The 60,948-nt window shown below is 43.1% G+C and overlaps 5 protein-coding genes across 6 annotated transcripts; 4 read left to right on the top strand and 1 right to left on the bottom strand.

Moving 5' to 3' along the window:
- Positions 1–1,530: 1,530 nt before the first annotated feature.
- On the top strand, positions 1,531–10,474 carry LOC135554429 (coronin-1A-like). The gene is made up of 11 exons (XM_064986741.1): positions 1,531–1,640; positions 3,800–4,003; positions 7,657–7,779; positions 7,964–8,093; positions 8,217–8,398; positions 8,636–8,755; positions 8,843–8,947; positions 9,257–9,402; positions 9,507–9,564; positions 9,647–9,862; positions 10,089–10,474. The coding sequence occupies exons 2-11, from the start codon at positions 3,806–3,808 to the stop codon at positions 10,179–10,181; spliced, it is 1,371 nt and encodes a 456-aa protein (XP_064842813.1). The 5' UTR covers positions 1,531–1,640; positions 3,800–3,805; the 3' UTR covers positions 10,182–10,474.
- A 66-nt stretch (positions 10,475–10,540) lies between these two features.
- Positions 10,541–14,299, bottom strand: LOC135554430 (claudin-4-like). The gene is made up of 3 exons (XM_064986742.1): positions 14,134–14,299; positions 12,347–12,479; positions 10,541–12,150 (listed from the first exon to the last, which is right to left on the bottom strand). Exons 2-3 carry the CDS (start codon positions 12,476–12,478, stop codon positions 11,647–11,649), a joined length of 636 nt encoding a protein of 211 aa, XP_064842814.1. The 5' UTR covers position 12,479; positions 14,134–14,299; the 3' UTR covers positions 10,541–11,646.
- Positions 14,300–24,520: 10,221 nt separating this feature from the next.
- Positions 24,521–34,465, top strand: LOC135554428 (serine/threonine-protein phosphatase alpha-2 isoform-like). Of its 2 annotated transcripts, none has more exons than XM_064986739.1 (8): positions 24,521–24,654; positions 24,925–25,031; positions 32,075–32,206; positions 32,471–32,701; positions 32,803–32,907; positions 33,182–33,405; positions 33,997–34,131; positions 34,318–34,465. In XM_064986739.1, the coding sequence occupies exons 2-8, from the start codon at positions 24,977–24,979 to the stop codon at positions 34,432–34,434; spliced, it is 999 nt and encodes a 332-aa protein (XP_064842811.1). In that variant the 5' UTR covers positions 24,521–24,654; positions 24,925–24,976; the 3' UTR covers positions 34,435–34,465. The 2 variants fall into 2 exon arrangements, with proteins under 2 accessions (XP_064842811.1, XP_064842810.1); XM_064986738.1 differs by having other exon boundaries at positions 24,525–24,654; positions 24,922–25,031.
- Positions 34,466–40,438: 5,973 nt separating this feature from the next.
- On the top strand, positions 40,439–49,052 carry LOC135554427 (histone-lysine N-methyltransferase KMT5C-like). Its single transcript, XM_064986737.1, has 9 exons — positions 40,439–40,763; positions 41,123–41,255; positions 41,501–41,666; positions 41,921–42,030; positions 42,141–42,304; positions 42,658–42,677; positions 42,919–43,055; positions 47,576–47,742; positions 48,006–49,052. Exons 2-9 carry the CDS (start codon positions 41,143–41,145, stop codon positions 49,040–49,042), a joined length of 1,914 nt encoding a protein of 637 aa, XP_064842809.1. The 5' UTR covers positions 40,439–40,763; positions 41,123–41,142; the 3' UTR covers positions 49,043–49,052.
- Positions 49,052–55,910, top strand: LOC135554426 (uncharacterized). Its single transcript, XM_064986736.1, has one exon. The coding sequence runs from the start codon at positions 49,144–49,146 to the stop codon at positions 53,851–53,853; it is 4,710 nt and encodes a 1,569-aa protein (XP_064842808.1). The 5' UTR covers positions 49,052–49,143; the 3' UTR covers positions 53,854–55,910.
- The last annotated feature ends 5,038 nt before the right edge of the window (positions 55,911–60,948 follow it).

Raw genomic sequence — 60,948 nt, 5'->3', positions numbered from 1 at the left:
GTCTATTGCAGGCATCATATTGTATCGTATAAAGGCTCACTGCCAACCGTTCTGTGTCTGGCAGAGGAAGCCCAGTTCTGATATTTTCACTAATTGATCTTTTGACCAATCAACTCTGAAAAAGACCTGATGTGAAAAGACCTGATGTGATTAGTCAAAGGACCATTGGTGGAAAACAAATACCAGAGTTAGACAGGTTGCTTTTACACAGGCAATGTGACTGACTGACATACTTACTACTCAACAGTGTTAACATGCTATGAGTGACCAAATCCTGCATGTTCAGGGTTGCTCAAACCAGTTATGAATGTATATTATGGACCCTGTATGTTTGAATATATGAGCTGTTTTAAGATCTCATACTTCATGTGTAAAATCTGTGTTTTAATGTGTTTTGTCTGTCCTGCTCCATGTCTGGGTGCAAGTTGCATCCTACTGTGCCTCATTGACCCGCCTGTGTTCTCACCAACTCTTCTGTTAATTTATGGCCATCTTGTATCTCCCTGTGTCTAGTTTCTCTACGTGTCCATCTGTAGTGTCATGCATTATACAGGCAGGCCCTCCCACTCCTCAGTCTCCAGCAACGATTGTGCAATAAACTGAAGTCTATATTTTTAAACCTGTCTCTGGCCTTCCATTCTGTCTTTTTGGTCTCTCCTGTTCTGTTCTCTTGCTTGTTTTAATGGAGATGTTTTCAGGGGGGTTGAGGGAGCAGGGTCTGGTTAAAGGATGCATACATGTGTCTTTAAACAGAGCCTAGCTGTGCCATGGCATTCTCTGTTTGACTTCATCTTGTTATCCATACATTGTGCAAAGGGGTTAAATTGTGATTTTTGTAGGCGGTTGTCCTGTACACAGCAGCACCCTCTTTGTGCATATTTATATCCCACAGTCAACAGTCCCCACTGCAAGTAGGCAACTACAGTAGGGTAGATGCTAAGTGGGATCCTTGGGATGACCTAACCCTAGAATGAATTGTTCTTTATTTATCTAACTAGACAAGTCAGTTCGGAACAAATTCTTATTTACAATGACAGCCTACTCGTGAAGCTCCCCCGGCCAAACCCTCCTCTAACCCAGACGACAAATGTGCGCTGCCCTATGGGCCTCCCAATCACAGCCTGTTGTGATACAGCCCAGGATCAAACCTGGTCTGTAGTGACGCCTCTAGCACTGCGACGCAGTGCCTTAAACCGCTGCGCCACTCGGGAGGCCCAAAGCTTTAGAGCACTCTGGAGACTCTGTTACAGTGACATTACAATGTTTATCTTCATATATATATATATATATATATATATATATATATCTTAAATTAAATGTAAACAAATCAAAGTAAAACAGACTTAGAAAGTATTGCACACACGCTTTGATGATTTGATTAGTCTAATTAATTAGACTTTGGTCTGCATATCAACAACTTCATCTAATCTCTTCTTGAGATCTGTCATTTAAATCTTACAACCCCAGCAAGTAAGAAGACAGAACGTGACACCTCCCATTTCCACCTTCATCTAAAACTCACTTCCTCCATCACATAAAGAGATCTACCCTAGACTACCGGCTCCTACTCCTCTCTGGCGACACAGCAGAACCAAGCAGGGAGCCTGACTGAGCAGAACATTTCCCCATCACTAAAACAGGTAGGCCTGCTTTCAGCATCCTTCTCCTAGTAATCACAAACCATGTGACTGATAGTCCATAATTGCTGTCACTTTATATGATCATGCTGTAGGCCTACACACACACACACACACACCATTATTGACATGTACTCCGGTCCTGGTCCTTTATAACATTAAGGCACACTCTGCAAAGGATTATTGCATTAGATGAAAGTCTACCAAAGAGGTCTTGTGATGCACAAATGCTACAAGAACAGTGAGGCCTAAGTCTTTAGCCAAGGGATTCAGTCATCGCAGCTTCAGATTTGAGGAAGTAAGGTCTGCAAATGGAGGTAAATTCTTTGCTCACTCTTTTAGAGTTGTCGTTTTACAGCATAAATGTATGGGCTGTAGGTCGGGACTGAGTCATTGTGTGCACTAATATTCTTATTGATAAATCTGAAACTTGTGAAATGTAGCCTATGCATTGAACATCTACTGACAGTAATGCATTACAAACCCGACAAACCCTAAATTGGACGACAATGTTTCAACTAGTTGCATTCTCTTTGGTTATAGCTCGCAAAAAGATAATATCATTTACATATCTGCCAGCTGTTTAATGTGTGAAAAAGGAGCATTAGAGAGGGACAAGAGAGCATGTGTGTGAATGAAATGGAAAGAAGGATAGTTTTGTGGTTCTGTTGTTTGTTCTGTAGGATGTGGTCTAACTGTTGCTGTAGGTTCCTGGGTCACATGATTTCCAAACAGCAGTGGACTATGCCTTTCAGTTTGCCTCTGTTGTCCCATATGCTCATTTTTCCTTCAATTCTCCATGTTTTCTCTCTCTGTGCGGGTTCATCCCTATGACTAGATGTGAGTTAAAGCATTGCACAGAGCCACAAGTGCACCTCGGATAATAAAGACAAAAAGAAACAGTTGCAGACTGGAGGAAGTAGTTGTGCAAGTTCTTTCTTCCCCTTTATTCTGCTTTTCCTGTATTGTCCTTCCTTCCTGTAGCTTTGTGTCTGTATGTTTGTCTCCTCACTAAGTGTTTGTCTTGTGGTCTAGGGAGTTGGTCAGTGATGCTCATGCTCTTAAGACATTCTGTGGCATCTAAGGTCACAGTATTCAAATCCCTACATTGCTCTTAATTTCCTGTAAAATGTTTATACTTGCATCTGTGTATTATTTATGCAAATTATGAACAGTTGCATTTATTTCACATATTACTGGTTTTCTTCTATACATCTCTCTCTCTCTCTCTCTCTCTCTCTCTCTCTCTCTCTCTCTCTCTCTCTCTCTCTCTCTGTCTCTCTCTCTCTCTCTCTCTCTCTCTCTCTCTCTCTCTCTCTCTCTGTCTCTCTCTCTCTCTCTCTCTCTCTCTCTCTCTCTCTCTCTCTCTCTCTCTCTCTCTCTCTCTCTCTCTCTCTCTCTCTCTCTCTCTCTCTCTCTCTCTCTCTCTTGCTGTCTATGTAAATGTTGTAGGGGTGCCGGGTGAGAGTTCACTGGCTCCAGTAGCAGTCTGCATATTCTTAAATACAATAAGCACTTGATTAGTCTACCACTGTGCATTAAAAACTCTGCCCCTTTTTCTTCCTATATCTCCTCTTAATTCTCTCACACTAACCCCCTCTCCTCTCCTTGTCCTCATCTCTCCTACTACCGCCCCCCCCCATCCCCCTCCCCATCCTCATCTCCTCTCCTCTCCCCATCCTCATCTCTCCTCCTACTACCGCCCCCCCCCCCACTCTCTCCTCTCCCCATCCTCATCTCTCCTACTACCGCCCCATCCCCCCACTCTCTCCTCTCCCCATCCTCATCTCTCCTACTACCGCCCCCCCCACTCTCTCCTCTCCCCATCCTCATCTCTCCTACTACCGCCCCATCCCCCCACTCTCTCCTCTCCCCATCCTCATCTCTCCTACTACCGCCCCATCCCCATCCCCCCACTCTCTCCTCTCCCCATCCTCATCTCTCCTACTACCGCCCCATCCCCCCACTCTTTCCTCTCCCCATACTCATCTCTCTTACTACCGCTCCACCCACCCACCCCCCCTCTCCTCTCCCCGTCCTCATCTCTCCTACTTCCGCTCCACCTACCCACCCCCCCTCTCCTCTCCCCGTCCTCATCTCTCCTCCTACCGCTCCACCCATCCCCCTCTCCTCTCCCCATCCTCATCTCTCTCCGCTATAAGGTCACCATGTCCAGGAAGGTAGTCAGGGCCAGTAAGTTCCGTCATGTCTTCGGCCAGGGGGTGAAGGCTGACCAGTGCTATGATGACATCCGCATCTCCCAGATGACCTGGGACAGCAACTTCTGCTCTGTCAACCCCAAGTTCGTGGCCATGATTGTGGATGCCAGCGGAGGAGGGGCCTTCCTAGTGCTGCCTCTGAACAAGGTGGGCCTGAGCAGAGAGACAGAGGTCAAAGTGAATGCCTTAAGTGAAGTTAGAGGTTTTCATTTCTCAGAAGTGGTCTAATGTCCATTTCCCTCTCCATCTGTTGTGTAGATCTATGCATATGCCTCAGTCTCAAATCTTGAAGTTTCAAAATGTCACTTTCATTCATGCCCAGATTTTCCCAACTACGCTACAATTTTGATGAAAATGCTCATTGGCGTGTCGTTTGTACGTTTGTTCTAAGAACAATGTTTTTTCAACATTTGAATTTTGAATTTTGCAAGGCGGCATCACACATTGTGCTGAATAAGGAAGTTTGGGGCAGTGTTTCGGTTCTACACGTCACTGGCTCTCTCTGTGTTGTTGCTAGTTTTTCACCATATTTGGAGCGGTTCAGTGCAACACAGTCTTGACAGGATGTGGCGAGGGCGCAGTATAGTGCAGCTGCATATACAGTCAGGTCCAAAACCATTAGCACACTTGATAAAGATGAGACAAAAAGACTGTATAAAATATATATACTGAGCTATTTACTGAGCTAGAGTTATATTTTCATGCGAGTTTGATCAACGGCATTGGGACATGGATTGGAACCGGTGCTATGGTCAGATAACATGAAAATATAGTTCTTTGGTCATGCATACCAGTGGTGGGTTTGACATTGAAAAACAGAAGCATATGTAGGATGCAGGTACAGTATCAGAATGGGACGAATGTGCTGCAGTATCAGCAACAAACACATACTCTACATGACCAAAAGTATGTTGACACCTGTTTGTCGAATATTTCATTCCAATATCATGGGCATTAGTAGGAAGTTGGTCCCCCATTTGGTGCTATAACAGCCTCCACTCTTCTGGGATAGCTTTCCACTAGATGTTGGAACATTGCTGCAGGGACTTGCTTCCATTCAGCCACAAGAGCATTAGTGAGTTTGGGCACTGATGTTGGATGATTAGGCCTGGCTCGCAGTCGGCATTCCAATTTATCCCAAAGGTGTTCAATGGGGTTGAGGTCAGGGCTCTGTGCAGGCCAGTTAAATTCTTCCACACCGATCTTGACAAACCATTTCTGTATGGACATCGCTTTGTGCACGGGGACATTGTCGTGCTGAAACGGGAAAGGGCCTTCCCCAAACTGTTGCCACAAAGTTGGAAGCACAGAATCATCTAGAATGTCATTGTATGCTGTAGCATTAATATTTCCCTTCACTGGGCCTAGCACAAATCATGAAACACAGCCCCAGACCATTACTTATCCTCCACCAAACTTTACAGTTGACAGTATGCATTGGGGCGGGTAGCGTTCTCCTGGCATCCACCAAACCCAGATTTGTCCATCGGACTGCCAGATGGTGAAGTGTGATTAATCACTCCAGAGAACAGTTTTCCACTGCTCTGGAGTCCAATTGCAGCGAGCTTTACACCACTCCAGGAGATGCTTGGCATTGTGCATGGTGATGAGCAGCTGCTCGGCCATGGAGACCCATTTCATGAAGCTCCCGACAAACAGTTCTTGTGTTGACGTTGTTTCCAGTGGCAGTTTGGAACTCGGTAGTGAGTGTTGCAACCGAGGACAGACGATATTTACACGCAACGTGCTTCAGCACTCGGCAGTCCCGTTCTGTGAGCTTGTGTGGCCTACCACTTTGCGGCTGAGCCATTGTTGCTCCTAGACGTTTCCACTTCACAATAACAGCACTTACAGTAGACCGGGGCAGCTCAAGCAGGACAGAAATTTGACAAACTGACTTGTTGGAAAGGTGGCATCCTATGACCGTGCCACATTGAAAGTCACTGAGCTCTTCAGTAAAGCCATTCTATTGCCAATGTTTGTTTATGGAGTTTGCATGGCTGTGTGCTTGATTTTATACACCTGTAAGCAATGGGTGGGGCTGAAATAGCCAAATGCATTAATTTGAAGGGGTGTCCACATACTTTTGTATATATAGTGTATGTACTGGTCTTATAGTAGTCAACATCTAGATTGATTTTGAATGCGTTATGTGATATTGAAGCATAAAGGTGTAATTGAAAGACTTTGACATTAACTGTATGCATTTTCATATATAGAACAGATACGTTGATATAACAGATGTATTTTTTACCCAAAGATATAGACTGTCTCAACATCATGGGTAGACGCCATTGCATCACTGTTTGGACTTGCCTGTAACAGAGACGAATAGTAGTCCTCTAAACCATAATTCACAGTGCATTTAAGGCCTAATGATTTGGTCAAAGGAAGCCATTGTTCCCCAATGAACGATAATTTGATTTAAAGGTAGACAGCGAAATGACTGCAGATATTGAGATGAGCGAGATGCACGACTTCACACAGTCACACAAAGTATCTGCTCATGTGCACCGGTTCGCTTCACGCTCTTACAGTGTGGGAGCCACAGGACCAAAACAGCTGAGAAGTTGAGCCTTGCACTTCAACGCTCTTAGTTGTTGTGGAAATTGACCCACTATGCTGTTGACTTTCTGCATCTACGTCATATCGCTGAGTCTACCTTGATTTATATGTTGGCGAAGTACATTTTTCTGTCACTTAACTACTCTGTAGTTATTACTACAGAAATATAACCAGCATGCGAACACTATTACTGAGACAGTGACTAAGAGGTTTTCGGATGGAAGCTGATTGTTCATCTACAATGAAGGCAGGAACATTAGGAGAAACATTTGAATAAAGTTTTGAAAAGAAACATTATGCCACTTCACATTCAAAATAAGGCATGTACTGTACATCCTTAGTACATTACTGAATGTAGATGGTTTTGTTTTGGTACTGTGAATGATGGGCGAGGGTCAACGTGACAGAGAGGACCAACAGTCCAGATCCTGTGTGTGTTCCACCAGGGCCAACAGTCCAGATCCTGTTTGTGTTCCACCAGGGCCAACAGTCCAGATCCTGTTTGTGTTCCACCAGGGCCAACAGTCCAGATCCTGTGTGTGTTCCACCAGGGCCAACAGTCCAGATCCTGTGTGTGTTCCACCAGGGCCAACAGTCCAGATCCTGTGTGTGTTCCACCAGGGCCAACAGTCCAGATCCTGTGTGTGTTCCACCAGGGCCAACAGTCCAGATCCTGTGTGTGTTCCACCAGGGCCAACAGTCCAGATCCTGTGTGTGTTCCACCAGGGCCAACAGTCCAGATCCTGTTTGTGTTCCACCAGGGCCAACAGTCCAGTTCCTGTTTGTGTTCCACCAGGGCCAACAGTCCAGTTCCTGTTTGAATTCCACCAGGGCCAACAGTCCAGATCCTGTTTGTGTTTAACCAGGGCCAACAGTCCAGTTCCTGTTTGTGTTCCACCAGGGCCAACAGTCCAGATCCTGTTTGTGTTCCACCAGGGCCAACAGTCCAGATCCTGTGTGCTCCACCAGGGCCATGGAAACCCAGTAGAGTTCTCTGCTCTCTAAGGCTGATTTCAGGCACAGCTATACAAATGTCATCAGCTGACTGAGTTTTTCTCCTCTGAACCCTCTCTAGGTCTCTCTGTTGCCAAGACCACAGTGGTAGCAACACTCTACATCTCCATGTGTTCTTACTGCATACTGTAGTATTCATCTCCTGTTTGAGCCATCAGCTTGTGTGTGTGTGTTTATTTGTGTCATAGTAACCCATCTTTTTCCTTTGTGTCTCCCTGCAGACGGGTCGTATTGACATGTCCCAGCCCACAGTCTGTGGACATACGGGCCCAGTGCTGGATATTGAGTTCTGTCCCCACAACGACAACATCATTGCCAGTGGTTCAGAGGACTGCAGTGTCATGGTTAGTAGAGGTCACAACTTTTCACTGGCCATAATGTTGAGCTTGTTAAGTAGAATTATATTATGGACGCACTTTAGGACATATGTCCCTGTGTGATCCAGTTGATCAGTGTTCTGTATCTATGTACTGTGTTAACTCAGTGTAATGACATACCCTCCTCTTCCTCTACCTCTCCATCGTTCAGATTTGGGAGATCCCGGAGGGTGGCCTGGTCACGCCCTTGAACGACCCCGTGGTGAAGCTGGAGGGGCACTCCAAACGCGTGGGCATCCTCAGTTGGCACCCCACTGCCCACAATGTGCTCATGAGCGCAGGTATAGCACTGCTATGATGCATCGCCTCAGAATACAAGTGCCTCTTCAACTGTTAACATAAGTGGAGTAGCACTGCATGGCCTAAATGCCTGTTCCTCCGTCTCTCTCTTCCCTGGCTTCCAGGCTGTGACAACGTGGTGATCCTGTGGAACGTGGCGTGTGGAGAGGCCATGGTGAGGATCGACTCGGTCCACCCTGACCTCATCTACAGTGCCTGCTGGAACAGGGACGGCTCCCAGATCCTCACCTCCTGTAAGGACAAGACCATACGTGTGCTGGACCCCCGCAAGGGCACAGTCATCGCCGTGAGTGCCCCCTCCCTGCCCCCATCAATACCACAGGAGAACCAGCCACTCTAACCCTGGACAGTCAGATGCACCTAGCTACCAGGTTTAATGTCATAGATCTCAATAGAATCACAGTCAGGGATTAGTTCATATAGTTCCCTTCACGTGTCTTTGATAGATGAAACTCCTTTGTTGAGTGTCTGTCTTTCCCTGAGTCTGCATCTCTCTCTCTCTCTGCCTCTCTGTCTCTCTCAGGAGAAGGAGAAGACACACGAAGGCTCCAGGCCTGTCAAGGCTGTGTTTGTGTCCGATGGGAAGATCCTGAGCACCGGCTTCAGTCGCATGAGTGAGAGACAGGTGGCACTTTGGGACCCGGTGAGTTTTATGAGACAATTATGAACTTCTTATAAAGCCTTATAAATAGTGTCGTAAGACCTGACATGACCTGTATGTGTTTGACAGAAGAGCTTTGGGGAGCCACTCACCCTGCAGGAGTTGGACACCAGCAGTGGTGTCCTATTGCCCTTCTTTGACCCTGACACTGGCGTCGTCTACCTCTGTGGCAAGGTTAGAGTTAAAAACACGCACGCACACACACACACACACACACACACACACACACACACACACACACACACACACACACACACAGGAGGCTGAAATGTTTTTTGAGAACAGCTCATAATAATGGCCAGAACGAAGCAAATGGAATGGCATCAAACACATGGAAACCTTGCGTTTTATATATTCGATACCATTCCACTTATTCCGCTCCAGCCATTACCATGAGCCCTTTCTCCCCAAATAAGATGCCACCATCCTCCTTTGACACGCACACACACTATGGTTTACTAACCATTCATTTTCGTGCCTCAGGGTGACAGCAGTATCCGGTACTTTGAGGTGACGGATGAGGCTCCCTATGTTCACTACCTGTCCATGTACAGCAGTAAGGAGAGTCAGAAGGGCATGGGCTACATGCCCAAGAGGGGCCTGGAGGTCAACAAGTGTGAAATTGCCAGGTAGCCACACAGAGTCATGGACATTTTCACTCGCCAGTATACACACACATACACACAAGCGCTGTTTGTAAAAGGGGAATGTATATTGTTATATTCTCCACCAGGTTTTACAAGCTCCATGAGAGGAAGTGTGAGCCCATTGTCATGACGGTGCCCCGCAAGGTAAATACACTTGTAAAAAATGACTATAACTCAAAGCATGTGATTCTTAAATATCTCACTTTCTCTCTCTCTCTCTCTTCAGTCTGACCTGTTTCAGGAGGATTTGTACCCAGACACCATGGGTCCAGAGCCGTCTGTGGAGGCCAATGAGTGGTTTGAAGGCAAAGAGGGCCAACCTATCCTGATCTCCTTGAAGGACGGTTTTGCGACAACCACCAAATCCAAAGAGTTCAAAGTTCACAAAAGTCTTCTGAAGACCACATCAGCAGCCATGGGGCATCAGCACGGTAACACTGGGGTAAGGATATGGCTGCATCTACCTACATGCTCTGATATATCTGTGAATAGATACTGTATTTTAGATAGGGCTTCCTCTTTTGCACAACTCACAAAGGAATCTCCCCTCTCCTTCTCTCTCTCTCTCTCTCTTTTTTTGTCTCTAACTTTCTCTCTCTCTCTCTCTCTCTCTCTCTCTTTCTCTCTCTCTCTCTCTCTCTCTCTCTCTCTCTTTCTCTCTCTCTCAGGAGGTACATGCCTTGCAGAAGGAGGTGAAGACTCTGAAGGAAACAATAGAGGAGCTGACCAAGCGTGTGAGCGAACTGGAGAGCAAGAATTGAAACAGAGCCCTTGGGTTCGAGATGGAGCTGATGGAGAGAGAGACGGAGGTGTAAAGAGGAGAAGATAAAGAGGAGATGAAAGTCAAATAGTTATAAATAGTTGGGGAAGTTTGAAGGAAAGATGTTTAAAGGGAGAGTTGGAGACAGGATCCATCAATATTAGCAGCCAAATATTTTCGGGTCTGGAAGCTTGAATTCGTTTTTTGGTGTCAGTTGTCACATTCATAGAGACTTGTTTTTAATATATGCTCATACATAGTTGGAAATAAAAGTCCTTAATATTTTCCAAAATATTTAAACTCGTTTTGCTTTTGTTAACATTTCCAAAGGAGATGACAATCATTTGTATTGCAACAGAATAAAAGAAAAACACGTATTTATTATTTGATATACAAAAGTAAATGACAAGCTGATTTACATAAGTAAAACAAAGTTGTGATCTCATGGATGTAAATTATATATACAGTCATTTAACTATACCTGTATTTGGAGATGCATGACCACTGAGTCCCTCACCTTGCTCTCTGTTGTTCATTCATGGCATTATAGAAGCATGTCACCCATTATTAAAAACCTCAACGAGATAACACATTACAACAAGGGTGTCAAACTCCTTCTGCCCCGGGGGCTGCATTTGGTCTTCAACGAGGTCCGGAGATCCACACTGAAAATTGGTTATATTTCCTCGCCGTCACAATTTGTAAAATAATTTCCTCTATCCATCGTTTTTGGAATTTCCGGTGCTCCTTGACTGTCTAGCCTTCATGTAGGTGATTATTAGCGAGCTGGACACAGTTAAGAAACTGTATGAATGTAGGTACATCATCATCTCTACACAGTTTCGATTTGTAGTAAATTATAGTATATTGAGTTAGTCCCCCCCCAAAACAAATAAAAATATATGTGTATTTTAAATTGAACCACCATATTGGACCCTTGGATTAACTACAACTAAACCAGTCTTGCTATTTTGAAATATTCAATATTTACAACCATTATTTCCACTAATAATGTTCCTTCTTTATCCTCAAGGTTAAACCCCTCCCCTTTCTTGTTTTCATTCTGTCTGACCCATTTCCTTTCCATCAAACTATCTCTCTACACACATAGAAACATACAGAGGTGTAGTACATCAAACTATCTCTCTACATACATAGAAACATACAGAGGTGTAATACATCAAACTATTTCTCTACACACATACAAACATACCGAGGTGTAGTACATCAAACTATCTCTCTACACACATACAAACATACAGAGGTGTAGTACATCAAACTATCTCTCTACACACATAGAAACATACAGAGGTGTAGTACATCAAACTATCTCTCTACACACATACAAACATACAGAGGTGTAGTACATCAAACTATCTCTCTACACACATACAAACATACAGAGGTGTAGTACATCAAACTTTCTCTCTACACACATACAAACATACAGAGGTGTAATACATGTACTAGACGTAGTTCTTGTTGGCGGCGGGGGCTGAAGCGCTGTTGCCGTAGTACTTGGCGGTTCCTCCCGAGCTGCCAGATTTTGCTCTGCTGAAGCACATGAGCAGGCCTCCGGCCAGAATCAGAAGCACCCCAGCAGCCCAGCCAATAAAGATACAGGTTCCCAGCTCCATCTTCTGGGCCACAAGGGGGTTGTAGAAGTTGCTGATGACGTTGTGGGCAGACCAGCTGACAGGAATGATGAGGAGGAGGCCAGACACCAACAGAGCGATCCCAGCCACAAGGCTGATCTTGGGCTTGATGTCCTCATTCTCCACGCAGGTGGTGAATTCGGCGCCGGCAAACAAGATGAGGATGGCCAGGGAGGTGACCATGCAGCTGATGATGGTCATGGCGCGGGCCGCCTGCAGGTCAGATGGCAGGACCAGCAGGGACTCATAGCTCTTACACTGCTGCTGGCCAGTACTCTGCACCACACAGGTCATCCACAGGCCCTCTTCAGTTTCCTACACACAGAGACAAATAGTTACAGTAATACACACGCCATTCATTCATTACAGATTATTTGAATTCAGCACATTGCATTCATACTACGTTTTCCGAGTTATTAGAGTCATTTGAGTCAATATAATGTTAGAAAGTATTTAGAGGTTTCAAATGTAAACCACATAGGGCTAATAAAACACTTGATCTGCTCAGTACCTGTGCCGTTACGATGTTCTGTCCTGTAAATGATGACACTTTCCACCTAGGGATGGCACAGCACACAATGGCCCCGATCAGGCCCAGGATCCCAAGGGCCACACATACAATCTGTACCCCAGCAGATCCCATCCTGGAAGAGAGAGGGAGAGAGGGGGGGATACAAAACAGTTCACATTCTGGTATTAAAGGAAGTGTAGTTGCTTTAAACGTAGATATAGAATTACATGGTCATTTCTGTGATCATCACACAGCAGAGTACCCCACAGACACCTACACACACATACTTACACACACAGACTCATTCCATATGACAGGCCTGTACAAGTCAGGATTCTGTAGCTCAGAGGTGCATTTAAAAACAAAGTCTCAGAAAGCACAGCCCTGGGACTAAGTCGTGTTGTGACAGGCCCGGTCTACCTCAGCCTGCTGCTGTAGCTCAGAGGCATGCAGCCACTCCTAGTCTCACTGAGACTCCAACATCTCTTCACCTGGATCCACTCAAGCTCACCGTAATCCTTTTAGCTGAGTACAACTTTACTAAATCAAGCCAAAAGAGCTTTTCCTCCACCCCAACAGTCAGTAGCCTTGCAAAATGTCATCCCTTTAGCTGAGTACAACTTTACTAAATCAAGCCAAAAGAGCTTTTCTTCCACCCCAACAGTCGGTAGCCTTGCAAAATGTCATCCCTTTAGCTGAGTACAACTTTACTAAATCAAGCCAAAAGAGCTTTTCTTCCACCCCAACAGTCTTCCACCCCAACAGTCGGTAGCCTTGCAAAATGTCATCCCTTTAGCTGAGTACAACTTTACTAAATCAAGCCAAAAGAGCTTTTCCTTCACCCCAACAGTCGGTAGCCTTGCAAAATGTCATCCCTTTAGCTGAGTACAACTTTACTAAATCAAGCCAAAAGAGCTTTTCCTTCACCCCAACAGTCGGTAGCCTTGCAAAATGTCATCCCTTTAGCTGAGTACAACTTTACTAAATCAAGCCAAAAGAGCTTTTCCTTCCACCCCAACAGTCGGTAGCCTTGCAAAATGTCATCCCTTTAGCTGAATAGTTTTATTTATTTAACTAGGCATGTCAGTTTAGAGCAAATGCTTTTGTCACATTGACGGCCTTGGAACAACTGCCTTGTTCAGGGACAAAATTACAGATATTTACCTTGTCAGCTCGGCGGTTCGATCAAGAAACCTTTCGGTGACTGGCCCAACACTCTAACCACTAGGTTACCTGCCGCCTCTTGATGGTATGCTACTCTCATTGAATTAAGAAAACATGCAATAGTGCTTTACTTGGACCCTTCTCCTTATATTCAACTGGACAAGACCAGGCAGACTAGTAAAACAAAGACATGCATGTGTCTTCTCTTCTCACAAGGACCCATAGAGGTGAGGGTGAGAGGAAGAGGAGGAGGTCGAGAGGATGGGGGTGAGTGGTAAGAACAAAATGACTAATAGTAATTGTTGCTACTTATAGATCCTGGTGAATCACTGAATCCTGAGCATAACTTGAAGGCGTTATGTTTGGTTCGTCAATGGAATAGAGTATGAATACATTTCTTATACCATATTGAAAAAGTAGCGTATTTTGGATTAACCATGGAGTGTTTCACAATAGATTCATGTCAAAAGTAAAAGTTTGAGTGGAAATGTTCCTCAGAACTTATTATCTTTTAATCGATAGAGAGCAAAAAAAAGTGTATTTGTTTGTACTTTGCATATGGCCTATTTCATATTTGAAATAGCACAAAATCAGAGTTACAAGTTGAAAAGTTTAACTAATACCTTATGATGTGTCCTCTTGTCTTGATTGGAAATTTGAAAAGTAAAGTTCTTTGTCAAGGGTTTTCCTTCTCTTTAAAAAAATGAAATTCTACTCTCTGAATTCAGGTGTTGATCTGTGTAAAGCGGTGGTCTGTTATGTAGCTGGTGTGATGTAAAGGCTTTTGTAGTGGACTGTGAGGTGTAGGGTGGGGCTGGGAAGAACAGGAGAGAGAGGGATGTACCTCACAGCCAGACTGGACTTGTCTCATGCCTCTCTTTCCCACTCTTATTCCAGCTTTCATTTGTTTCCAGTGTTGACATTCCAGGTTTAGTCACAACTTTTTAGCAGTGTTGGGGAAGCTACTCTGAAAATAGTTTACCAACCTACCAATTACTTCACACTGGAAGAAGTTAAGCTACATTAAAGCTCCCCTTAAGACAAATATAGTTTACTGAACTAAACTTACTTTGAAAAACAAGTTCACTACATCCAAAATACTTTGTGAAAAATTATCATATGTAAATCTGAAATGTCATAGACTATAAAATTGCAACAGACAGAACACTTTATGTTACCAGAATGTGTAACGCTACCATCATGCTGCTAAAGAAGGTGGGAGTAATGGAGAGGACAGTGTTTTGCTATCGCAAGTGCATGATCTTTTAAATCAACAAAAATATGTCTACAAGCAATTGTTACAGCAACAGGAAAATAGCTTCAAGAGCTTTGTCCAAATATTGGTAGTCTCAGCTAACAAAAGAATGGACGATCAGACCAGAGAGGTCCAAGACCTTAAGAACATCTTGCAGTTCTCCCAGGGAGAGGTTGATGCCCTGAAAGAGACTTGCAGGAGGGGGGCAACAAACTCTAAGTCTATGTCGCGGAATCGTTATTACAAATGACTGGGAAAACAGACTACAAGGACAATCCAGGAGGAATAACATTGTTGTAGATGGCATACCAGAGTCTCCACATCTGACCTGGATATAGTCTGAGGAGAAAGTGAGCATTTTTTTTACTGAAAAGCTGCAGATGGATCATAGGGGACTTCTCTGAACCTGTGTGCCAGAGGTGGAAAGAACTTATCCCAGCTATGAAAGCTGCCAGAGAGCATGGGTGTAATGCATCTGTGTGAAGCTGGTGAGATGAGTCAGGCGCAGGACAGCAGATATGAGTAATGAAAGCAATTTTACTCAAATAATACAACAATACACGTCGTATAAATACAAGGCCACATATACGGGCCGCGGTACAATAAACAATTATTCACAAACAAACGTGGGGGAACAGAGGGTTAAATAATGAACAAGTAATTGGGTAATTGAAACCAGGTGTGTAAGACAAAGACAAAACAAATGGTTAATCAAAAGTGGATCGGCGATGGCTAGAAGGCCGGTGACGTCGACCGCCGAAAGCCGCCCGAACAAGGAGAGGGACCGACTTCGGAGGAAGTCGTGACAATGGGAACATTGCTTATTTTGCCTACTACAAGCTCATTGTCCACCTTCCCTCCCGAAATCCTGGGAGGAGTGAGAGAGCCAAGCTTCTGGGTCAGTAGCTTCGGCCCAACATCACACACACAACAACTGACACAAGTGCCTGATTGACGGACTCTATTAGCTAAACAATGTTTTTATTGAATTTTTTATTCTCCACATATCTATCTCCGATAAGCAACAAAGGAAAAGGCTAAGAACAGCCTATATTAATATACAGGGCCTTCAGAAAGTATTCACACCCCTGGACTTTTTCCACATTTTGTTGTGTTACAGCCTGAACCCCATAATGTGAAATTATGTTTTTCTATTATGTTTTTTTTTACAAATTAATTAAAAATTAAAATCTGAAATGTCTTGAGTCAATAAATATTCAGCCCCTATATTATGGCAACCCTAAATAAGTTCAGGAGTCAACATTTGCTTAGGAAGTCGCGTAATAAGTTGTATGGACTCACTCTGTGTGCAATAATAGTGTTTAACATGATTTTTGGATGACTACCTCATCTCTGTACCCCACACATGCAATTGTCTGTAACGTCCCTCAGTCTAGCGGTGAATTTCAAACACAGATTCAACCACAAAGACCAGGGAGGCTTTCCAATGCTTTGCAAAGAGGGGCACCTATTGGTATATGAGTAAAAAATATATATAAACAGACATTGAATATCCTTTTTAGCATGGTGAAGTTATTAATTAGACTTTGGATAGATTATCAATACACCGTCACTGCAAAAATACAGGCGTCCTAACTCAGTAGCCGGAGAGGAAGGAAACCGCTCAGGGATTTCACCATGAGGCCAATGGTGACTTTAAAACAGTTACAGAGGTTAATGGCAGTGATAAGAGAAAATTGAGGATGTATTAACCACATTGTAGTTACTCCAAAATACTAACCTAACTGACGGAGTGAAAAGAAGGAAGCCTGTACCCAATAAAAAATATTCCTAAACATGCATCATGTTTGCAACAAGGCACTAAAGTAATAATGCGAAGAAATTGGCAAAGCAATTAACTACATTTTATAAAAACATGTTTTCACTTTGTCATTATGGAGTATTGTGTGTAAAAAATATATATCTTGAATCCATTTTAAATTCAGGCTCGAACACAGCCAAATGTGGAATAAGTCAAGGGATATGAATACTTTCTGAAGGCACTGTATGTAGCCTTAGAAATAAGGTTAATGAAATCAATAACTTGCTAACATTGGATAACATTCATATACTGGCCATCTCTGAAACTCACTTACAGTACATTATTTATTTTTATGAAACAGCAGTAGCAATACAAGGATGTAAGATCTACAGAAAAGACAGAAATGCCTATAGGGGAGGTGTTGCTGGATATTTTCAGACCCATATTCCTGTCAAACTTAGAGAGCTTTGTCAAAGTGTTGTGGTTGCAAGTTCCCCTACATCATTTAAACACTTTTCTTGTGGGGTGCTACTTTTCGCCAACAAATGCTACTTTTCGCCACTCAGTATTTGGATCATATGTGTGCAATGCTCAATATTGTGTGTGATATTAACAGAGAGGTCTATTTTCTCTCAAAATGAAGCTTCCAACTGTGACTAATGGCTGTAATACGACCCAGGTTATCACTCAACCAACTACAGTGCATACAGATAGTGTTGGATCTGTTACATTGACTTGTATTGGTCATCTCTTCACTAATACTGCAGAGCTTTGCTCCAGAGCAATATCAGTTCCCATTGGCTGTAGTGACCATAACATTGACCACATTAATATGAGCACTTTATAGGTATAAGCCATTTACATGCACCTCTGATATTCCTCTAATGAGTATCCCTGTATCCATGAATAAAAATAATATTCCTCATCTAAGTTCATATGGGTTAAATGGAATTGTGACTGAAATATGGAAACTGACTGTAGGCCTACAACCTCTCACGTGTAGCATAATATAATATGAACTCCTGCAGAATTATGCATTTCTTGCAGTGAAATTATACAACAATTTTTCATTTTGTCTTGGGAACAGGAGTGGAGAAATATGATTTCTTTCTTTCAGGATCTCTTGAGAAAATGCAAATGCCCATGTAATGTGTTATCTTTCACACTGTTATGCAAGCACACAGTATTTCAACCACATAAAATATGCACCCAAGACAAACTGAAATCTTATTAGGAACATGTTTTGTCGTTTTCTCAGCTTTTCATTTCCTTAAAACTGGTCAAACATTTTGCACAGGACCAATCTTTCTATTGTTTTGGAGTTATTGCATTTTGTCCCTGGTCCCTAAACAAAACAGACAACTTTACTGGTATTAAGTACATTACTAATGCATTCATTCTATCGATGTAAGACATTATTCTGGTAAGCACTACTTTATAGAATTTTCTGGGTCAGCAAGTTATGACAGAAGAGAAGTTGCATGTATCAAACTATAGTTGATAAACAAATGACCTACCAAATGTCAGAAATTATAATATGGCCAGTGGCAATTTTAGCATGTACATCTTGGTGTGGCAAAACCCCAAAAAAGTGGTATGTATGCCAGCAAAGCCACAACACTAAACAATACATGAATTGCACTATACGACTGCTACACCTGGCTATCAGCGGAGCCTTGTCTGGCAGTGAAACAGTTCATTCAGCCTCATTTACTGCCTTTAAAAAAACATAGCTGATATGGCTTTTATCTATAATTTGTCTTCATTATTTATCTTCATATGACAAGGATTAAAAAGGATTTGCCAGTAGATTGATGACTTGATTCATGATGATGACTGCTATATAAGATTTTGAATGTATGATGTTGACATGATCAGTCCAATTAAAGCTCATGTAGATATAACATGATTTGATGTAATTTTATCTGTGGCCAATGACCTTGAGCCTTCTTGGATGGACACTTCTAATGTACTGTAACTCTATGGCAGCACTCAAGGAGCTAGAATTCTAGAGCTCTGCCCTTAGCCTTGGCAGTGACGTCACGTCCCCATGACTGACAGAACACTGCGCCAAATCACGGCGCAACACTCCGTATTTTCTGCTGGCTTGCCCCACCACAACAGAAAGCACTGAGCTAGGCTGAAACACCTGCATTTTGGAGCTTCCTTATAAAAAAAGAGAGACCTTGTTTGTACGCGGCTTTATTAACTCAATGATATATATATTTTTTTTTATTGTTTGCAAACTGACATGTATTAATGCCAAAATAACATACAAAACAGGCAAGCCTTTTATTTACTTATATTTTGCAACAAATGTGGGGCTTTAAACTGCCTTGAATGACAGGTCGCCACTGAATATGGCCTACCAAATGTCGGAAATTATAAGCAGAAATTTACAGTAACTTAATTATAGTAGGCTAAATTATTAGGGTGGGTCAAATTGCACAAGTAGCCTACTTTTTGAAGTGATTTGTTTAACAATCAGATGAAAACATAATGCATCACACACCCATGATATGCAAACCTGAACCTGCCCAAACCGCAAAAACAACAATAAATGGGATAATATGTTAACATGCCACAGTATCCAGTTTTAGATCAGCATATCCCAGGTATCTAGCCCGGGTTTCTTATAACCGGGAAACAAGCTTTTTCAGGTTATTGTTAACGGTATATGATGTTTAAAAACAAAATACTTGAGTATCCCGAATAATAATGGGATATTGGTGTGAATGTAAACGTGGTCCCTGTGACAATAATAAGGAAAGCCAAAGTACCAAAGATTGGGCCCAAAGTAATTTATATGAGATCATACAAAAAAAATTATCAGCAATCTTTCGTTGAAATACGTATGTTGGTCTGATGTGTATGAGGAAGTGAATCCAAATGCAGTATTTGTAAAGTTATTAATGTATGCCAATTGTTGACAAGCATGCACCTGTTATGAAACTAACTGTGAGAACTGTTATAGCCCCCTGGGTTGATGATTCATTGAAAAATTATATGGTTAAAAGAAATTGTGCAAAAGAGGTGGCAAACAAATCAGGCTGCTCAACTGATTGGTTGACACTGTAAATTGAAAAAGTTTGTGACTAAACTTAACAAAAAGAAGAAGAAATTATAATACCTAACCTAGATAAATGACATAAAACACAATGGAAAAAGACCTTGGAGTACCTTAAATGATATCATGGGCAGAAAACCCCATTCATCTCCATCGTTCATTGAAGTTGATAGTTAATTTATAACAAAACCTTTCGATATTGCCAATCATTTCAATGACTACTTCATTCGTAAAATGGTCAAACCTAGAAGTGAAATGACAACACTGAACAGTGAACCAATCATATTTATGTATAAAAGATCTAATAATAAAAGAGAAAGATTGCTGTTTTGAATTTGGTCGTTAGTGTGGGAGAGGTGGACAAATGGTTGTTTTCCATCAATAATGGTCAGCCACCAGGTACAGACAACCTTGATGGGAAAATATTGAAAACGGTAGTAGACTGTATTGCCACGCCTATTTGCTATGTATTTAACCAAAGCCTAAAGGACTGTGTGTGTCCACAGGTGTGGAAGGAAGCTAAAGTAATTTCACTGACTACAAATAGTAAAGCACCCTTTGCTGGCTCTAACAGCTGCCCAATCAGTTTGCTGCCTGTCCTTAATAGCCTGGAGAGAAATGTATTTGACCAAATACAATGCTATTCTTCAGAGAACAAATTAACTACTGACATTTAGCATGCATATAGAGAAGACACTCAACTTGCACTGACTCAGATGACTGATGATTGGTTAAAAGAAATGGAAAATAAGATGATAGCTGGAGCAGTATTGTTAGATTTCAGTGCAGCCTTTGATGTTATTGATCATAAATTGTTATTGAAAAAAACTCTTGCTATGGCTTTACATCACCTGCCATCACATGGTTGGAGAGTTATTTATCCAATAGAACCCAGAGAATGGAAGCTTCTCTAACATCAGATGTGTACAGTGCCGTGTCCCTCAGGGAAGTTGCCTTGGGCCGTTACTATTATCTGTTTTTACAAATGATTTGCCACTGGTCTTACACAAAGCTAGAATGACTATGTATGCGGATGATTCCACATTACATGTCAGCACCCAAAGCCAATAAGCTCACTGAAATTCTAAATAAGGAGTTACAGTCAGTATCAGAATGGGTGATTAATAATAAACTGGTCTTAAAAACATCTAAAACTAAAAGCATTGTATTTGGTTTAAAACATTCTGTAAGACATTAACCTCAACTGGAGTTGTGCATAAAGGGTGTGACCGTTGAGGAAGTTGAGGAAGCTAGATCCTAGTTATAACATTGGATGGTCAATAACCATGGTCAAGTCAAATTGACAAAGTTGTTGTGAAGGTGGGGATGGGCATATCTGTTATAAAAAGATGTTCTATGTTTTTGACACAAAGATCAACTGCACTAGTTGTTCAGGCTCTGGTCTTGACCCATCTTGATTACTGTCTGGTAAAATGCAACAAAGAAAGACCTAGCAAAGCTGCAGCTGGGTCAAAACAGAGCAGCACGCCTTGGCCTAAACGACACATACAGAACTAACATCAACAACATGCATGCCAGTCTTCCCTGGTTGAAGGCTGATGATAGTTTAACTGCTTCTCTTCTAGTTTTTATGAAAAATATTACTGTGATAAAAATTCCTGATTGTCTGTATAATCAAATTACATACAGCTCAGACACCTACACATACCCCACAAGACATTCCACCAGGGGTCTCTTCTCAGTCCCAAGTCCAAAACAAATTAACGGCAACACACAGTATTATACAGAGCCGTGATCGCATTGAACTCCCTTCCATCTCTTATTACTAAAGTAAAAAGCTAAACTGTAAAACAACATCTAATGGCACGATAGGGACTGTGAAATGACACTCACACCAAACACATGCACACATAAACACAATCTAACACACACACAATCTACACACACATTATTTTTTAATTGTATTGTTTGTATTTCATTGTATTTTAAATGTGTGTGACTGTTCTTGTCTATCAGTTTATCAGTGTTTTGTTACTTATCGTGTTTTATGTTTTTGTGTGGACCCAAGGAAGAATAGCTGCTGCTTCTGCAAGAGCAAATGGGATCCAAATAAATGAATAAAAACAAACTGTTTCAAGTGAGAATTATGAAGGTCTGATGCTGAAAAAGAAAGGAAATGATTGCCCACTTCACCCATATTATATTTTTGTAAAAAAGTAGTGTGTACTTCCAGTAGTTAGCTACACCGCTACATCTCAAAAAAGTAATTCAATACTGAAAACACTACCGAGAATCAAATTGAGTTCAACTACCTACAAGCTACTGCAAAATTAGGTTCACTACCCTGTCATACTTTATTTGGATAGTCTGGATTGTCATACTGACAACAAACTGTTGATAAGAAACTGCTTGCTAAGGTTACGATTAGGGTTAGGTTTAGAATAAGAGTTAGGGTAAGGGTTATGGCTTGGGCTAGGGTTATTAAGTTTAGGGTTTGGATAAGGATTCAGTTTGGGGTTAGGGCTAGGCTTAGTAGATAGTTAAAATGTTATGGATAGTCTGAAGAACATTTGCAGATGGACTATAGTGTTACCCACTACCCACTACATTAAAAAATGAAAACAAAGGATGTGAGTGAAAGATAAATTGTTTATTTTTGGTTGTATAGATTGAAGACATAAACAACAATAACAGCAGAGGTCTCTCAATACCATCATGAAACCATGAATCATTTGGAGTTCACACATTTAGGCTCTGATTCAGGCAGGGTAGCCTAGTGGTTAGAGCATTGGACGAGTAACTGAAAGGTTGCAAGTTCAAATCCCCGAGCTGACAAGGTACAAAATCTGTCGTTCTGCTCCTGAACAGGCAGTTAACCCACTGTTCCTAGGCTGTCATTGAAAATAAGAATTTGTTCTTAACTGACTTGCCTAGTAAAGGTAAAAATAAAATAAAAATAGTAAACATGTAACATATGATTCACTGTGAATTCAGTCGAAGTTACCCCCTACCTGTATCATAAGGCACAGAACTCACAAGGTCCCACCCCATACCTCTGTTGAAACTGTCTGACAAATGGAAACAGAGGTGAGGGATGGATTTGGAAACCCGGTAAAGAACGAGTAGGGAGGAGGATTGTGTAATAGTGACCTGTAATGGAGGAACGTGAATTTGTGGAGATTATTTTGAGGAATGTTGGGAAAGAGATTAATTAGAGTTGCACAACATCCACATATTACCTTCCCACAAAGTTATTATTTTTTTTTTTTTTTTATTTCACCTTTATTTAACCAGGTAGGCAAGTTGAGAACAAGTTCTCATTTACAATAGCGACCTGGCCAGGATAAAGCAAAGCAGTTCGACACATACGACGACACAGAGTTACACATGGAGTAAAACAAACATACAGTCAATAATACAGTATAAACAAGTCTATATACGATGTGAGCAAATGAGGTGAGATAAGGGAGGTAAAGGCAAAAAAAGGCCATGGTGGCAAAGTAAATACAATATAGCAAGTAAAACACTGGAATGGTAGATTTGCAATGGAAGAATGTGCAAAGTAGAAATAAAAATAATGGGGTGCAAAGGAGCAAAATAAATAAATTAATTAAATACAGTAGGGGAAGAGGTAGTTGTTTGGGCTAAAATATAGGTGGGCTATGTACAGGTGCAGTAATCTGTGAGCTGCTCTGACAGTTGGTGCTTAAAGCTAGTGAGGGAGATAAGTGTTTCCAGTTTCAGTGCTTTTTGTAGTTCGTTCCAGTCATTGGCAGCAGAGAACTGGAAGGAGAGGTGGCCAAAGAAAGAATTGGTTTTGGGGGTGACTAGAGAGATATACCTGCTGGAGCGTGTGCTACAGGTGGGAGATGCTATGGTGACCAGCGAGCTGAGATAAGGGGGGACTTTACCTAGCAGGGTCTTGTAGATGACATGGAGCCAGTGGGTTTGGCGACGAGTATGAAGCGAGGGCCAGCCAACGAGAGCATACAGGTCGCAATGGTGGGTAGTATATGGGGCTTTGGTGACAAAACGGTTTGCACTGTGATAGACTGCATCCAATTTGTTGAGTAGGGTATTGGAGACTATTTTGTAAATGACATCGCCAAAGTCGAGGATTGGTAGGATGGTCAGTTTTACAAGGGTATGTTTGGCAGCATGAGTGAAGGATGCTTTGTTGCGAAATAGGAAGCCAATTCTAGATTTAACTTTGGATTGGAGATATTTGATATGGGTCTGGAAGGAGAGTTTACAGTCTAACCAGACACCTAAGTATTTGTAGTTGTCCACGTATTCTAAGTCAGAGCCGTCCAGAGTAGTGATGTTGGACAGGCGGGCAGGTGCGGGTAGCGATCATGCATTTAAGAGCAATTGGAGGCCAATACACTACACACAACACACTAAACTACTACATTATTTGAATAATCTGTGTAGTAATAGGGGAAAAAACAGGACCGAGTTTGGGAAACCCTGGACTCTACCCTAATCAAAACATGCCTTACACTTTTAACTTTTAACACACGGTGGCAGTCCTTGCCGGTACCAACCCCGTTGGCGTCGGTTTCCACAAGATAGCACAGTCACAAAGTCAAAATTGGCTATATCGTAAAAATAATTGAAAACATGCTTTTTGATCTTAATTTGAGGTTAGGTTTGGGTATACGGTTAGCAGTATGGTTATGGTAAAGGCTAGGTCTAAAATCACATTTTAAGAAGATACATTGTAGAAATAGTCGGAGTTTCTGACTTTGTGGCTGTGGTAGTTCTTTATACCTCAGTATTGGTAACTAGTGACGACCGTTGATGTCATCCGTAAAACAGCTGGAGGTGGGGCACCACTGTGTGACTGATGTACAATGTATCCAATGGAAAACGAAAACATGGGTTCAAAATCAAGCAGTGACCCAATCATCATTGAGTAAATGTAAAGCTCGCCTAGTGTCAACCCCCTGTCTTCTCGCTTCCCCTGAACAACACGGCCCTTTTTAAGTTCAGTGGGGGAAGAGAAAGGGGGACTCTGAAATACGAAGACAAAAAGACACTAAACAGACCTGAAAGGGCCCTGTCTTCTACACGGGAAGACTATTGTCAAATCAAAGGTTGATTATATGTTAACATTTCGTATTTGCATCATTCATTATTGGCTATCTATAACTAAAGCGGGTAGCTTGGTTTGTTAGCTAACTAACATCGGATAGCTAGCTTGAACTAACTAGCTAGCTAACCCATTTAGCCAGCTAGCTACAACACGGAAGGGAAAGTGAAGCCAAATGACATTTTTTTCCCCTCAATTTGACATAACAAAATATAAGCTGCTTAGTTGTTTGTTTAACGTGATCGGTACTTGTTTTTTTGTCTCATCGAAGAAGCAACACGAAACGAAGGTCTTGACTGCCTGAACCACGACAAAAAAAAAGTAAAATGGCGGAGCCGGACAAATTAAACATCGACTCCATAATACAGCGTCTTCTGGAAGGTGAGGATTTGCACTTAACTAGGAATCAAGCCACTTAATTTGATTAATTACGAATCATTTGCTTTATGTATTTCCAGCGTCGGAATTCTAACGATGTCTGGTGCATGTTAGCGTAGTTAGCAGGCTTAACGTCAAGGTAGCTGTTCTCTTTGAAAACGATGTGTCCGGGTTAGAGCGCGAGAACGTTACCTAGGTCTACGAACTAGTAGGGCAAATGAGAGATGGCTGGCTTGCTGCTTCAATCGTTATCACTCGGCCTGAAGTGCCCATTTTGTTGTATTGTTAGTATTAATGGAAAATCATTATTAAGATGACAAACGGCTATTTTACGATGATGCTGTGTTAGCTAACTCTAACTAGCTACTGTAACGTTAAATATGTTCCGTGTTCTGTCTAGTGTATGCTGTTATAAAAATGAATGCAAAGCTAGCCAGTAACGTCGGTTAGGTTTTGTTTACCATTCATTTCTGTTTCCTGCATTCAATCGTTCCATAATATCGTTTTTTTGTTTGCCAGTATTTAGCTAGCTATGTCTAACACACACCGGTTACACTGTAGCCTAAGGCAGACGGTAGTACATGGGTGCTAGATCTGTACTATCGTCGAGGTTGGATTGTGCATTCCCGGTAATACACTAGTGTCCCCCGATGGATCGGCTTGTACATAAAACATCCTCCATTCAAGGGAAATATGCTTACGTTATTTTTGAAAGACAATTTCCCACCACAATTGTTTATATTTTTAGAAAATATAATATGTTGCACACCATGTTCAACTAAGAATGTGGAATATCCAAAAATGTCCGAAAAGACAAATCGTTTCATAAAGTATGCATATTTTCAGTTTTTTTAATGCTAGCTAAGGAGGAAAATGATGCATTTGCAGCCTGAATGGAGGATGCTGTATGTAGGAGCAGGCCCATAGCAATTCATGCCTGGATGAGGGAGAAGCATACTTAAGCATGTTTTTCAGAGCTGCGGATGCAATTATCATGTGCTGAAAGCGTGCTTGCTGAAGTAATAACTTGCTTTTGTTTAAATGCAAGCTACAGTAGGTTTAGCCAGGTTTAGCCATATCATTCGTGGTTGGTTACACAGAGTGAAGGGCACCATTGGGTCACACTACTGTTATACTCCAAATTCCATGGACAGGAAACACCAGTGCCCTGGTTTTAGACTCGTATCTGTCTAAAGAAGGCCAATGGGCTTTACTACATTATAAAGTAAAGGGAATATCCAGATTTGGGTTTGTTTGTCATTGGCCAAGTAGCTTATAGCAGGGCTGAAAGTTGTGCATACTGTAAACACTAGCGGTGGAAACATTATGGCACATTACATTCTCTGCAATCGCAGTAGGTTTTTTTATGTAATAAAGTGTTGCTTCCGCCCCTCTCCTTGCCCCAACCTGGGCTTGAACCAAGGAACCTCTGCAGAAGCAAACTTATGATCTGTAGGATAAATGTTGCGTAATGGGAGACCTGAGGCTGTCAGACCAACATAAGCCCCTCCAGCTACTAAATCTGCAGGGGCCTCCTGCTGTAATGAGCACAGTGGCTGAGCCAGACATGAGCTTCTGCTGGCCTGGTAACAGTTCAGAAAACAGGAAGTGGGGCATTCTGCTGCTCTAGGAACTTGTCTAGTTAGATTTAAAAAATGTCTCTCTCCAAGTCTGGTCTAACTGGTTTAAAAGTCACGTCAGGTGTTCAAACCCCTGGATCTGCTGTTTTGTTCTTCCCATTTTGGAATCTATTGATCTAGATGTATACAGATTATTACTGTATCAATTTATAGGCTATCACTTATTTCTGTTTTGACAATTATTGACTCTAATGGTACTGCAGTTAACCTAGATATTTTCACATGTCTGTTTTCTCAGTGTTATCGCTCCTCTACATCATGGTAATAGCGGTGCATCATGTTGTAGGGCTCCACCACAATAATCCAGACATTTCATCGGATGTATAAGTGTGAAGCATCCGATTGACACTTCTACTCACTACCTAATATGGTGATGAGAGAAAGCCCAGTGGCCGGCAGTGAGACCAGATGGAATGAGATGGATTTTTGCAGACATCGTGATCATTTTCTCCTTGATGAAACATTTGACCTCAACACGGTTTTCTGTTCTCAAAGCTAGAATCCGCTATGAAGAGTGGACTACGTTTTGGAGATTTTACTCTTTGTCAAAGTAAAACAATTAGAATGTTGTTGAGAAGGAGTGCAAGGGAAAATGTAGTTATTGCACACACACTTCAGAGTAGGTGTTCCTTAACGGAAATATGCAAATACATGTTAGAACGCGCCAATAGGACCTCTCTAGCTCTTGCTTGGCTCTGCCCACTCCTTGCTTGTTCTGCCCACTATGACTAATTTGTTCCTGTTAGACCACAGCCTGGCGTTTCCATCTTGGGTTAGTTAAGAAAAATCTTTGGCTCCACCATGTTGTCTGTCTCCAACTGTTTGAACAACATACTAGCCTGTCCACTTGGTTGTTTCCCACAATTATATCAGGTAGGGGACTGTGGATCGGTCACTGTTAGAGGTCGACCGATTATGATTTTTCAACGCCGATACCGATTTATTGGAGGACCATTAATTGGCCGATTTAAAAAAAAAAAAAAAAAAAAGTATTTGTACTAATGACAATTACAACAATACTGAATTAACACTTATTTTAACTTACTATAAAACATCAATAAAGTCAATTTAGCCTCAAATACATAATTTAAACATGTTCAATTTGGTTTAAATAATGCAAAAACAAAGTGTTGGAGAAGAAAGTAATGTGTGCCATGTAAAAAAGCTAACGTTTAAGTTCCTTGCTCAGAACATGAGAGCATATGAAAGTTGGTGGTTCCTTTTAACATGAGACTTCAATATACCAAGGTAAGAGGTTTTAGGTTGTAGTTAACATAGTATTTATAGGACTATTTCTCTCTACCGTTTGTATTTCATATACCTTTGACTATTGAATGTTCTTATAGGCACTATAGTATTGCCAGTGTAACAGTAAAACTTCCGTCCCCCTCCTCGCCCCTACCTGGGCTCGAACCAGGAACACAATCGACAACAGCCACACTCGAAGCATCGTTACCCATCGCTCCACAAAAGCCGCGGCCCTTGCAGTGCAAGGGGAATAACTACTCCAAATTTAAAAGCGAGTGACGTTTGAAACAGTATTAGCGCACACCCAGCTAACTAGCTAGCCATTTCACATTAGTTACACCAGCCATTAGGCTGATAGGCTTGAAGTCATAAACTTAATTATAACATAATAACACACAGAAAGCCTTTGGTCATTAATATGATCGAATCCGGAAACTATAATTTCGAAAACAAAACGTTTACTATTTCAGTGAAATACGGAACCGTTCGGTATTATATCTAACGGGTGGCATCACCAAGTCTAAATATTCTTGTTACATTGCACAACCTTCGATGTACCGGTATGTCATAATTACTTGATGGGTGGAAGTGTTGTGGTCGTATTTAGCCTAACACGTCATGTATGGCATTTTCTAAATTCGTTTTGAAGTCTTGGCCAGTCCATAAACCATCACCTGTGGCTTTTTGTCCATCAAATCCTGCTGTATTTCTACGATGTAGAGACAGGCCAAGGTAACTGCCTTCTGGTTGCTTAATCACTCGTTTGTCAGAGAATGGTGACTGGCCACCATCAACCTTTAGCTGCACCATGTACACCGTAACACATGGGCCAGCCTGGTGACAATGTTTGCAAACCAGTTAAATGTGGTGACGGTGTGACTAGTTTCAATGGGATTAACCATCAGCCTCCTGACCTGTACATCTGAACGGTCAGTCCAGGCCGCTACTACCATCTCCTGTCACCATCTATGAGGATGTCCATATCAGCCATGGACATATCAGGAGGGGAATCTAAAGCCAGCCAATTGTTGATTCCCAACGGCTTTCCTATTGTGCATGTCCAACTTTTTTTATTTTCTATCCCGTGACCAGCAAAGCGGAAAGCCCTTTGTCTGACCCCCTCCCCATCCCCCACGCCCCTTCTCTAAGCTCACTGTTGCCATTGGCCATGTGGCTAACTTTAGAGTAAGCTCTGTCATGGCTTAGCCGACCCTAATCCAGGTTTAAAGTGACAAGCAGCACTACCCTATTTATACCCACATTTCACTCTTTAAGGCCAAGGCCTGTGTTGCTGCCCGAACATGACACTGCTCATTTAGATCTATTGCTGAGGTCCTACCTGGAAGTCCTCGTCCGTTTCCATCCTCCGTTTTCAGAACAAATATGTGTGCCCCTATCCCACTGCCTGTGATTTTATTAGGGCAGAATATATTTTTGTGAAAGCACTACACTGAACAAAAATATAACTGCAACATGTAACAATTTCTAAGATTTTACTGAGTTACAGTTCAAATAAAGAAATCAGTCAATTGAAATAAATTCATTAGGTCCTAATCTATGGATTTCACATGACTAGGAATACACATGCATCTGTTGGTCACAAATACCTTACAAAAAAGTTAGGGGCATGGATCAGAAAATCAGTTAGTATCTTGTGTGACACATCTCCTTCGCATAGAGTTGGGAGGCAGGTAGCTTCGTGGTTAGAGCGTTGGGCCAGTAACTGAAAGGTTGCTGGTTCGAATCCCCAAGCTGAATGTTGTCCCACTCCTCTTCAATGTCTGTGTGAAGTTACTGGATATTAGTGGGAACTGGAACACTCTGTTGCACACGTCGATCTAGAGCATCCCAAACATGCTTGTTGGGTGAGTATGCAGGTCGTGGAAGAACTGGGACATTTTCAGCTTCCAGGAATTGTGTACAGATCTTTGCGTCCTGGGGCCGTCCATTATCATGCTGGAACATGAGGTGATGTCGGTGGATGAATGACACGACAATGAGCCTTACGATCTTGTCACGGTTTCTCTGCATTCAAATTGCCATCGATAAAATGCAATTGTTTGTTGTTCGTACCAAATGCCAGCCCATACCATAACGTTGACATCAGCAAAATGCTCGCCTACACAATGTGGTAAGCAGTTGTCAGTACGTCCAACTGGCCTCACAGTTTTTCTAAAACAACGTTGGAGGCGGCTTATGGTGGAGAAATTAACATTACATTCTCTGGCAACAGCTCTGGTGGACATTCCTGCAGTCAGTATACCAGTTGCACGCTCCCTCAACTTGAGACATCTGTGGCATTGTGTTGTGTGATAACTGCATCTCCTCGTCTAGTTTGGCATTTGGCAAGGTCAGCAACGTTCAGTTTGAGCTGTCAGAGCTTTGACAAGTGTTCAATTAACCCCGGTGTGTGTTTTTGTAAAGAACACTGTCTGCACCCAGCTTGTAAAGCAGAATGTCACTGAAGGGTTTCAGGCTATTTTATTGTTCTGCTCTCTTAAGTGTGTCTAACCCATTTATCTTCAACAATTACAATACCAGGTGCATGATAGAGCACAACAAGCGTCTATGGTTGAATATTAGAAGGTTTTCTGTTGATGCTTGTTTGTCATTGGCTAGTTCTCCTGTGATGGTTTATAGAGCGCTGGCATTGGACTTTTCACCTGCACCCAGTGAAGACCGCAGAACGTGCATGAAAGGGGGTGGAATTGATTCTGTGACACAAACAACCCTGATGCGCATTCTTGCACAAGTCCCCCGTACATCATGAGTCACTGGAATACACTTACTACATGCTCCGTTATATCCTTGCCTGGAGCTTGTCATGCAAACAGGATTTCTGAATAATACAGTCCTACTGTTGTATTTATTTGACTATAGATGTGCTGTTGTAGTGATCCCTTGCAGCTATAGTGAAGGTTCTAGTTTGGAAGGAGTATTGAGATTGAAGTAGGAGCCTCATCCAGCTGATCATATTAAACCTGTACTTGACCTGCAGCGCCACAAAAGCCTCAAGCTGCCCTGCAAATCATGCCAACATAGTTAAGAGTATTCCCTGCTCCAGGGCTACAATGGCGTGATAACTACATTAAACATTTTACCAATTTGTGGCTCCAGTAGAGCTGATCACCTGTCTGTTGATCATTGAACACTTATCATATCAGTTGCACTGTGGATTTGCACCTCTGCTTGATGAACATGTAGCACTTACACAGCCACAGGGTGGGTTTTCCTTTTCCTGGTAGAATATGTGTGAATGTCATAACTAGCTACTGAACTCAACAAACATGTAGTATTCTTGAGATCCAGAGCAGAGTTAGGGGACAGCCTGCCTCAGGAAGATGCTCAGCGCAGCACTGTGCATGTGTCCCTTGTGACCTGACCACATCTCAGACCATCCTGCTACTACCAGCCTGCTACTACCAGCCTGCTACTACCAGCCTGCTACTACCAGCCTGCTTAGCTTTGCCGTGTGGTCAGAGGCAGCCTAGCAACGTTTGCTGTCAGTTCACAGGCTCTATGCTACCAGACTGCATGTGGTGTACTTGTAACCAGAGAGCTCTGAAGTTGTCCATCAATGATATGTTTATTTAATTGTGATTTAGGCCTACTTTGATTTTAAGGGCAGTGTATTTGATCCTTGTTTGAGTCGTACAGTGTGAGATTCGCTGCGGATGCCCCTTTCCGTTGCAGCCTCTCTGTCCTGGTTACATCAGCAGACAGGCGGGTGGTGTGTTCATACGTGCTTCTGGGGCTGGGTGCACACTGCACACATTTGTTCACACATAGCCAGGCCTGTACCTTCTGCTGGTACTCAGTTCAACACTGCCATCATCATCCCCTAGCCTTGAGTGCACAGAAACAAAGACCCCAACACCCTTTTCATTTAGGTTTCACTCTCTGTAACCTTGAGATTCTCACATCAAATAGTTCATCCTCCTGGCTTGTGCTGTGTGAGCAGATTCACCTTGGCTCCGTAGTATGCTCCGGGTTGTACTGTCAGCGGGGCCCGTGATATTGATTGGTTTCTCTGCTCTGGTGTGCTGTGTGTTAGATCTGTGGCTGTGCTATTTGTGTTTCCATGGTCTTGGCCTAGCATGTTTGTTCCAGTAAGCACAACGTCAGTCCTCACTGTTTGCTCTGTCTTTCTCTCTCCAGTTAAGGGCTCTCGGCCAGGCAAAAACGTTCAGCTGACAGAGAACGAGATCCGTGGCCTTTGCCTCAAGTCTCGTGAAATCTTCCTCAGCCAGCCAATCCTGCTCGAGCTTGAGGCACCACTCAAGATCTGCGGTGAGTCATATTGGATAAGTTATGATGGCTGAAATTGGTTTCATAGTAATTAATGTCAGTGTAGCAAAGCAGCTGCGCCTCTCTGACAACTGATAGTGAAAGCTCCAAGGTTTCATAACACGACTGATTGTCTGATTTACTGTAGAATTCTAATCTCTAATTACCTTTGCTATCTCAGTCCAACGGCCTGTATACACACACAGATCTAATGTCAGGGAGGGTGTGGTAGTGACTGACTGGCCACCTCTGTGCTGCCCCCTGCAGGTGACGTCCATGGTCAGTACTACGACCTGCTGCGGCTGTTTGAGTACGGAGGTTTCCCCCCGGAGAGCAACTACCTGTTCCTAGGGGACTACGTGGACCGAGGGAAGCAGTCCCTGGAGACCATCTGCTTGCTTCTGGCCTACAAGGTCAAATACCCAGAGAACTTCTTCTTGCTGCGCGGCAACCACGAGTGTGCCTCCATTAACCGTATCTACGGCTTTTATGACGAGTGTAAGTGCCGAGACGAGAAGCTGGAACACATGCTTAACAACAGGAGACCGGAACACACACAGAGTATTAACCATTTAGTAATGCCCCTTGCTCCTCTTTAGGTAAGAGACGGTATAACATCAAGCTGTGGAAGACGTTCACAGACTGCTTCAACTGTTTACCCGTGGCTGCCATTGTAGATGAGAAGATATTCTGCTGCCATGGAGGTGGGTGGTGTATGCTTGCATGATCTGTGTGTGTGGGTCTTTCCCCTGTGGGCCTTATCAATAAGCACTTGGTGGCCCCATGATCGTTTGGATTAACCACTCCCCTTAAGTGTTTGTGGTGGAAGATGACTCAACTATACGTTTGATAAGAGGTGGTAGTTATCAAGGTGTGATTTCAGATCTTATTGTTCTTGGTGGTAGAAGACAGTATCATGGCAGTCATCATTCATTTGATATGGTGATGTAATGTTTCTGTGTGCTATGTTCTGTCCAGGCCTCTCTCCAGACCTCCAGTCCATGGAGCAGGTGCGCAGAGTGATGCGACCCACAGATGTGCCTGACCAGGGCCTGCTGTGTGACCTGCTTTGGGCCGACCCAGACAAAGATGTCCTGGGCTGGGGCGAGAACGACCGCGGGGTCTCTTTCACATTCGGGGCAGACGTGGTGGCCAAATTTCTGCACAAACACGACATGGACCTTATATGCAGGGCACATCAGGTAATGGCTTAGCTCAGTGGTTTAGAGTTTTGGTTAGGGGCTGGGAAGAGAGTATTTAGCGGGACACTGTCAGACCAATGGTTGGTTTGGAAGAATAGAGGGATCTTGTTATTAATCAGGGAAATCAGATGATCAAAGATCACTACATAAAATATTGAAGCACTTTTTTAAAGCTGGAATCTTTAATTGGTGACACTGCCACGTCTGTTTGGGATATTACAACAACAAAGAAGTTGTAAACAACAAACCCTATTTTTCCTCTCTGACATCATTGCACGCGGGATAGAACAGAAGAATATGTACTGCAATTTTTTTGGTGGTCCATGCTGCCGAAGACGACGACTCCGTTTCACAACACAAACAACAACAAAGGTGCTGGGGTGAACAGTGGCTCTGTTTCCCCCGATGTGGATTCCATCTTTAAAGCGTGTCATTTTGTGTTTTTACTGGCGATGGAGGTTGTGTTCATATAAGATGGTAACTCCTCTGTTTGAAATGTACTGATGGCCCTGCAGTTGTTGGTTATCCACTCCTGGTATTTTTCCTGTTTATTTTTCATTGTGTTCTTACCTCTTTCATTCCTGTCCTCAGGTGGTAGAAGACGGTTACGAGTTCTTTGCAAAGAGACAGCTTGTTACTCTGTTCTCTGCCCCTAACTACTGTGGAGAGTTTGATAATGCCGGTGCCATGATGAGTGTGGATGAGACCCTCATGTGTTCCTTTCAGGTGTGTACTCTTCTGCTTTTCTCTCTGCCCCTTTTCTCTCTCCTTCAGTCTGGCGGTTCCTGTCCATCAGTCTCGATTTTTAAGCTCTGCCAGTCCCCTGTCTTACCTGTTACGTGCTGCAGTGTTCAGTCTGTAGGAGTATATGTATATTTATAGCTGTCTAAAGAAAGCCTCTCTATTCCTCAGATTCTCAAGCCAGCGGATAAGAAGCTCTACTCTTATGGTGGAGGTGGAGGAATGGGATCTGGACGCCCCGTCACCCCGCCACGGAATTCCGCCAAAGGCGGGAAGGCCAAGAAATAACACCCACTGGACCCCCTCTCCTTGAACCAAGCACCCCCCCCCCACACTCTTTTGCCCTACTTTTCCCCTCATCACCAAACAGCAACAAAGCAGACAGTACCTAGGGTTCGGTCCTCTTTTTCTCTGATACTGTTTGAGTGTACGTATGGCCGTGCGTGTGTCTGAAAGAGGTTTATTGTATTCTGTTTGTATGTCCTTCCTTTCCCCTGCTCTGTTCTATCACTTTGTAGATGAAATTGGTCCTTTTCAGTGATGTAAATGCACACCTGAGGGGGAGAGGAGGGGAAAGGAGCCTTTACTGTTTGTTAGGGCCCTGCACTGTTTTGATGCTCAACACAAGCTTTTGTACATCCTATTTGAGAGGGGTGTGTGTGTGGGTCAATGGGGTCAATCTGCATGGTCAAATGGTAACAACGGCACACACCACACACTGAGAGCACAGGTGGATATGTGCAGATGGACCCTTTTAGTTTATGGATTCACAAAGATCAAGAAGCGGACACGTTAATTTTTTTTCTCTCCCAAAAACCAATGGTTTGATAACGCAATCATGGATGTGAAATAGTTTTGCTTTTCTGTTGTTTTTTTTGTAGATGCATAAAAAAAAAAGTTTGAATCCTTGAGTTTTAGTTTATTTGGAAGCAGATGTTTAATAAAGAACCATTTATTTAAAATATCCCATCACACTGTTCACTATGTTCACCTTACTATTGCTTTGATATTTGTTTATATATTAAATTCCTCTAACCCACATGTCGAACTCATTCCACAAAGGGTTGCGTTTCCATGGGTTTTTGCTCCACCCTTGTAATTGGTGGATGAATTAAGGTCACTAAATAATAATGAATTTCAGGGATCCCGAGTGGCGCAGCGGTCTAAGGCACTGCATCTCAATGCTAGAAGAGTCACTACAGTCCCTGGTTTGATTCCAGGCTGTATCACAACCAGCCGTGAGTGGGAGTCCCATAGGGCGGCGCACAATTGGCCCAGTGTCGTCCCTGGGTTAGTGTTTGGCCGGGGTAGAATGTCATTGTAAAGAATTTGTTCTTAACTGACTTGCCTCGTTACATTCGGCCCTTCATGCAATGAGTTTGACACCTCTGCTCTACCCCCTTTGTCATTCCCACTTGCTCTTCTTTTGTCTGAACGGTATCGAAAGCTTTGTTTGTTCAGGGTGGGATGTTGGCATAAGTTGCTGGCTCCAAGAAATACCCATTTCCTGTACAGCATTTTGGGGGCTTTTGCTTAGCCATTTTCTATCATCCCCTTAAAATGTGTTCTCCTTGCCCCTATCCTTTAAACACGGTCAATATTCATCTCTCTGGTTCTCACCCCCCCCCCTCCATCTTCCATATTCTTGCTCCCATTTTGCTCAGCAGTTTCCCTCTGGGTTCTGAGTAGTCAAAGAATGTCATACCTCAATTCTCACCCCACTTTGCATCTGTCCCCCCCACCCCTTACTCAGCTCATGTTTTTCTCTTCTCTTTTATATTTAAAGATGTGTAACAATTTGCCAGACAGCATTAATGCTCATTTCCTGTGCTGGGTTCTTTCTCACATTTTAGTAGCTAGCTCATATCTGCTTCTAGTGCTCTCTCCTCTCCACGAGGTGGTGCATTTCATACAACACTCACCATTGCGTCATCTCACTGAAGACGGGATCAGGAGTACTGTACATTCAATGCGCCCCAACAGTGCTGAGTGCATTCATGGTGCATAGGCGGCAGTATGTTTTTTTAAAGAGCACATGGCTCAAGGTTTTTTGGCTTTGTAGTTTATAAAGAAAATTGATCATATTGTGAGACCAAGGAGTGTTGGTTTTAAAGACATGTTATGATCTATTGACCAGAGGAAGTGTTATTTGCTGTTAGATAAGGATATTGAATGCTTGATATACAATATGTTACATGGAAAGGTAATACGCTTGTTTTTAAAAGAGCTGTAATATTAGAGAGAACATTTTGGGTTGGAAAACTTTTTTGCTGATAAAATAACAGGGCAGGAGTTTCAAGTTGTCGGAATTGTCAATGGCTTGTTTTCTGACAAGGCTTTAAGACAATGATTCAGAGCTGTAATGTAGACCATCTGCAATTTTACGAAAATATGCATTTTGGAAACTAGCTTTGCTTACATGCTTTAGGCAGTAGGGTAGAACAATGCCTGAACTTGAAGATAAATTGTTTTGGGGATCATTGCAGGTCTTACTTAGTATTGCTGTACAGAATGATACTTCACAACTTCCAATTTCACCCGACCCTACTCTATTCATAGCAGGGTAAACATTCTGCTTGTAATGTTGGTCAGATCATTAATTTGCTAAAATCATTATTAAGACATCACCAACAATCTACTGTAACTATTGATATCAATCTTATTTCTTTCGAACTTTTATTTCAAGGACTAGGGCAATATAGATATTGTGATAATGTAAAACGTTTTTATTTTATTTTAACCAATCAGGGACGTTTTTCCTTAATGCACTGTCTCTGGGGGCAATACAAGGCCACGTTCAGTTGTCGAACGTTGCAGATAGAAATGCCATGAATAAAGCTGATGTGTTCGTATTCGTGTCAGAGGTGTTTGTTCTACATAGCCTATTTCTATCCGAACGTATCACAACGTTAAGTCCTGCTGAACACGCCCAAGGCTAGGAAAGCTAAAATATAAATGAATCAAAAACGTTAAATAAAAATAAAATGTTTTATTTTTATGTAATTTGTTTTCCAACCAATCACAAAAATCCTGTCTCTGTTACCGGGTAGAAAATAAAAAATAGTGAATTTGTACTTTGTCTGTTTTTGTCTTAAAGATGATACAATATGGAAGTTTTGCTCGAGTGTTGGCTGTATGGTTCGTATGCATGATGTGCAATATAAACTTTTGGATGTGGGGAGGTTAGCCCCCCTTCTGTCTAGAGAAGTACATTCTGGACAATATTACTGTCCATAAAAGTGGATCATTTTTGTCTCAAGAAACGGCCAATATTCCATCATGGAACTTTAAATGAGCCATGGTTTGTGTATAATGTAAGATAAATTGACGCAATAGGCCACTAATGTTGAATTACCCCTATTGTGATACATACTACATATTGTATGTTTGAGATTACATTTTAAATGGGCGCCATCTAGTGTATACAACGAATGCATCGATAGGAAATAATTTATAGTAAAATTGTATTATCGGGAGAACTAGGCGGAGCACGAATGCTTATTTCTATTTTGCACATTGTCCTAATCAATTCCGATCTTATAAAACAGCTGAACCAAATATCAAATCAATAGCAGACAAAACGCCACTGGAACGGAGTCGGTCAGCCTTGTTGAGTTGTTTGGGCTAAAATATAATTCAAACCTAAAATGGATCCTTGTGATTGCTCAAAAAGTAAGTTTGCCTAATGGAATTCATCTCTAAATTCCGAATTGACCTGAACGGGTACAATGGATTTTTATATAGTTGAAAATCAGGTGACCCTTATTAATTTAGTGGTTGACTTGTTTTGTTTATAGCTGGAAGCTGCAGTTGCGGTGGACTCTGCAAGTGTACAAACTGCGAATGTGCCAAGAAAAGTAAGTGCATGTGTTGATCTGGTTGAGCTTGGAACAAGATTTGTTACACCCGCAATAACTTCTAAATATGTATGTGATCTATAAAGTGCAATCTGTCGAAGCAAAGCGACGCTAACGGATGGAGCTAGAGTAATGTATACTTAGACTGCGCTATTGGATTTAAGGACTGACTATCCATTATATAGTTGTAGCTTCAGTGTTTATTTTCCAATATCTTGTAAGCATTTTATATTGTGTTCTGATGGAATAGGCATACGACAGCTAAACTAAGCGCATTATGCATTTATGGGTAAATGTCGAACTTTATTTATTTTATTTAACCACGTAGGCAAGTTGAGAACAAGTACTCATTTACAATTGCGGCCTGGAAATGTGAAAATGGCTGTAACCAGTCCAGATTTTTTTTTTTTAAAGTTGTGAACAATTGTTAGCCACGTCTTCGACAGACTGAACATCCCAAACCAATGAGAGGATTCGATCAAATTGGGCCCGGGTAGGCGTGCGTTATACCTGGCTCACTCCTGGGCGTGAGCCAGGTGCCCGGAAAAGCCCGCTCAGTGACGTAATTATGCGCGTGGAATAATGAGTAGGATTGCCTTCGCGTGCAATAGTAATTTCTCTATCTGCCTTCCCTATGAAAACAACTCGTTTGCAAATTCGGTGCGGTGCAGATTAATGACCGTTTGCTTTGCCAACCGGCTCTTCCCTCACCACTTTTGCCCCTTCACATCAAGGGTCACAGGCTGTGCCCCGCTGTTCGGCATAATCAAATCCGCCCATTGTCAACGCGCAACCCACCATTGAGACCAAAGAGCGAAATTGACTACCCTAGTGTCCCTTTAAAGCATGGGTTCCCAAACTCGGTCCTGCCCCCCCCCCCCTTGGGTGCACACTTTGATTTTTGCCCAAACACTACACAGCGGAATCATGTAATCAACTCGCCAAGCTTTGATTATTTGAATCAGCTGTGTAGTGCTTGGGCAACAATCTAAACATGGGCACAAGATGCAAGTTTGGAAACCCTGCTTTAAAGGAATCCTTCACCTGAAATTACAAAGTTGCCAATCTTTCCTTACATTGTAAGCATTTAGTGCAATGTCAAATAATTTAAAAATGGAATCGCCACAGTCCAACTCCAGATGCTGCCACTCGTGGCATGTCTAACATTCAGCTAAACTTTTAGCCCAGATAAAATGCCTTCAGGCCTATTATATAGCAGCCACAGGTCTTGTTGGAAAACCAGTCATTGTCAATTATCAGTACTAATCTCTTCTATCATTCCTCCAGGTTGTTGTTCCTGCTGCCCGACTGGATGCAGCAAGTGCGCCTCTGGTTGTGTGTGCAAGGAGGGCAAGACGTGCGACACAAGCTGCTGTCAGTGAGGGCTTGACACATAACACTCCATGTCCACTACCCGTGCACATGACATTGTCTTTGTTGTACAACAGAGCATTGTAATAAATTGGATGTCTTCAATAATGTGAAACTGTCTCCTTGCTTTTTAGTGAGCACTAATGTGAATTCCAGTGACATTACCCTTTGAAAGTTAAATGTCTGGCTAAATAAAAATGTGATCTGTGATTTTAGTGGGTACCACCTGGGGCCAAAATCAGGCCCTTGCTGGTATAGGGGGACTTTGCATGTCTTCCTTAATCAGTGGTGCCATAAAATGTTATATTTTTCATAGGACATGGGGGCAGGATCAATCCTCAGTGATTCCAGTTTGCTGGCTTAAATCTAGTCCTAGACATTTGCTAAGTGTTCTCTTGCCTCACGGGCAGCCTAATTCTGATTTTTTTTTTTCAATAATTGGTCTTTTGACAATCACATTTCAGAGGTGATCCATTGGTAGGAAGAAATATCAAAATTGGTCTGCCTGTGTAAATTCATTTTAATAGGCTAACATCGTAATATTGGCTTTGTATTTAACCCAAACGTAAGCGTATAGGCTAAATCAAGATCTAGAGAACTTGCGCACAACTTGAGTATAGTTGGAATGGGCTCGATCAATGATTTGTACCTTAAGCCTGGGTAGTTAAAGCTTCCATTGATGGGTTATCCCCTCGGTGTTCTGTGCAAGCCACCCAGCATGTCTGTGTGTGTAAGGGCACACTTCCCCAAGACCATGAAGGACCACTTCTAACACCAATGTGGTAGATGGCCGAGACGGGGTCCTTTACCCAATGGATTCTGTCGATGTAACGGTGTTATTTTTGAGAAGGTTATACATTTGTGTAACGTGAAAGTAAAACTGAAATTTATAAATAACGACTGTCCATTCCCGCAACTGAAACACAACCTACTATGACCAGGTACAACCAACAGTATTACTAGAACTATAGTACATCCTCTCCCTATTGACAAATGGCCTGTAAGAGATTTCGTAACTGGCGTAAAATTGACCTTGGCACTAGCCAATGAAAAACAACGGATATGGCCCTAGTTCGGTTTCACTGCAGCAGTGTTACTCGCATACCTCGGTGGTTGTTCGCCCAACTTCTGATACGAGAATAACAAACACAAAATAAAAAAAATCTTCCCTCGGGTCAGTCGTTTTGCTGTGGAAACTAGCTAATTTGATTACATTTGCAGCGTTGAATCAACGAGGCAACACCAAGAAATTGTGCTGTGTTTCGGCGGATCAGCTAGCTACGTAACGTTAGCTAGCTGACTCGACATCTGACATAGCCAGCTAGCGGCTAGCTAGCAACCACTACGGATACTATCTAGCTAACGGCTTTCGTTATCAAATACTCCCAGGTAATGTTATGCTAAATATATATGCAGACTGATTTATATAAGTTAATCTAGCTAGTTATATTTCATGTTTGCTTATGCCTGAGTCAGACGCTAACTAGCTAGACTTTCAGCTTAACGCTATGTCCTGCGGTAGCTAGCTATGATGCTAATTTAGACATCAAAATCAGAAGGCTAGCTAGCTAGCTGGTCAGTTTGCTAGTTTTTAAAATAACCTTATGTTTGAGCTAGAACTAGCTTATCGAAGCCGTACATAAAGGCCAACGTTAGCTTGTATGGGGATACGAGGACAACTTGACTCAGTTGTGGGTGGTTGTCAGTCGCATCGCCCTGTCCCTTGACCCCGACCCCTGTCCCTTCAGCATGCTGATGGTGGGAGGCGATGGAAGGATGCAGTAAAATGAGTGTGATGGAGCTGTGTGAGACGGATGATCTGGCCACCAGCTTGGTGCTGGACCCCTTGCTGGGGTTCAGCACCCATAAAATGAACGTCAGGTAATCTATTTAAACCTCCTATCCATTACATATTTGACACAAGTGTGTGAAATTACAAACTTTTGCCATAGATGTATGCATTGTACCATTTTTCTTGTGCTTGGTCTTGATGGTTCCTCTATGCGTCTAGTAATCAGTCTTCATCAGGCAGTTAAGGCACAACTTCAGCGTTCTTCAAAGAGAAGTGGAAAAGTTAATTCACAATTGCAAAGAACAGCACACACCTAATTCTTGTCGCCCTGCAGTCCCCCCCCAGAGGTCCGTCGTTGGGGTTACCTCAAAGAGACTCTGCTACGCTTCCAACGCACACATGACTTACAGGCCACCTTTGAGGCCCTCACAGTGGGAGACTGGGCCTGTGACTACTTCACTGGACTGGAAACACACCGTCTTGAACTACTGAAACAGCATGTAAGTGCGTGTTTGCAGGATCAGTTAACCCTGTTATATCAGTGTGCACTAGAAGTACGTTTTTGATTGCCCCTTCCTTTCTTTAGTCAGTGTAATTTCTTTCATTTGTTCATTTACTTTTGTTGCCGCTGCCATTTTTTCTTATTAGTTTGGGCAGTTCGCTAATATGACCTATTTTCACTCTGGGTATTCATGATTGTGTGCATGAACATGCTTGGCTATATGCATGGTCTTGACAGCTATTATTTCTTCAGGTGTATCGCTACCTCTGTGCCTTCCTGTTGGATAGTGGTGTCCAGATTGAGTCATGTGACCGATACTCTTCAGAAACCAACGGAGCAAAGATAACCTCTACCAAGCACTGGTAAGGATCAACTTCTTTTAACAGTTCTATAGTCATGTTTAACTGCAGATTAGATGCATCTTGTCTGTGTTTTTATATATCATGTTTAACTGTGACGCTGAATGCTGCAGGTTTGTAGGTGAGCGGATGGAGGTTCTGTTGGGTTGTATAGCCGAGCTGAGTCCAGCAGACAGTGCTGTTCTGAGAGCAGGGGTGAATGACTTTAGTGTGATGTACTCCACTCGTAAGCGCTGTGCACAACTCTGGCTTGGGCCTGCGGCTTTCATCAACCACGGTGAGGTTTTCAAGATTCAACCCCAGTTACTGTCTGCCACACTACAGGCACTGTACACACACTAAAACAGAAACCCACTGTCCATACACTATCACAGAACACACAGACAGCATTTGCTTATGGGATTTATCTTAATTAGGCAATCCTAACAAGTCATGCATTAGATCTAGAGTGATCAAATCAAATGCACTAATCTAATCCTGTTATTTAATGTGCTCCCCTACAGCAGAGCTTCACAGGATTTGCTCATGGTCAATACTTTTATTATACAGACACATGGTATAATTTCCAGTGTTTTTAAGTTGTTTTATCTGTATTGTAACCATACGTTTGTTTCTGTTTCCTGGGTGAAGACTGCAGACCAAACTGTAAGGTAATCAACAATGTTTTATATTATTAGTCATGTTACTCTTCTATATTTTTAATCACTCTGTGTTTGTTTCAGTTAAGCATTGTTCCCTTTTTATAGAAGTGTTGTTATACATGATTATTGTTATTATCCTCCTCGTCTGTGTCTTTTGCTTGTACTATTATGGTTTTATTGTTTGAAGTGTTACATCCCCAGGGCTAGCGATGTCACCTTGTTTCTTCCCTCACCTCCTCCTTCTCTCCAGTTTGTTCCTGGTGATAAGAATGGAGGCTGTGTAAAAGTGGTGAGGCCCATCGCACCTGGGGAGGAGATCACCTGTTACTATGGCGACAGCTTTTTTGGAGAAGACAATGAAATGTGTGAATGCTGCACCTGTGAGAGGTGAGAGGATTGAGACATATCTGCTCATTGTCTCAATGACCAGATTAACTTATACATGCATACATGCATGCATACATACAGACAGACGTATGTACAGACAGACAGACGTACAGACAGACGTAGAGACAGACGTAGAGACAGACGTACAGACAGACGTACAGACAGACGTACAGACAGACAGACGTACAGACAGACGTACAGACAGACAGACGTACAGACAGACAGACGTAGAGACAGACGTACAGACAGACGTAGAGACAGACGTACAGATAGACAGACGTACAGATAGACAGACGTACAGATAGACAGACGTACAGATAGACAGACGTACAGATAGACAGACGTACAGATAGACAGACGTACAGACAGACGTACAGACAGACAGACGTACAGACAGACAGACGTACAGACAGACAGACGTACAGACGTAGAGACAGACGTACAGACGTAGAGACAGACGTACAGACAGACAGACAGACGTACAGACAGGCGTAGAGACAGACAGGCGTAGAGACAGACAGGCAGACAGACAGACAGGCGTAGAGACAGACAGGCGTAGAGACAGACAGGCGTAGAGACAGACAGACAGACAGACGTAGAGACAGACAGACAGACGTAGAGACAGACAGACAGACGTAGAGACAGACAGACAGACGTAGAGACAGACAGACAGACGTAGAGACACAGACAGACGTAGAGACAGACAGACAGACGTAGAGACAGACAGACAGACGTAGAGACAGACAGACAGACGTAGAGACAGACAGACAGACGTAGTGACAGACAGACAGACGTAGAGACAGACAGACAGACGTAGAGACAGACAGACAGACGTAGAGACAGACAGGCGTAGAGACAGACAGGCGTAGAGACAGACAGGCGTAGAGACAGACAGACAGACGTAGAGACAGACAGACAGACAGACGTAGAGACAGACAGACAGACAGACGTAGAGACAGACAGACAGACAGACAGACAGAGAGACAGACAGACAGACGTAGAGACAGACAGACAGACGTAGAGACAGACAGAGACGTAGACAGACAGACGTACAGACAGACAGACGCACAGACAGACAGACGCACAGACAGACAGACGTACAGACAGACAGACGCACAGACAGACAGACGTACAGACAGACAGACGTACAGACAGACAGACGTACAGACAGACAGACGACAGACAGACAGACAGACAGACAGACGTACAGACAGACAGACGTACAGACAGACAGACGTACAGACAGACAGACGTACAGACAGACAGACGTACAGACAGACAGACGTACAGACAGAAGTAGAGACAGACAGACAGACGTACAGACAGACAGACGTAGAGACAGACAGACGTAGAGACAGACAGACGTACAGACTTACAGACAGACGTAGACAGACAGACGTAGAGACAGACAGACGTAGAGACAGACAGAGACGTAGACAGACAGACGTACAGACAGACAGACGTACAGACAGACAGACAGACAGAGACGTAGACAGACAGACGTACAGACAGACAGAGACGTAGACAGACAGACGTACAGACAGACAGACGTACAGACAGACAGACGCACAGACAGACGTAGAGACGGACGCACAGACAGACAGACGTAGAGACGGACGCACAGACAGACGTACAGACAGACAGACGTACAGACAGACAGACGTACAGACAGACAGACGTACAGACAGACGTAGAGACGGACGCACAGACAGACAGACGTAGAGACGGACGTACAGACAGACGGACGAAGAGACGGACATACAGACAGACGGACGTAGAGACAGACAGACGTAGAGACGGACATACAGACGGACGTAGAGACAGACAGACGTAGAGACGGACATACAGACGGACGTACAGACGGACGGACGGACGGACGGACGGACGTACGGACGGACAGACGGACGGACGCACAGACGTAGAGACGGACGTACAGACAGACGGACGTAGAGACGGACATACAGACAGACGGACGTACAGACAGACGGACGGACGTACAGACGGACGGATGTACGGACGGACGGACGTACAGACGGACGGACGTACAGACGGAAGTACAGACAGACGGACGTACAGACAGACAGACGGGCGTACGACAGACAGACGGGCGTACAGACGGACGGACGTACAGACAGACGGACGGACGGACGGACGGACGGACGTACAGACAGACGGACGTACAGACAGACGGACGTACGGACAGACGGACGTACGGACAGACGGACGTACGGACAGACGGACGTACGGACAGACGGACGTACGGACAGACAGACGGGCGTACGGACGTACAGACGGACGGACGGACGGACGTACAGACAGACGGACGGACGTACAGACGGACTGACGTACAGACAGACGGACATACAGACAGACAGACGGACGTACAGACGGACGTACAGACAGACGGACGTACAGACAGACGGACGTACAGACAGACGGACGTACAGACAGACAGACGGACGTACAGACAGACGGACGTACAGACAGACGGACGTACAGACGGACGTACAGACAGACGGACGTACAGACAGACGGACGTACGGACGGACGGACGTACGGACGGACGTACAGACGGACGTACGTACAGACGGACGTACAGACAGACGGACGTACAGACAGACGGACGTACAGACAGACGGACGGACGTACAGACGGACGTACAGACAGACAGACGGACGTACAGACGGACGTACAGACAGACGGACGTACAGACGGACGTACAGACGGACGTACAGACGGACGACAGACAGACAGACGGACGTACAGACGGACGGACGTACAGACAGACGGACGTACGTACAGACAGACGTACGTACAGACAGACAGACGTACGTACAGACAGACAGACGTACGTACAGACAGACAGACAGCCAGACAGACGTACGTACAGACAGACAGAGACGTATGTACAGACAGACAGACGTACATACAGACAGACAGACGGACAGACGGACGGACGGACGGACTGACGTACAGACAACCAGACAGACAGACAGACAGACGTATGTACGGACAGACACACCTAATCTTTCAAGGGTTTTTCTTTAATTTGACTATTTTCTGCATTGTAGAATAATAGTGAAGACATCAAAACCTTGAAATAGCACATATGGAATCATGTAGTAATCAAAAAAGTGTTAAACAGATAAAAAAATAGATATTTTAGATTCTTCAAAGTAGCCACCCTTTGCCTTGATAACAGCTTTGCACACTCTTGGCATTCTCTCAACCAGCTTCACCTGGAATGCTTTTCCAACCGTCTTGAAGGAGTTTCCACTTATGCTGTGCACTTGTTAGCTGCTTTTCCTTCACAATCTCAATTGGGTTGAAGTTGGGGGTTTGTGGAGGCCAGGTCATCTCCATCACTCTCCTTCTTGGTAAAATAGCCCTTACACAGCCTGGAGGTATTTTGGGTCATTGTCTTGTTGAAAAACAAATGATAGTCCCACTAAGCCCAAACCAGATGGGATGGCATATCACTGCAGAATGCTGTGGTAGCCATGCTGGTTAAGTGTGCCTTGAATTTTAAATAAATCACTGACCGTGTCACCAGCAAATCACCATAACACCTTCTCCTCCATGATTTTACTGTGGAAAATACACATGCAGAGATCATCCGTTCACCCACACCACGTCTCACAAAGACACAGTGGTTGGAACCAAAACTCTCAAATTTGGACTCCAGATCAAAGGACAAATTTTTACTGGTCTAATGTTCATTGCTCGTGTTTCTTGGCCCAAGCAAGCCCCATCTTCTTATTGGTGTCTTTTAGTAGTGCTTTCTTTGCAGCAATTTGACCATGAAGGCCTGATTCACGCAGTCTCCTCTGAACAGTGGATGTTGAAATGAGTCTGTTACTTATTTGGGCTGCAATCTGAGGGTGGTAACTCTAAAAACTTATCCTCTGCAGCAGAGGTAACTCTGGGTCTTCCATTCCTGTGGCGGTCCTCACGAGATCCAGTTTCATCACAGTGCTTGATGGTTTTTGTGTCTGCACTTGAAGAAACTTTCAAAGTTCTTGACATCTTCCGCATTGACTAACCTTCATGTCCTAAAGTAATGATGGACTGTTGTTTCTCTTTGCTTATTTGAGCTGTTCTTGCAATAATATGGATTTGGTCTTTTACCAAATAAGGCTATCTTCTGTATACTACCCCTACCTTGTCACAACACAACTGATTGGCTCAAACTTAAGAAGAAAAGAAATTCTACAAATTAACTTTTAACAAGGCACACCTGTTCATTGAAATGCATTCCAGGTGACTACCTCATGAAGCTGGTTGAGAGAATGCCAGGAGTGTGCAAAGCTGTCATCAAGGCAAAGAGTGGCTATTTGAAGAACACTTTTTTTGGCTTACTATATGATTCCATGTGTTATTTCATAGTGCTGATGTCTCCACTATTATTCTACAATGTAGAAAATAGTAAAAAATAAAGAAAAACCCTTGAATGTGTGTCCAAACTTTTGACTGGTACTATATAATGATGTGTAATATTATACTATTTCTTTATTATTTAGAAAAGGAGAGGGTCACTTCCGACACAGAGAGAGGCAGCCTGGTTGTGATGACTCTAATGACCTGTCTGGCCAGAAGTACCGCCTCAGAGACACAGACCTTCGTCTTAACAGAGGGAAAGCACCCTGTCCTCCTACATTTCGGCCTACCTTTACATTTTCAAATTCTGGTAAGTTTGTGTCTTTCGTTTCAAACGTTAAGCTAATGAGGTTCATGTCTTTTAACAATGCTTGAAATTCTCATTCTATGAAGATACAAGTGGTACTACGTATTAGTCAATGAGCAATAAACTGTCTTTATTGATAAATGTTTTGCAGATAAGACAGTTAGTGACAGTATGCAACTAGAATGTAATGTTAGGTGCAGTATGCATTTATTTGTTATGCTATTGGTTTTGCCTGAATTTCTTAGTTCTTTGTCTTCCTGTCTCAGCTATCCCTTCAAGGAATTCATTTACCCAGCAGATGAAGAGAAATGCTCTGATGATGAGCAGGAAGACCAAAAGGTTGAAACAGGAGGGGCAAAGGAGGATATCGGGAATGAAGCAGCAACGGCTGATAATGCCATCCCTATCAGAGGTGGTGTTGAGGGACCTTCGGGTCCGAGTACGGCGCCACACGTTCAACTTCTTGTTGAGCTGCAAGGACCCCACCAGCAAAGAGAGGGCCTTGCTGCACCAGCTTGAACATGTGGAGACAAAAGACAAGTGGAGGAAGGAACAAGCTGCTCTCTGCTGTACAACCAAAGAGAATGACAAAAAAGAGAAGAGCAGCAATACTTGTGAGTTAAACCTGAAGCCTTTCACTCTTCACCCTTCCTTGTCTTCTCAACAGAATGCTGGACCAGCAGTTTGTGGACAGATACTGGGTGGAAAGCCCCTTCGAGTGGTGGAAAAAGTATCTGTCCAGACAAGGATCTCTTCCAGAACAAGGAGCATGATCAGAAACTGTCACACACGCCAGTCTGTTTCCAGAGCCAAGAAGAACAACAAAATAATTTGCAAGCGCATTGAACTCACCAAACCCATTTGCAGAAAAAGCAACAGCGCAAGTCCTCAGAAACACATGGATAGCTGTAGTGGAAAAGATGCCACACACAATGTTATCAAAGATATTAATGGAACCAATTGCATAACCATCGAAAATAACACCAGCAGCAACAACAATGATGTGGCATACATCAGCAACAGAACATACACTGGTGGAGGCGGGCCCAAAGGCAGCAAGGCTCAGGATGCAGATCAGAAACCAGTGGATCTGAAAGTGGAAATCAAAACCATTGGAGAATCGGGGACTGATGGGACACTTGTGGTGAGCAAACCCTCTGGTAAAAGAGTTGAAGTTTGCCAAAGTGCTTTGGACAAAGCCAAGAAGCCTGGGAATCACCAGAAACCCATTAGTACTCCCCTTGTCACTACCACCCCTAGCACTATTTCCCTCTCTTCCCCTCACTTGACCATGTTCCAGTAATGTCAGGACTGAAGCAAGTCACAGTTAGCTTGATAAGAGTGTCTGTGCCGGGAAGTGTAGCAGAAGAAAGGGCCTGTCCAGGATTGGAGGGAAAGGGCATTATGAGAAGAGAGAGCAGCGTACCAGTGCAAGCAGAACAGATGGCTAGATCAGCTACACAGGGAGGAGAGGCAGACACCAGAGTGTCCAGGTCCCAGCAGAAGTCCATGGAGGAAGCAGGCAGGGAGTTGTCAGACGCTGAAGGTAAGAAAGGGGTGAGGGAAATGTATTTCAAGGCTAAGATTAACAAAGCTGATGTAGGAAGGGAACAGACTGCTGTGGTGAAGGTCGATTTATTACATGGTGAGAAAGGTGCAGGTGAGAAGGTCATTGAAATAGAAGCTGCTGGTGGGGAGGGGGAGGTTAGTGTGGCTGGGAAGGGGCATAGGGGGAGTGTAAAAGACATTGATAGAGGGGCAAAACTAAATAGTAAAAGTGTACAATCTCAAGTTGTTGGCTGTGATAAGAGGGTGCTTAGAGGGCGAAATGATGCAGAAGAACAGAGTAATGGAAAAGCAGGAGGACAAAATCGCAAAAGTTGTGTCAGCATTGTCAGAAAGGATGGAGGTAAGAATGACAGGGTGTCTGAAATGGGGAGTAGTATAACTATGGACAAGAAGGGTGTTGTCATCAAACAGGTGAGGGTTCTGCTTTCTGATATTCTAAGAAAAGAGTGGGATCAGAAGGCTGGGGGCTCAGGAAGTGGGAACACAGGAAAGAAAGATCTAATTTCCTCCAATCACAAGCAAATGGAAGATGGCAAAGAGGCAAATAAGGATGGAGGGAAAGAGGTTAGGGAACAAATATTATCTGATGCACAGACAAATAGTTTGCCTCATGCAACAACACAAGGTGGGATCATTTCCAAACGGGGGAAAGGAAGGGCTAATAAGATGAAACTTGAGGGTCCAGGTCAAGACTTGCATATTCACTCGCCACAAAGTAATGATGATTTAATCCCAGCGAAAGATAGGCTTTCCAAGTCTCCCCCTCCTTCTTCAGAATATATTCAGACACACACCCAGGCCAACATTCCTCTGAAGAAACGGATGTTCCGTAATTCGGTGGAGACTGACTCTGAGCAGAGCATCAACTCTCCTGTGTCAGAGCCATCCTCCAAGGACCTCAAACCCTCCACAGAGCTGAGGCAGAATCTTACTCTGTGTTCAGGAAGAGAAACCAAAGCTATCAAAATGTTGGAGGACAGCGGTAGAGGTGGGTTGCGGTCTAATAGTGACCCTAAGTCTACCGTTTCAGAGTTTGGGGTCCAATCTCGGACACAGACCTTCAAGAGGACAGCAAAACAAAATGCAACGCCCAGAATGCTGCGTCCCAGAGTCAATCAACTGGAACAAGACCGGCCACGGAGGAGTGCAGGAAAGTATAAAAGAGGGACCCGAGACTCAGAGGTACTGGAGAATGAATCTGATGAGGACAAACACAAAGCAGGACATGGTGAAATCTCACTGGATTCTAAAAAAGAACATGTAAATGAAGGAGAGAAGAAGCCAGAATCACATACTGAGTTACTGAATTCACTCACCTCACAAACATGCAAGGAAGAGAACGGGAAAGGGCAGAGCCTCAACTTCAAAATTCGTTTTAAGAGAAAGAGGGGCAAAGTGTGGGAGTTGGACAGACCTGCAGGAGGAGAGGATTTGATTATTGAAGCAGAAAAGTCTATTGAATCACAACAATTGGAGCCTTATAGGGCCATTTTAGATTCTGTGTCAATCTTAAACTTAGAAATGGAGAAGGGTGCCCAGGCAGATGGGAAGGAGACTCATGATGTACGATTTTGGAAGAGACGTAAAGTTAGACGAGACAGATTGGGGCGTTTGAAAGATAGAGGTCCCATTTTGATGAACAGGCAGAGTGATGTTGTAGCTGTAGACTCGAAAGAGGAAAAAAAAGGACAGGGGGAGCTCAGCGAGGTAGAGATAAATGAGGTGCTAGACGAGGTTATTTATGGAGTAAAGCAACTGCCAGGAGAAAAGGCCCAAACAATTTCTAGTGAGGGTATGGCTGTCGGAGTGGGGGGACTGCAATGTGACTATCAAGTCACACCAAGTCCTGTTAGAATCTGTGAGAAAGAGAAAGATATTCCATCCTTGGCTGAAGACAGAGAACAAGTGAAGGATACTTGTATTGGAGTAGAGAGTACTTTGGTTGACACTGCGGCACTGCATGAACACAAAGTAAAGGATGAAGACCAACCCTTACCACGGATCAAACTGCGGAGAAAAATACAGGGTGTATGGGAGGTGGACAGCCAGGTGTTGGAGCAGATTGAAGCAGAGTCTGAAAAAGAGAAGAAGGAAATGACATGCGTTAAGCCAAAAGAAGAGTGCCCTTCTCAACCTCCCACCTGCCAGAAACTAAACAGTGCAATCAAGTGCAACACTTTAAAAGATTCCTCTGCTGTTCTTCTGAAAAAAGAACCTCCGCCCCTCACTTTATCTCTCTCACCCTTGACCCTTAACTCACCCCAACCTGTGGGTTCTGATGTGATGGCCTATGCTCCTGAAACAATGAATGATAGGGCCATGCCAAAAATCACTAATAGGGGAGGAAGGGGAAGGGGAAGGGGACGGAAAGAAAGGCAGAAAACTGAGACTGCTCGTAAGGTTGCAACTGGAGAGATGGGAACTTCTTGTCTCAGTCATAACCTGCTACAGATAGACAACAGCCTTTCTAAACTCTCAGAAGGGTTATGTCAGTCACAATCCTTAGAAAAAAACATACCTTCTGATTACACTGCTTCCACCTCAAAGATTCCATCCCAGTCTCAGTCTCCACCGTTCAGTTTTCCAGAAAGGATGCTTTCCACAGAATCCAGCTTTGCTAATTGCTGTGAAGATCTCCTCGACTTCCAGTGTCTCAATCTTGAAGGGTTCTATCATCCACAGAACATCCTCCAAACCTCTCCAATAGACCTCTGTCCAATGGATCCACCCAGCGGGCCCTTTAGTAGTCCCCTCTCTCATAGCCCCTCGGATGCTTGGAACCCAGAAACTCCATACCTTGGCCCTCCAAGCCCAGGAAGTATCTTCAATGCAGAGGATCAGCAATTTCTTAATGGTCTTGTGTGCTCCAAAAATGAGTCTCTCCCTTTGGATTGTGGAGTTAAGGATACTTCCAAAGATCGAGGACAGCTCAATGCAAATTTTTGTTTTACACCAATGAGCAGCGCTGAGGGGACTTTCATGGATCGTTTTTTGATGAAAAATCCTGGGATGAAATTGTCAAAAGAAGATTCTAAGACACAGGCCTTATCTTCAGCAGCCAAAACCCACTACTCTCAGAAAGAATCATTCATTTTTAATACAAATACTCCATCCATCGGTTCCCATTCCCACAATACCCCAGTCAATGTTCACCATCAGAGCACCAATGGTACTAAGACTAGTTCTGCTCATTCCAACTTTTGTAAGGTCCAGCCTCAAGTCAAAACTCCGGGTCCCTTCCATCTGATGAGCTCTTCCAACAAATCTCAATCATTTTCCACCTCTCAGCCAGTGCCAAGTTCCTTCAAAACTGGGCCCCAGAATTACTCAGTCAAGTCTGTCCATTCACCTCAAGTGGTTTCTAACAAGTTTAGCTCACAATTAAATCCTAATGTAGGAGATGCTTTTCGCAACACGTATGACAAAAGCTCCAGTGTGATCCAGAGTGTGCTAAAGTTTCAAGGAGGGAAACCAAGTCAGAATTTGAATAGTGCCCCTTCTAAAGTTAATATTGTCGCTGGCAACCCTAAAATTGCGGCCAAACCTCATATTGCCAAATCTAGGTACAGTGACACTGACAAGGTCCACCAGAGTAACAAATGTTCAGGTTTTAGCACTGGCGGCCATAAAGGTAGCATGCCCAGTTATAGCATCATTTCAGGAAAAGATCCAGTTCGTCTCAATGCATCAAACTACCCCATCAAGTCAAATCTTCCCAATGACAAAGTCCATCCAGATTATTTCCAGACATCCAGTAAAAGTACAACGACAGCTTTGGAGAAGCCGCCCTCTGACAAACCTCAATACACTGAAACCAGCTTTGGCAGCAAAAACTTCTCCACTCTCCCAAGGCCTTTCTTTTTCCCCAGCCAAGCACCTCAGAGTTATGGTTCTCATGGCAAACGTTTGAATCAGGACAAGCCCTGTGGTGCTGTGCACTCCCAGAACCCTCACTCTTCCTATGCCACATCGGCGTCACCTGACAAACTGTGTTACGATTCCTCAGACTTGACCTTTTCCACCTCGCTCTCTCCCTCTATGTCTCAGCACAATAGCCCCCAAGTAGCACACAGCTCTCCCTCTGGATCACAGACACCAGCAAACAAACAGCAGCCCCCCTCCTCCTCCTTCTCCTACTCTTATGGTCACCAAGGTCCACCTTATGTGGTCAACTTTACTGGTGACCACTCAGTCACCATGGGCCTGGGAGATTACCCAGGGTCACCGCCCACCAACTATACGTACCGCTGCCTCATGGAGCCTTCGGGCACCCAGGGGAGGCTGGTTCTGGAGCCATGTGGACCCCAACTCTCACACTCACCATCTTTCTCTGTGGGGGGCTTTTCAGGGCTTAAAGGCCAGGATGACCACTGCAAGAGGGACACGCAACAGCAGTGCCAGCCCATAGACCACCCACCAACATCCCACCATGCTCCCACATCCTCCCACTCCTTGAGTACCCCGGTCTCAGACCGTAAGCCCAAAAGACTGAGGCTAGTGGTTACTGATGGGCTAGTGGATCTGGACCTCCAGTATACAGACTGATTTATACCTGTTCTTCTCATCTGACTTTGATGCAGCTTGTAATATATCAACATTATTGTACAGAATTGTTCATGAGGAGCATATCTCTGCCCTGATGTTTTTTTAAACAGCAATTTACACAGTCTACCTATCATTATGTTTGTTTAATGGTTACTGGTGTTTGTTCTAATCCCTCTCTTGGATACTGTTATGATATGAATGTCTCGGAGGTTTTATTGACATCTGTGTGGATCGAGTAATGCTTATGCTTAACAGTTTTACTTCTATTTATTTTGTGAATACAACCATCTTATGTGTCCAGTGATTTGCAAGAGGAAAAATGTTGTGAATAGATCTCCATAATGCTTTTCTGGCATGACGTCCTTTCATAGTCTGTCATAGCAGAGGTTAGCCTCAAGGTGGGCACATTGAACCCTCTAGTTAGTAGTATGTGGAGGCCTTCTTATTGTACTGTAATATAGTTGAATGGGTTGTTCTCTGAAGTTGACATGTCAGGAAGATAGGCCTACACAAACCGTTTGCACATTCTACAACATGATTACTTTGACATAAAAATGTGTTTTTAAGTTTTAAAACAAGTGTGTCTATCATGTTTCTGTGATTTTGGGCAGTAGGGCTTTGATTCCAGTCGGTTTAAGTACTGTCTTCGAGCTCTAAAATGTACAGTTTTATTGGATCTGCTCTCTGTTTCTCTAAGTACATAGACTTGCAAGTGTGTGTGGGAGTGTGGAGGAATTTTAGGTACCATGCTTTTCTGTACATGGTATATTTGTGCACTGCCTTGCCAATTTGAGTGAAGATTAGCGGTCAATGGTGCATTAAGAAATGCACAGTGCATCAACAGTGTGTGTACTGTAGAATGACTTTCAGGCCTGTAAATTCCAGGACAACTCCACTGAGGGGTGGCGTGCATGATATGAACTGCAGCTCTGTAGCCGCTGTCCAGAGCACCCACAGTATACGAGGGAGGGAGACCGGGTGGGTGGGAGACTGACTGCAATGTTTTCTGCAGAATGAGGTTTTATCTTTGGTCTGGTGTAGGTCAAGGGGTAGATGATACTGTATTAGTTTGGCAACTTGGACTAAGTGGGTACATTTTGTGTTCCCTCCCTTCTTTCCCCTCTGTATCCACACTGAGAATACTTGGTGCTTATGGCATTATTATGAAGCAACTTCAAAGCAATCTGTTGTGAGTTAGAACAAGGACAGTGACTTGTTCCTTGATAATCTTGCTTTTAGTCTTCTCGCTCATTACTTAATTGGATCACACTGGTTAGGCTAGTTGTGTAGATGGTGATCGCAATGAAATGTTAACCGAGAAATGTGTAGTCAGCCACGTGGTTGCATGTATTATTTTTACATCCATGAATGAGATTCACATTTTTGAAATGGACGTTGCTCTTACACATTTGTAATGTCATTTGAGCATTCCACTTTCGTCATCTAGACATCGTTCCAGTAGCAATCCAACAGAGGTACTACATCATCTTATGTAAAACCATGAAGCAGTCATGTCTGTTATTATTATTATTATTATTATTATTATTGAAAATGGTGCTTTATTGTAATTTAATATTTTACATATAATATTGATTGTTCCAGATAAGAAAGGTTTGTTTATATTACATGATAGAACATATTGTTTATTTACTTTAAAAAAATAATCTAACATTTCATTTATGGTTCCCCAACATTTCCCCTGGACCAAGTTTTAGAGTTGATTCAGGTGGTGATATATAATCAGCCTTCTGAAGAGGTAAACATTCTAATGGTCTGCTGTAGAATTGTAAAATGTAAATCATTAAAGAAAAATGCATTCTTTTTTTGAATTAATCTTTGGATGTGTCTTCACAATTTATTAGTGGTATGACGTATTTATTGGTTCAACAAACACCCTTGTGTCGTCTCGCATGAAACTGTATTATGAACCATGATTCATTTATAGATTTGTGGATCGTCTGAAGCATGCTATGTTGAACTTGTAATGTTAGCTTACAGTGCCTAGCTAGTTAATAATTTTGCTTAATTAAATACAGTAATTATATTATTTGACTGAATTTGTTTGGTTGCAACCATCATTGTAGTCCACAGCAAATGCTGTAAACTCAATATTGACTTATTTGTTCATTCAGCCATTTTGTTATACTGTAGTTTATGAAAATACCAAACTTCTAACAGTGTATATGTTTAGGGTGGAAAAACAATATGCTGGTTTGATTGTAGGTTTGATTGAAAGCTTCCTTCAGGCAACTACTTCCTTATTTACTCAACATATTTACATAAGCTTTCATATTCCTTTCTTGACTGGATGTGTGTCCCTCTCCAGTCGAATGTCTTTCTCTCTATCCATACAGTATATGACTGTCATTTACGTCTTGTCACTAAGCCTCCTCCTGTCGGTTTCCCATCTTCTCCATCACTCAGTTTTCAGTCTTGTTTCTAGCAGCATGTACTTCCCATTGGCATGTTTAGTGCTTCAGATCCTGTGACCCACTTTGCTTGTCTCAGTGGAAAGTGAGGGGTTAAATGTGATGCCAAGTGGAACAGCTTTTCCATAATGAGGACAAGAAGAGCAGAGCAGAGAAGCAGGCAGCAGAGAGGGAGAGACAGAGAGGCGATCTGAGTGTGCTAAGTGACTGGATCCTTTGAGGTGTTTCACCAACCACTGAATGATCCTACAGCCCTTAGCATCAATGCTAACCCCTGCTGACACCTATATGTACATCAAGTCAGTAATGTCAATGCTAGTAAATGGTACTAATCCACACCATGCACCATCAGCTTCACCTACACACAGCCTAGTGCATATATGTGTAAAATAGCCACATACTGTGAAGGATTCCTTTACTGGCTCAGGGAACTGAAACTGGCCATCTTTAACAACAGTGATATACCTATTCTTCTGTACGTCACAATTCCACTTAACTCTTAAATATACACTACATGACCATAAGTATGTGGACACCTGCTCGTCGAACATCTCATTCCAAAATCATGGGCATTAATATGGAGTTGGTCCCCCTTTTGCTGCTATGACAGCCCCCACTCTTCTGGGAACACTTTCCACTAGACGTTGGAACATTGCTGCGGGGACTTGCTTCCGTTCAGCCATGAGCATTAGTGAGGTCGGACACTGATGTTGGCGTTTCAATTCATCCCATAGGTGTTTGATGGAGTTGAGGTCAGGGCTCTGTGCAGGCCAGTCAAGTTCTTCCACACTGATCTCGACAAACCATTTCTGTATGGACCTCGCTTTGTGCACGTGGGCATTGTCATGCTGAAACAGTAAAGGGCCTTCCCCAAACTGTTTCCACAAAGTTGGAAGCATAGAATCATCTAGAATGTCATTGTAGGCTGTAGCGTTAACATTTCCCTTTACTGGAACTAAGGGGCCTAGCACGAACCATGAGAAACAGCCCCAGACCATTATTCCTCATTTACAGTTGGCACTGTGCATTGGGACAGGTTGCGTTCTCCTGGCATCCGCTAAACCCAGCTTCGTCCATCGGACTGCCAGATGGTGAGGCGTGAATCATCACTCCAGAGAACGTGTTTCCACTGCTCCAGAGTCCAATGGCGGTGAGCTTTATGCCACTCCAGCCAACTCTTGGCATTTGCACATGGTGATCTTAGGCTTGTGTACGGCTGCTTGGCCATGGAAACCCATTTCATGAAGCTCCCGACAAACAGTTGTTGTGCTGATGTTGCTTCCAGAGGCAGTTTGGAACTTGGTAGTGAGTGTTGCAACTGAGAACAGACGATTTTTAAGCACATCGCGCTTAGGCTTGTGTGGCCTACCACTTCGCACCTGGGCCGTTTTGTTCCTAGACGTTGCCACTTCACAATAACAGCACTTATGGGGCAGCTCTGACTTGTTGGAAAGGTGGCATCCTATGACGGTGCCACATTGAAAGTCACTGAGCTCTTCAGCAAGGCCATTTTTCTGTCAATGTTTGTTTATGGAGATTGCATGGCTGTGTGCTCTATTTTCGGCAACGTGTATGGCTGAAATAGCCAAATCCAGTAATTTGAAGGGGGGTCGGCATACTTTTGTGTATATAGTGTATGTAGCAGCATTAGCTCCTCTGCCCCCATGTTTAACACCCTTTGGTGATTACAGGCTGTCAGAGGGGCAGAGAGTAGCTGTAGCCATGTGTAGTGTAGTGGTGTAGTCTTAGAGATGGCTGAGACGGACTGAGTGGACTTGGTGTTGGAGTCTAGAGGAGACCAGCAGTAGGAGTACAGCTCAGTCACTCTGCCAGTGGAGCGGAGAGACAGAGAGAGAACACCCCCATTTGTAACCCTGGAAAAATGACCTCAGCTGGAGAGGAGAGAGATGGAGGAAAGAGAGATGGAGGAAAGAGAGATGGAGGAGAGAAGAGCAGACAGAGAAAAGAGCTGTATTTTGAGAGCAGGGCAGAGATGGAGGAGAGGAGAGAGAAAGCAGAGGGCTTAGAGAGGGCTTCGAAGGAGGTAGAGTAGCAGGACATTATTTCCCAGGTGACAGGAGGTTGAAGCTCCAAATGAGTGTCCAGTGCTGGTGGTGGCAGGGCATTAGTGTAAATTATGGCTTGGACAAATGTGGAGGAGAGAGAGGACTGAATAAATATGTCAGCTCCACGGCCAGGGATATGGCTTTTATGGTTATTATGAACATCTTTCTTTCTGACAGTTCCTGTTAGTAGTTTAATGTCAGACTCTTTGCTCTTAGAGCTTGGTGTTTCAACTATTTTGTTAGATTGAGTTAATTGATATAACGGTAGCTCCAAACGTTTTGGAACACTGACAATCATTTTGTTGTTTTGGCTCTGTACTCCAGCACTTTGGAGTCGAAATGATGCAATGACTATGATGTTGAAGTGCAGACTGTCAGCTTTAATTTTAGGGTATTTTCATGCATATCGGGTGAACCGTTAAGAAATTACAACACTTTTTGTAAATAGTCCCCCCATTTTAGAGGACCAAAAGTATTAGGACAAATTCACTTATGTGTATTAAAGTAGTCAAAAGTGTAGTATTTGGTCCAATATATAAGTTACAAGTGGCATAAATATCATACCTCCCCCACAAAAATGCTAATTAGTTGGGGTAGGATATTTGTGTGTGTTTAACTTTCTCACTCATAATTATTCACGATTCATTCAGGGCTATCCATAACCATGGTAGCATCCACATTAATGTAGGAGTGTTTAGAAACATAATCTATTCTTATTTACAATAAAAGTGACTCAAAAATGAGTTATTTATTATTAATTCCTTTTGGGCACAAAATAATCAGAAACAACCCATACAAACAGCAACTGTATCCAACAGGTTTGTAGAGTCACAAGCTTGATTTAATCATTGCGTGCTATGAATATCAAATACTTAACTTTGGACTACTTTAATACACATATAAGTGAATTTGTCCCAATACGTTTTGTCCCCTAAAGTGGGGGGACAATGTAAAAAAAAAAATGATGAAAATACCCTCATATAAAACTTACAGTCTGTACTTTAACCTCATAGTCTTTAAACTCACTGTTACGGTTGCACATTTTGGGGAATATTCAGAGGTGGAAACTTTCAGTGGGAATTAACGGGAATATAATGGAATTAACGTAAATATATGCAAATTAATATTAAGACCATTTAAATGTAGATGTTTTTTTACATTGGATATATTTACCATATCATATGGAGACAGAAACATTAAGCTTTTACTTTATCATAAGTAGACATAATTGCAAATGATTAAATCCTTCCAATAGAAATTTAAAAAAACAATTTAGTTAAATTAAATTAGTTAAATTAGTTGACTCTTCACATGGGAAGATTTCACTGAACAACAAAAGAAAGTGAATATTGAATGATCCCCAATGATCCATCGCATCTCCCAAAAGCTTTTCAACATACATCTGTAAAATGATAGTCTAGAAACTAAAGCTTTGGTTGTCTTCCTCTCATGCTTCCATATCTTCTCCCTGGACCTCCTCAATGTCCACCTCTTGAACATCAGACTCTGAGGCACTTTCCAACCTGTTTGAGGATGGCTTGTTGTCAGGCTCAATGGCTCAGATGGCCACCAATCTTTCAACCCTTGTATTGGTCAACCTGTTGCATGCTTTGGTATGTGTTCCCAAACAAGGACCAGTTGTGCTCTGAGGCGGCTGATGTTGGTGGGATTTGGAGGATGATGGAGGCAACAGGGGAAAGAGCCTCACATCCACAAAGGCCCTTCCAACAGGTGGCTGATGAGATATGTTTCAACTGTTCTGCCTTCGGCTATGGAACCCTGACCTGTTCACCGGACGTGCTACCTGTCCCAGACCTGCTGTTTTCAACTCTCTAGAGACAACAGGAGCGGTAGAGATACTCTGAATGATCGGCTATGAAAAGCCAACTGACATTTACCCCTGCGGTGCTGACCTGTTGCACCCTCTACAACCACTGTGATTATTATTATTTGACCATGCTGGTCATCTATGAACATTTGAACATCTTGTCCATGTTCTGTTATAATCACCACCTGGCACAGCCAGAAGAGGACTGGCCAACCCTCATAGCCTGGTTCCTCTCTAGGTTTCTTCCTAGGTTCTGGCCTTTCTCTGGAGTTTTTCCTAGCCACCGTGCTTCTACACCTGCATTGCTTGCTCTTTGGGGTTTTAGGCGGGGTTTCTGTACAACACTTTGTGACATCAGCTGATGTAAGAAGGGCTTTATAAATAGATTTGATTGATTGTTGGTACGACTGCTATATTGCATCTCTTTATTTATCAACTTTATTTAACCAGGTAAGCTAGTTGAGAACAAGTTCTCATTTACAACTGCGACCTGGCCAAGATAAAGTGAAGCAGTGCGACAGAAACAACAACACAGAGTTACACATGGAATAAACAAGCGTACAGTCAATAACACAATATAAAAAAAGAAAGTCTATATACAGTGTGTGCAAATGGCGTGAGGAGGTAAGGCAATTGGGTGGGCTATTTACAGATGGACTATGTACAGCTGCAGCGATAGGTTAGCTGCTCAGATAGCTGATGTTTAAAGTTAGTAAGGGAAATGTAAGTCTCCAGCTTCAGCGATTTTTGCAATTCGTTCCAGTAACTGGCA

This window comes from Oncorhynchus masou, chromosome 14, assembly GCF_036934945.1.
Source record: "Oncorhynchus masou masou isolate Uvic2021 chromosome 14, UVic_Omas_1.1, whole genome shotgun sequence".
Lineage (NCBI taxonomy): Eukaryota > Metazoa > Chordata > Actinopteri > Salmoniformes > Salmonidae > Oncorhynchus > Oncorhynchus masou.
The sequence above is the reverse complement of the archived record's forward strand: the minus strand, read 5'-3'. Positions and strand labels throughout refer to the sequence as shown.

Excerpts from the sequence above, each read along its gene's own strand:
- LOC135554430 (XM_064986742.1), bottom strand. The coding sequence starts at position 12,478 with ATGGGATCTGCTGGGGTACAGATTGTATGTGTGGCCCTTGGGATCCTG. Across the intron at positions 12,151-12,346 it reads AGAACATCGTAACGGCACAG|GAAACTGAAGAGGGCCTGTG; the intron begins GTACTGAGCAGA and ends CTCTGTGTGTAG.
- LOC135554427 (XM_064986737.1), top strand. The coding sequence starts at position 41,143 with ATGGAAGGATGCAGTAAAATGAGTGTGATGGAGCTGTGTGAGACGGAT. Across the intron at positions 42,305-42,657 it reads TGCGGCTTTCATCAACCACG|ACTGCAGACCAAACTGTAAG; the intron begins GTGAGGTTTTCA and ends TCCTGGGTGAAG. Across the intron at positions 43,056-47,575 it reads GAATGCTGCACCTGTGAGAG|AAAAGGAGAGGGTCACTTCC; the intron begins GTGAGAGGATTG and ends TTTATTATTTAG.
- LOC135554428 (XM_064986739.1), top strand. The coding sequence starts at position 24,977 with ATGGCGGAGCCGGACAAATTAAACATCGACTCCATAATACAGCGTCTT. Across the intron at positions 25,032-32,074 it reads AATACAGCGTCTTCTGGAAG|TTAAGGGCTCTCGGCCAGGC; the intron begins GTGAGGATTTGC and ends TTCTCTCTCCAG. Across the intron at positions 32,702-32,802 it reads CTACGGCTTTTATGACGAGT|GTAAGAGACGGTATAACATC; the intron begins GTAAGTGCCGAG and ends GCTCCTCTTTAG.
- LOC135554429 (XM_064986741.1), top strand. The coding sequence starts at position 3,806 with ATGTCCAGGAAGGTAGTCAGGGCCAGTAAGTTCCGTCATGTCTTCGGC. Across the intron at positions 4,004-7,656 it reads TAGTGCTGCCTCTGAACAAG|ACGGGTCGTATTGACATGTC; the intron begins GTGGGCCTGAGC and ends GTCTCCCTGCAG. Across the intron at positions 9,565-9,646 it reads TCATGACGGTGCCCCGCAAG|TCTGACCTGTTTCAGGAGGA; the intron begins GTAAATACACTT and ends CTCTCTCTTCAG.
- LOC135554426 (XM_064986736.1), top strand. The coding sequence starts at position 49,144 with ATGAGAAGAGAGAGCAGCGTACCAGTGCAAGCAGAACAGATGGCTAGA.